At 38.5% G+C, this 72089-nt stretch overlaps 2 protein-coding genes and 1 pseudogene across 2 annotated transcripts; 2 read left to right on the top strand and 1 right to left on the bottom strand.

Moving 5' to 3' along the window:
• The first annotated feature begins 40168 nt into the window (after positions 1-40168).
• Positions 40169-41734, top strand: LOC129719051 (uncharacterized). Its single transcript, XM_055670413.1, has 2 exons — positions 40169-40801; positions 40870-41734. The coding sequence occupies exons 1-2, from the start codon at positions 40346-40348 to the stop codon at positions 41263-41265; spliced, it is 852 nt and encodes a 283-aa protein (XP_055526388.1). The 5' UTR covers positions 40169-40345; the 3' UTR covers positions 41266-41734.
• A 1435-nt stretch (positions 41735-43169) lies between these two features.
• Positions 43170-43264, top strand: LOC129719245 (U6 spliceosomal RNA; annotated as a pseudogene).
• A 12298-nt stretch (positions 43265-55562) lies between these two features.
• Positions 55563-58058, bottom strand: LOC129717247 (uncharacterized). The gene has a single exon (XM_055667103.1). It carries the CDS (start codon positions 58056-58058, stop codon positions 55563-55565), a length of 2496 nt encoding a protein of 831 aa, XP_055523078.1.
• Between the last annotated feature and the right edge of the window lie 14031 nt (positions 58059-72089).

The raw sequence follows: 72089 nt of genomic DNA, 5'->3' as shown, positions 1-72089 counted from the left end.
GTGTTTCATTTGTATGGGACCCCTCCCTCATAGAAGAGGAAGGGGTGTCAAACCATTATTGATATATGTGTTACCCGTGAAAACAATCACCTGCCAAATTTGGTTTCATTTACTTGATTAGTTCTCGAGATGTGCCGAAATTTTTGTTTCATTTGTATGGGACTCATCTCTTCCAGAAGAGGGAGGGGTCTTGAACTCTCTTAGCCACCTTTCCCGGCCCTTAAAACCCCTGTATGCAAAATTTCACGCCCAACGGTTCAGTATTTTTCAAGCCTATATGGATCAGACAGACAGACAGACAGACAGAGCTGAATTTTTATATGTTTAGATAGATGTGACCATTGATTTGGCCACATTTAACAATTTCGCTAACTAGGCGTGCGAGCAGTTCTGATTTTCGCGATGCGCGAGCACAATTTTATTACGTTGCTTCTCTTGCTTCGACGCCATTTTCTCAACTGAAGAAAAAATGTCAAAATCAAACATAAGGCATGATAATATACACACACATCTTTCAAACTAGGGGTGTTCAGGTTTGTTTTTGATACACGGTAAAAATAATACGGCAATTTGAAGTTGGCAAATTTTTTACCATAACACCCTTAAGATGTTCATGATTTAGACAAATAGAAGGAAGTCTTTTTTAGTTCACTACTTTGACAGGTCCTCCACTACCTTCCTGACGAATAATTTGTTGAGGTTTGCAGAAAATTATACACAGTCGAAACCAGAAGATTTTCCCATCCAAAATGGTTTACCGTGACCCTTTGGCCAAAATTTTCGTGCAGTTCAGTTAAGACTGTACATTGCGCTTGCGGAAAGTTTTCTGTTTCGACGTCATATTGAACAGAACTCTGTCTACATAAACAAAACACACATACTGGCATGAAGAGGAGAGAGAGGTTACATTTACATACTCTTATTTTTTCTCTGAGCGTGTATGATGTGGAGTAGAAAAGCCTGAGGAAATTCCAAAATTTTTGTTGTCACTCGTTACATATAAATTTCTCCATATGACATGAATCAGTTTTAAACCCTGTTTTAAGATCTGTGCTTAAATATCACATTACTTATTGTAAAAAATATAACTTCCTTATTGAGAACAATTTTTATTATAAGTTATACTTAAGATATTAAGCATATATTGGTAGTACTTCTGAATCACAGAAATTCGTAATTAACTATGCCAGAAATAATTGTGCTCATGCGAAATTTAGTTTGCCAATAACTGACGAAAACTTTCAGTTTTTTATTTGTTTGAAAAGTGTACGCAGATGTCTAAATCAATGTTATCGTGACCATGTTTTGAAAACTATTTTCTAAAAATTTGGAAACATTACATAGATTCACACTCTTGAGATTTATCTACATTTCGCCACAAAAAACTTTGTATATGTTTTTGTTTTGTGATTGTTTCGTGAAGCGTAACAGAAATGCTAAATTTTAAAAACGAATTCATTCATAAAATTACTTCCTAAAGTTACTTCCTACTAAAATGTAGACTGCATGGAATTGATTTCTTATTCTACACTTATAAAACACTACTTGTTTTTCAATGATTCATTTCTTCAACTAAATTTACAATTAATTGCATTTATAAGATGTTTTTTAATTTCAATCATGCATTGAGTGAGCTGATAACTTCTTACTATTTGTCAGTAGATGGCGCCAACAGTAAGTACTAATCAATTATTAAATATTTACAATGTGATTAACCAAGCTAAGACTTACGGTAAATCAACCCCTTTGACACATTAGTGATTTTATTGTGGCCTGTTATATTTTCAACCCATTAGGGACCACGTGCTCGATTTTTCGATAATGATAGCTTGGAATGTTAGGTACAAAAAAGCCTGCTGGGCATCCATCCCATCCTATTCCGTAGGGGAGAGAGCGTCTCGCTCAAATGTGTTCAAAAACACAATTTTTCAATAATTGTTTTGAAGCTGAAAAAAAAAGTAGAAACTGTTGATAATAATATAAGCTGGTAGCTAACAGATGACATTATTTTTGTCCCATTTCTCAATATTCTGCAAGCATATTTTCCTCACGGTTGGGCCCACTATAGTGTCAAATTAACTTGTCGGTTGCGAAAAGTCGAAAAAAAAATTTCTCACCATTCTTTTTCATTTGATTGGAACAAAACAGGCCCGCATAATATAAATCACGAATCACGAAAAAATCGGGATTTAGGTCCGGTCCAAATTGTGTCGCCAAATTGTGCCAGATAGTCGTCATTTGCGAAAAGTTATACTTTTCTTTTATCAGTTAAAAAAACGGCGGCTTTAACGCATCGAGAAGTAAAAATAGTTTACGAAAATGCCGTTTTAAGTAAAACAACGTACCATGATAGGTTCCGTTAGATTAAATACGGTGAAAAAGGGAAAAAACTAACGAAGAAGGTGGATTGAGGACACTGCTCGATAAGGATCCATGCCAAACGCAGAAACAGCTTGCTTTGGTATTGAAAGCTACCCGCCAAGCCATTTCTAAGCAAATTCATGCTTTGGGAATGATAAGAAACTTGGATTCCTTATGTTTAAAGGCAAGTAACGTTGAGCATTGTTTTTTCGCCAGTGAACAACTGCTCTAGCGTCAAAAAGGAAGGGTTTTCTTCATTGCAATCGTGATGGGTGATGAAAAATTAATTCAACCCAAAAAATAGAAAGTCATTTACATGTGTAATTAGGCCGAGCACCGCGTGAAAAACGGCCAAAATACGAGCAGAGGCACGAAAAAGTTATTCAATTGCATGAAAACTCTCGGACTCATATTGCTAAAGGAACATTCCATGGAAAATGAGTAAACAAAATATTTCTTAGCCTAAATTCCGACTTCGCCAAAACTTTTAATAGTTGTTTCATTTTGATAATAAGGTCACTTTATCATATCAACTGTTCATGTTGACCTACCAAAGTGGTGACTGATGGATAAAAATTTCTATTTTAGAAAAATGGCTTCTTTGATTGAAATGGTGTCTTCAGCAAAATTGTAGGTACCGTAAACTGGGGTGACTTTGATCACTTTTTTGATTGTATCTTAAATATTTTCAGAATATACTGAAAACAATATTGTTGGATATTTTTAAAATAAGTACTGGCATGCATTGAGAAAGATTCTGTCACTACTTCAAAAGTTTAGCAACAATTTTGCTGTTTTTAAATATGCTTTGAAAATTTTACACCAATCATCATTCCGGGGTGACTTTGATCACTTCATTATTTTGATGAATTTGGAGTAACACTTTGCTACTTTCACTAAATTAAACAGCCTAAAACGACTTAAACGAGTTTATAAATCTGGAAATCAATTTGGGGGCCATTCACATTCTACGTTAACAGCTTATGTTGGCAAATGTCCAAGATTCATACAAAATTTTTACAACGTATATGAATGATTATCCACTGAGAGGGAAGGTGGTCTAAAATCATCAAAAACTAGCCTACGTGGAATATGACTTATGCAATTGTCCAAATTTTCATGTTACCTCACGTCTTTGGTTTTTGTTAAGAAGAAATATGTAATACGCTGTGGAGATCATTGGGACTCAACATTGCCTTTGAGGAAAAACTTGCAAAAATAACAATGAAATGCATTGTTATAATATTTGTTCATCTAAAGAACTAATCTGGGAACAAAATAAAAAATTTTACGTATTGCAACTTGTTGTTTTGAATCTGCTTAAACCGATAGTTTGTATGCAACAAAAATCGCCAAAAATACACTTTATTTTCAATAATTATTTTAGCATGAAAAACACTCCTTTAATAGCAGGAAATGCATGAATACTAGAAATGCAGACGTATATCCACACAATCAGGGAAGATTACGACAAATCCCAAGCACTACTAGCGCTTTTTTACCACATTTTCAGAAAAGAGGTACAGTGATCAAAGTCACTTCGGTGATCAAAGTCACCCCAGTTTACGGTAACAGAATGTGCGGCTCTAGAAATAATATGTGCACTCTAAATTTTTTTTCTGTGCCAAATTTTCCAAATTGTCACAAAATATAAAATACCTCAAAAAGTCTATTTTTTTTAATCTGTTTTTTTTACACATTGAAGCTGACAACGTGTACTTCTATCTGTCAAAATGTCTGTAATTCAGGCAATTCAAGAGCTTCAAAACGTAGTAAAATGCTTATATTTTTGTTATTCAAGATAAACCGACCTGTAAGTTGTCAATATTTACTATTGAAGAGGTTGTATTCTCATTCAACTAAGGACAGCGGTTCTCAACCTTTTTTGTCCGCGTACCCCTTGGCGATATTTTTCATATCGATTGTACCCCTGGCTTGGAATGTTATCGCAGAGTGGGAGAGAGTAGTGGTAGATCATTTAAAGGTAGTCTAGTTCTGGTTTCAAATTAAACTATGGTTTGATTGATTGATTGCTACAATCATGTTTTTAAGAGCAAGATTGGGCAACAAATGAAGTATAATAAAAATGCTCTGTCCGCCATTACTGATTTTTCTTTCGCGTACCACCTGAAGGCATTCGAGTACCCCCAGGGGTACGCGTACCCCAGGTTGAGAAACGCTGAACTAAGGATGTAAATGAGTAAAATTTTGCGATGGAAATTTGAGCAAAAAAGCACCCCGGATCCAAGCACAAATAATAAAACAACACATAAAAATCGCACAAAACAAGTAAATAACTAAACTCCACAATAATCAGTGATAGTTTCATTGTGACGAGCTAGACGGATTGCACTCTTGGCAGACACGAAAAATCAAGCGACACAAAAATGCAACTAAGCTCGTTCTAAATTATATTCATTAGAGCCACTTACCCTGGATGCAAGGAATAACAATAACCTTCCTGTAGGAGCCTATGACCACTGCTACCATTAGTTACTTCCGGCCAACCTACACTCCATACCGAACGTGAATCAAAAACCGCTACTGTGTCTGGTCAGAGCGGATGTTAAACTACGACTGATCCTCTCAACCAAGGCTAGTGTGGGCGTTTAACAGCGCCAGATTACTTCCCTATTTCTTCCTTGCTGCACATTCACACCATTGCAAACAGTTTTGCCGACATGTGCGGACGGTGTAGGGACAGAGAAACATAGTTTCACTTTTCCGAATGGTTAATTCTCCACTCAACTATATCTATTTACCGACACAATCCTAAGTGCGAACAATTTACTCGAGTTTTACATTTTCCAGAGAGCTACAACATCGCTGTACAAACGATTTTCAATCAATTGTTAGAATAAATGGAATGCTGTAATTGCACTACAAAAATTTGTAAACGTTTGGATCAGCAGCTAGTTTTTTTTTAATCAATTCGCTGAAAACTCTCTACAAATAAAAACCAACAGTTGAAAGTGGCTGCAAGCTACAATGAAACACTTTGGCTTAATACGGAAACGAACTCGACACAAACTTCTTCGGTTCAATTTTAATCGAGATATAAAGCTAAAGGTTAAGTTTCAAAGGCTGTCAATGAAGCATGAAAATAATCGAATGTATCTTACGCTGATCTCGTAGCTTTGAAACCGATCTGCAGAATCAATCGGAAATAAAATCATTCGTACTTTCTTCATCTGCTGCATTTTCCACATACGCCCGACTGTATCCACTGTCATTTTGCTTTAATGATTAGCGAGCTAATCATTAAAGCGAGGAAGAGGATTATTATAATGTGATTACGCATTATCTTAGATACAACATGAAATTAAAGCGGTCGCACCTTCCATTCCACAGTTGACCGTAATTTATGTATCTATTCAAAGCTAGAGCAGAGTAGCATGAAAAGAAAGTGGCACTAGCTTCCGATGTTGGCAAATGTTAATCCATCTTGCGCTAATCGTAATATAAAGATCCGGCCCTTGAACTGCGACTGCGTTGTGTTGTAGAAGTATAACTGAAATAATTTTCGTGGTTTTGCATATGGCAACAATTTTATTAGCAATTGAAACTTATATCATCAAATAAGGGACACTTGGCCGGTTCAAAATCAAATCCGTTCCTATCACGTTTTATCTTTCTCGCCGAATAATGACTCGAATTGTGCTTCTTATTTGGACACGTAGATTTGTGCCACGTTTACCAACCGATTAAGTTTCAGAAACTGATCGAATATCAGTTTTTGTCAATGGAAACATTTTTCAAAATTTATGCAAAGGATTATAAAATATAATAAATAATAATCAAATAGGAAGATAAAATGATAAAATCTCATTAACTTAGGTTTCAACAGTTTTGTTCACTTTAATTCTTTTTTTGGAAAGGCTATTGCTAATCTTCTTCCTATTTACTATTCCACCCTTTTACTTTTACGAAAATAAATAAAGGGAATCATTATCTATTGTGCTTTGAATTATGCTTTGTAGATGAAATACTCAAAAGTGCTTCTATCCGATCCGAATCAAAAGTTAACAACTCGAATTTGAGATTTTGCATCGTGTTGACTTTTTGTGAAAATTTATTAAAATTCATTCGACAAGGTGTGCATTAGGGTGTCCCAAAAAATCGATGATAAAATTAAGGTGCTCAGCCCTAAATTAAAAGATAATGTTATTTATAACATTTTTGTAGAACATTTCGACTTTCTAAAAAATCGTTTTCAGGTTGCTCAAACGTGATTTATGAAAAAATTACTTTTTCAAGCTACAAAACCATCCTTTTGCACTTTTTTCAAATCTGTTCGATTCCTAAATTTTTTTTATTTTTGACGTAGGACTACGTCTTTGTTTTCTATACTAGTTTACACTTTGTGAAATTGAAAATGAAACTGGCAAAAGTTGCGGCAGATTTCAAACGATTATAGCAAGCGAACGGCCTAATGCATCTTAGTCATTTATATGTCTGTGGATAGATAAAATGTGTAACAATTTTTTGATGTAATGTTCAACATTGTTGCTTTACTGCTTAATGGTGGAAAAAGGTGAAAAGTTCCAAGGTCAAGCATTCCCATACATTTCCCTCGTTATTGGTTTGCTTCCCAAACACAGATAACAATAAAATGGACGAAATTCCACTTCCTACATATTTTGACTCAACAAAGTGTTTTGGTTTGTTCCTCTTTCTCCAAGCTATGTGGCCACGCCCTAATGGCAAGAATCTACGCTGAACTCGATACAAAAGACTGCGTGTAGAAAATTCAGCTTCAGTCTAGTTTGTCACACAACAGCGAGTGGAGTATAGCTGTTAGTGGTACACGACATTGAGAAACGAGAGCTGCATACGAATCAACTTCCAGGCAGTGCAGAGCATGTTACCTTTATTTTGCATACGGCAGCAACAGTTACCATCGTACGCTGCAGGATATTTTGTTGGCACAGCTACTGGAGGGCACAGCGGAGAGCAAATTTTATGCGCGGCCAACAAAATATTCAACACTACCGGTGGTGGTGCGATCATCAGCGTTCTGTAGCACGAATTTCACACTGAAGATTATGGAATCGGTTCTTTTCAGAACTATAAATGCTTAGAGATAAGAGTTATGAGAATTTTTACAACTACTACTGAGGTAAAGTTTTTATGTATCCATGCATCGTTAGTTTTACAATAACGATCATCAAATATAAACGGTAGTGCTGCCTATGAACAGTTTATCGCAGCATATAGGGGGAATAGGGGCATAATGAGCACCCTAACTTGATTGCTGAATTAAGCATGGAAAACGACAAAAATTTTAAGCTGTCTTCAGTGCAAAACTTGAATTAACTATCTATAATTAAAGGTACACTATTCACAAATTGAAAAGTTCATCGTATAATGGTAAAAAACACAAACTAGATTCATGCATAAAAAACTAGCAAGCAGTCGATGTGTGGGGCACAATGGACACCCCACTGGGGCATACTGAGCACCTACGGGGTATAATGAGCACTCTTATAGAACATATCTTGAAACTGTGTAGAAGTACAACTGATGGGCCAACGTTTGTCGCGGCATGCCGTGATACTTGGCGGCTTGTTTCGTGATTGTCCCGTCGCGCCTTATGGCGGCCGATTTTGCCTGCAGTCCCTTTTTCACACCGATTCGGTCTCAAAGATTTTCTAATATTTGTTCGCACCATCACTGTAAACAAACACTGACTATGGAAACAGACAAACTCACAAGTCTACTGAGATTAATTTCAGGTCAGTTTATGTGACAATGTGTGCTCATTTCACCCCACCTAAAGGTGACCATTTCGCCCCTATCGAATTAGTTTAAGTTAACATGAGATTTTACCACTAATTATAACTTAAAATCAAAACTTTAATGATGGTGAAATTTGGGGTACGACCCATACGTCTTATTGATGTGTCTACATACTTGATTGAGCCATTAAAACGACCGTAGAAGCTTATTTTGTAGTGCGCAATAATAATAATTTTTCCAACATCCGGGAGCCAAGTTGATTTTTTTAATATATTGTCATATTTTAAACAGACAAGCCACTTTTGTTCTAAAAAGAGATATACTGTAGTAACTACGGAAGAGTTCCACATACCATATTGCATTAAAAAATGCGTAGTTTCGCATAAAAGAGGGGGGTCCATTTCGCCCCTTGTGCTCATTATGCCCCTAATCCCCCTAATATATACATTTAGTCCTACGTCACCATTTCATACAACCCCTAGGGCTGTATACCTTGTAGTATTGTGGGGTTCTTTTTGAATATTTTGCATGGTTTGGTTCAGCATCGCATTCAATTATTTGACTCACTGGGCCCATTGAACATCACAAAAAAGTGAATTTTTCTCATAATTTTTAGATAAAACCCTTCAAAACACATATAAAAAATTTTTTTGATCAAGAACTGAAATTTTTACTGCTAAGCGGGATTCAAGGCGAAAATTCACAAGAAAAAAGATTCTTGATATCTTAACCGGTGGCTGAGATATTGGCGTTTATACATGTGATGGAAAACTATGCATTTTGTCAAAAATAAAAAAAAATTTGGCTGGTAATATCAAATCTCGACGTTAAATTAATTTCTAAAATATTTGGGATCAGAAAAAAGTTTTTAGTTGTTTGCTGCATTTTTCCATCGGTCAAAGAATTAAAACATTGTCCGCTTTAAGGCTCTACTTACTTATGAGCTCAAATTTTGCGTAGGAATTAAAAAAAAACTTCAGAATCCTATCGTAAATGAAAGTCGATTTTCTTTGTAACCCTAATCAACAATTAAAATATGTTGAAAATAAAATTGGTTCAGGTTGTTAGAAAGTGCAAAATATGATAAATCTAAGCCAAAAAATCTATTTATAAGCGGCAACTGTTTTATTTTTCATCTAGGAGCCAACATCACTGTATATTTGATCGTTTAGAAAAAGTCGAAACTTAAAAAGAACTCGAGAATAAAAATCATCACAACATACATTGAAAACGTTACATTTTTTTGGTTTTGTCCGATAATTCCGTGTGGGTAAGTACCCACAGGGATATTTTCCGAGTGGGTACTACTACCCATACTACCCACATCAACAGCCAGCCCTGGATGGCGTTCCACCAATCTTTCTGCAAAAATCGGACGGGGCCTTAGTGTCCAAACTCATCATTCTATTTCGAGCCAGCTCTAGGACGTATCCCGGACAACTGGTGGAACGTTAAAGTGATGTGCGCAGGGTTGCAGACAAGTTTAATAGTTTGTCTACAGACGGACAGACGTACCACGAAGTGTATTTTTGTGGAGTTACGCGGAATATTTCCGCCGCAATGGTGGTGACGATGATTTTTTTTCCCTTTGCACTTAGTTGACAGTTGTTGCGCGTCGTACTACCAAAAACAGTAGATAAGGGGTATGGTTGCTTGAAATGCTGGATGTTTATCTTTTGCGGAATATGTCCAGTAGATGTCGCACAAATTTATTGAAATATCATTTTTTTAGAATTATGTATGGGGTGGTTCGTCTGTTTTCTGAGGCTTATTTATCCAAATCTTGCGGTTATCAAAAGGCTTCTTATTTTAACTCATAATGGACTACGCATCATCACGGAATTCCTCACCTGACATTTTCCTGCTCTTTATCATTTGAAGGAAATCGGCCTAGTCTTAACCGACACTTACCGCTTTTGAAATGCTGAACCTGTGAGTCACTGGTTTCATCAACCTTGTGGAACCGAATTGGGACACAGGCTCGCAACCAACAACCTTAACTCCATCAATGAGTTTGAGCATCTTGTAGTGTGTAAAGCAATTGGCGCCAGCTACAAAAGGGAACTATTCCTGTCGCAGGGGTACTTTTGCCCAATGCCTTTCAGGTTTTGTATCCCTGAAGGGCAAAGAGAGCTACGGAAAAATAATTGATCTAAAACACAAGTTCGGTATTGACGAAAACAGAAACTTCCCTGCCAATAAAAGCATTCAGGTGGCAACTTCTTTCAATCACATTTGAAAACTTGGTTTGACTGTTGATATATTTTTCACTAAAAGTAGAGAAAAAAAAAACACAGGATGTAAGTATTCCAATAACGTGACGCTTTCATGTATATAGTATACAAAGTTACGTTACTTGAGACAAAAAAATAAATAATATCAGAAGTTATGATACGGTCTCGAGGTACGGTGCTGGCCTAACAAGCCAGTCGTCATATGTTCGAGTCCCCACTCGGGAGAGACTGTTAGTGTCAGTAGGATCGTGGCACTAGCCCCGCGATTGTCCTGTACAGAGGCTGCGAAGTCTGTGTATAATAAAAACAGAAGGTCGAGTTCCGATACGGAATGTAGTACCAAGGGTTTTGATTTTAGTTATGATATTTGATAATCTCGTTTATTTTCTGGACTAGAATTGCGATTACAGTTACGTCGCAGAAGCATGCTCTTTTCTCGTTTAGACCAACTAGACCACCACTTCACTAACCCATATGCTGTACGTGATGGGAGTGTTTTAATTACCAAGTTCCCGGTTGCACTTCTACCCTAGACAGAGGATTATTACCTGGAACATCCAACAGTCTGGTGTCGCTTACTGAACCAGTTCACTCAGTGATATTCCTGCAAGTAAGGATTATAGCCCGACCACATGATTGTGCAATGCTTCCGCGTGTTCTGACTATTGACAACGGCAACCAAGATGAAGCAATTTCTAATCAATTAATGTAACGGGAAACCAGCCGGGCAAAAGCTATTGAAACGGAGCCCAAGTAGTGTCTTCGAAGTGCTGTTGCGTTCGAACGAACAATTATGGAACCGTTTGCAGTCAAGACGACATGCGATGGATGGAACGACAAACCAGCTCGATAAACTTGACTTAAATCATATAATTACCAGCTCCGTCGATGGTCAGGTTTCACAGTTGATTACAGTGATGTTGATGGGTTGATAAATTGCTGCTGAAAGAGCAGCGCACTTTGAACTTAATGTCTGCGAGTCTCTGATGCAATCGAAATCCAAAGCCAGGCAAGAAGCGATCCATTGTTAGTTTTGTAGCGATTTTAGTTTGCCTGCTTGTTTGTTTTTATGAAATGTATAAAACATTCCAACAAGCGGTATGATGGTAAGTGCAAGAAATATGGAAGAGTATGTGTGATTGAGATATTAAACATATTTATAGCTTTTTTGAAGGTTTGAAATCGGTTATTATCGTTTACACTATACACTGCAGATGTTACATTTTTATTCAATTTGCACATTTTCCTTCAGACAGTTGCGGAGCTTCACAGCGCCACCGTATCTAGCCAGAATGGTCGCAAGTAGATAGTGAAAGTTTTTCGTTTTCACAACAAACAGAAAGCAGAAGGCAGCGTGGAAAGAAAAACTCCCTTCCTCCAGATGATGCATAACATCTAGCCACTTAAAGAACCGTATGGACTGGACACCGCAGATGGAGTCATAGAAATAGAAAATAAGATAATAATATCATTTAATTAGATGATTCAATCAGCGTGATGATATCTTCCGCACATATTTACTATTACTCTGCCATGGTTACCAAGTAATTAAATTCGTGTTTATAATCGCCAGACAACGTTCTATAAAATGGAAGGAACTTCCCCGACAGTATTTCAACTGCGTTCTACATAAGTTGGAATTAATCGTTGATCGTATCTCACTTGATGAGGTAATTCTGAACTAGGTCCAACAAGCACCTTTGTGATCGAATTGGTGGTAAATTTTAGGATTTGACACTGATAGTGTTTTCTTAGAACGTTTAGATTCCAATGAACACATTAGAAAGTACCGTTAGACTAATGAACCATAATAAGTGTAGTAAACGAAACATTTTCTATATAGCTTTATTTTTCGGACCATAAATAAAATTCATATCTTTTAGCGATAGAGCCATGATGTTTTTCCAGTGAGGATGGTAATCGTGCTGCGTAGGGTACCAAGGCAGCGCATGAACGAAGGAGAAAGAGAAACACCCTCGTTAGAGCGTGTGGTATGTGTAAAGACAATATGTTCATAAACCTATATCTAAAGCCTAATCGTTTTCAACGCATTAGAGCTTGGTGCCTCCGTTAATTGTTCCAATCTAAATAGCAGGATGATTTTAATGTAATTAAACAATGTACCTTGCTCAACTTGAATCGCACATCGCATATTGAGATACGTACGATTGAAAGTTGTTAGGCTCAGATCAATGATTTGGTACAGGTGATTTTTCTTCTTCTTTTGTTTACTTATATGGTTTTCTCGACTTCAATAAAATAGTTGTGCAAAGTAGCAATAGCTTCATCTAACCACAAAAACTGGCCATTTCGTGTCTCGGAAAGCCTCTGAAGAATATGCATGTATTTATTCATGTGTGTAAGTAATGGAATCATTGGGATGTTTTTCTTTGAAGACGTCTTCCGAAAAAAACGTTACCATCTACGGCGTACGTTGAAAATACATGATCCGTATTTTTTCATTGCCCAAACTGTAAGATCTGAGCTTGGTTAACACATGGTTTCAACAAGAGCAACACGCAATGGATGTCTTAAGGGATGAGATTGGTAGACAATTTATCTCTCGTTTTGATCTTGAGCAATTCCACAAAACATGTTCCCAGTTTTAATATATTTTTAAATCGTCATTTTTTTTTTGACTGAAACTTTGCATAGACGTTTCTAATGGCAAAAGATGCCATTTTGTGCTAATAGGTATTTTTTTGACGTAGGACTTCGTCTTTGGTTTCTATTCTAAATTGCAATTTGTAAAATTGAAAATGAAACTGGCAGAAGTTGCGTCAGATTTCAAACGATTATAGCAAACTAACTACTCAATACATCTTAGTCATTTATATGTCGATGCATAGCTAAAATGTGCAACAATTGTTTGATATAATGTTTAACTTTGTTGCTTTACTGCTTAATGGTGGAAAAAGGTGAAAAGTATTCTGACTCGAAAAAGTGTTTTGTTTCGTTTCTTTTTCTCGAGACTGGGTGGCCACGCCTCCAATTCAAAAATCTGCGCTCAACTCGATACAAAAGACTGCGTGTAGAAAATTCCGCTTCATTCTAGTTTGTCACACAATAGCAAGTGGAGTATAGCTGTTAGAGGTACGCGACATTAGGAAACGAGAGCTGCATACGAGTCAACTTCCAGGTACTGCGGAACATTTTACCAACAGGCACCATCGTATGCTGCAGGGTATTTTGCTGGTACAGTTACCGTGTTACCGGACATTTGGTTCAAATGGAACGGTAACGAATGTGAGACGTTTTGGTGTGGGTTTTTGTAAAATTAAATGTTAGAGGTTAAATTTTAGTATGTAAGGTAGATTAAGTAAAGTAGTTTTTTTTGTTTTCTGGCTCTTTTTTGTTAATTGTTGTTTGTTTAATTTTGTTTGCTGACTCATTTTGTATTTTTGTTTAACATAGTGTAAGTGTACTAACCCATAAATCAATTCTAACCGATAATTAGGCTTCGAAAAAATTGCGGAAAAGTACTCGATGTGAACGTTACCGTTTGAGGAAGTGAGGGGCACTGTCTAAAATGCAATCCCTGGGCCCGTAAAAGAGACCTTCCGTGTCCACCCCGGAACATCCAGACCAGGTGTTGGGGCTTAGCACGAAGGCACTACAGCCTCCGTAAAACATAGCCCAGGGAAGGGACAGCCTCACTCCCTCAACGGTAATAGCCCCCGATTTATATATATATATATATATATATATATATATATATATATATATATATATATATATATATATATATATATATATATATATATATATATATATATATATATATATATATATATATATATATATATATATATATATATACATTTGTAACGGAAAGACCGCAACGAAAAAAGACGGCAAAAGTCCGCACTAATATACCCACCCCTTAAAACGATCCAGAAATGTTTATACCACTTGTGCAACTGCACGAAAAATTGGTATCCGGTATGGAGATAGGAGAGTGAGAGAGAGGACAAGCGAGAGAGAGAGAGAGGACAAGATCGGGAAGGTGACAGATCGAGAACAGATAGTCGGAAGATAGCCATCAAGAAAGACAGTCACGAAAATTATAGTTTGGACGAAAAATTGGAAGAGAAAGTTGGAAAGGTGATAAAAGTTGGAAAAAGTGGTGACAAGTTTGGTCAGCCAGAGTTGGCGGTCGAGCCAGAGGGCTATCTAAAGCAGTGCCGAGGATCAACGTTCATCAGTGGGCGACTACCGGGAGCCGTCATTCTCTCCCCTGTGGACTTCACCACTAGGCCACGAGGGGCCGTCACCAACTCCCCTGCGGTTACACCTTTACCGCCGTTCGAGCACGTGGGCAATTGTGGAGGCGATCCACCTGGCGCTAAGGCCTTCTACCCTGCGGCAGCGGATCTTCCGTGTGAGCCGTGTGCTACTTCTGGCATCGCGGGTAAGCCGTGGGATTCTACGGAACCATCGACAACATCCGGAACGCGTGTCTTCAAGGTATGTCCCTCTCCTCTTCTTCTGTGCGTCGTTCATCAATGGGCCCCAACGTTCGTCGTTTAGCGCTACATCGATGATTGTGAATAAATAGTATATAGCATGAATTCCCCTTTTTTTTATATAAAGAGCCAGTTACCCTTCCCTTAACGTCTCTGAGTCGTTCCGCTTCGCTAACGGTAAGTCGTCGGGTTGCATGAGTCCCCCTTAAGTCGGTTGCCGACCCTGAGATAACCCCATAAAGAGCTAGCTGGGTTGAGTGAGAACATGCCTCACTTATAATTGGCGATCCTCGTAAAATAAAATATTCTAATCTTCTATTAGAATATTTTACCCGGATGTGGGGAGACTCGAGAACAATTTGTCACTTGTCTCGATCATTTGCGCTGTGATTCTTTTCTTTGAAGTTTTAGCAGGAAGTGTAAGCTGTTTGAACCATCGGGAAAATAGGTAGAAACTGGTCGAAAGTTAGGTTAAATTTGATATCGTTCGGATAGAATAACGCACCCCCTCGAGTTTTGGTACACGTGGTAGAAGATCAGGGAGGATATTCGTACTGAAACAATAGAAAGTATTGCATGAAATTTAGTAAAGAGTGATGGAAAATACAAAAATTTTCTCTAGAGAGAACGTGAATCAGAAATATTTAGATTTGCGAGTAGATTTTTTGGATGGAGATGAATTAGAAGAGGAGTTAAGTATGAGGCAGATAATCGTTACCGGAGACAGGAGTATGTCACGTTTGAGACGCATGTTGCGCGACGCGATAAAGCAGGAAAAAGAGCATGGTTTCAACGACAGAATTTTACTCCGTAGTCCGTTGCAAGAATTAGAAATCTGTGAATCGAAATTAGACAAATTTGAAATGTCGGCAAAAACGAGCAAGAATGTAGCTCCCAAAAACCATTCACTTTTATTACATTTAGCTAATCGATTAATGCTAGTCTCGAATAATTCGGACTCAGCAGAACGGCAACAAGCAGAAGAAATGATAGTTAGAATTATTGATCGTCTAAACCAATATTTTGGAGATAGCGATGTGCAAAACGTGGTAGTCACAAGCTCTCAGCAAGATAACCAGCAAACAGATCCGCAGAAACATTCTCCAAAATTGTCTGAACCCCTAGAAGAGGAAATCATGGATTGTTTAAAAAGGTTAGGGTTTTCGGAAACTACTAGCGAATCGACAAGCATGAATAATTTCCGCGACACGCTGTGTGCTATTGAAACGGAACTTAAATTGTTACGAAAATATAGGGCCGAACATGAATCGTTAACAAGAGCTGTGTCGAACCAAATTTCGAACAGACAGAGGGCAATAAGTTCGAATGATGCGGTGGTCGTAAGCCACCCGACAGTACCAGTGAGTTATACAGGCACTATTCCAAAGTTATCGTCCTCCGTTACTACTTACTCCACTTTTACAACCCAGTATTCGCGACCAATACCAACACCTGTGATACAAGCGGGAAGTCTAGGGACATATAGCACGATCACCGGGAATAGGTACCCACTTGGAGGTAACAACGTGGGGGAATTACCAGCGACCGCGTGTTCCACTGCTTATGTGAACTCTGAAAGCCACAATGGAAATGTGAACCCTGTGTTTGCGGTGGGGTATCAAAATCCGGTGAATACGCTAAACCAACTGTTTAACATCCCACAGGTAGCCGTTAGCTCTGATAGGCCACCAATTCCTTACACTACCGTATCTTATCCAGCATGGCCCATAACCACTACATATGTGCCACCCGCGCCAATACCACAACCCCGAATTTCGAACTCGTCCCACCGGACGCTTCCAGTGTCCCAATGGAATATTGAAAAATATTCAGGCACAGACCAGGGAGCTAAGCTCAATGAATTTTTGGCACTGGTTGAACAACTTTCTTTGTCAGAAAGAGTTTCGGAAGACGAACTGTTTGACTCGGCTTTCCATCTCTTTACGGGGCCAGCGGCCAGTTGGTATATGTCTATGCGCTCGAGCCGTAGTTTACAAAGCTGGTCTCATTTGGTTTACGAACTTCGGAAAACTTTTAGGCACCCGGAACTCGACTCTATGATGAGATCACGTGTGTATCAAAGGTTACAGCAGAAAAATGAAACGTGTCAGCATTATTATTTCGATGTAGAAAAAATGCTGCGATCCATGACCATCCAGATGGATGATCAGGAAAAGTTGGAAATTTTAAAGCGAAATCTTCGACGCGATTACAAGAAAGCACTTCTTTGGAAACCGATTAGAAACTTACCTGAGTTGGTGGAGGCAGGGCATTTGATAGACGCTTCTAATTTTTCACTATACCCAGCGGTATTAGGAAACGAAAGATCCGTCAACGTTGTGACTCAAAGAAACGGTCAGTCGTTTCGGCAGTCCAGTGGTAACCAGCCACATCAAGACCAGAACAGATCTGAGGGAAGTAAAATAGCCAAAACAAAACCCGATACTTTCGGAAAAACCAGACCAGACACGTTAGCTAGGGAAACGGAATCTAGATCCCCTGGGACAAAAAGATTAGGTCTAGACGATCCTCAAGAAGGATCTTCTAAGCCTCGAAGAACTATCGATTACCTGGTGGCGGGATTCAAACCACCCCCAGCGGACGTCTGCTTAAATTGTCGTCAACCGAATCACCAGGTAGATCAATGCCGATCACTTAAAGGTCTTATATGCTACCTCTGTGGATTCAAAGGATTTGACACACAGCATTGTCCATATTGCCAAAAAAACGATCGCCAGACGACCGAAAGTCGCCGGTCGTCCGACAAGTCCGCGTAAAACCGTTTAAGTCAACCGCTTATCAAGATTATTGGGAAGAAGTTGACCCTGCCTGGTATAGGTCTTCTTACCCACAAATTTTAGAGATTTGTATACCGAATCTCAACAATAACAGACCCTACGCGTGGGTCAGTGTTAATAATATTAAAATAATGGGATTCTTAGACTCCGGTAGTAATAGAACTCTAATTAGCAAAAATTTATTCCAACGTTTGCGTCACTACAATTTGAAAAAGCCCACCGACCAATTGCAATTGCGAACGGCGGACGGAGGCAAACTAAAAATAGTAGGAGAAATCTACCTTCCATTTGAGATGGATGGTCAAGTAAAGGTGGTACCTACACTAGTAGTAGAAGACTTAGTCGTCGATTGCTTACTAGGAATGACCTTCTGGTCCTGTTTCAATATATATCCTCAAGTACAGCAATGTGTACTTACCCAAGAAGACATCAGTCAAAGCCAACCACTAAAATCTTCCATACTTACCGCAAACGAAAGCGAGGCACTTGAGCAGGTAAAACTAATGTTTGAAGTAGCCAAAGCAGAAACTTTGCCCACCACTCCACTAATAAAACACACGATTGACATTATGGATGAATGGAAAACTAAAGCCCCCATTCGCCAATTTCCATACACCATGTCCCCTAAAATCCGCGAAAAAGTGGCAGACGAGCTAGACCGAATGCTTAAATTAGGAATTATAGAACGCTGCCACTCCGATTGGTCACTCAATGTTGTCCCAGTAATTAAACCATCCGGAAAGGTGCGGCTATGTTTGGATGCACGCAAAATAAACGAACGCACAATTAGAGATGCGTATCCTTTGCCCCATCCAGGCAGAATTTTAAGCCACTTGCCAAAAGCACGATACCTGAGCACCATTGATTTGTCTGAGGCTTTCCTCCAGATCCCTTTGGAGAAACAATCCAGGCGATACACGGCGTTCAGCATTCAGGGCAAGGGCATGTTTCAATTTACCCGACTCCCCTTTGGTCTGGTAAATAGTCCAGCCACCCTCTCCAGGCTCATGGATCAGGTTCTAGGACACGGGGAACTAGAGCCCCAAGTGTTCGTGTACTTAGACGACGTGGTCGTCGTGAGTGAAACTTTTGAGCAGCATTTAAAGCTGTTGCGAGAGGTAGCCCGGCGCTTGTCAAATGCAAACCTTTCGATAAATCTGGAAAAATCGCGATTCGGGGTTGAAGAGTTGCCATTCTTAGGATATCTTTTATCAACGGAAGGGCTACGGGCTAACCCTGAAAAAGTTAGGGCCATCGTCGAATACGACCGACCTAACACTATTACGAAACTAAGACGATTTCTTGGCATGGCCAACTACTACCGCCGATTCATCGACGATTTTAGCGGTATTACCGCCCCGCTATCTGACTTACTTAAAACTAAAGCGAAAATTTTGGGTTGGAACGAAGAAGCTGAAAGAGCCTTCTGTTCCATTAAAGAAAAATTGACCACTTCTCCCATATTAGTCAGCCCGGATTTTGAAAAAGAATTCACTGTGCAGACGGACGCCAGTGATGTATCCGTGGCCGGTGTACTAACGCAGGACTTCGATGGGCAAGAAAAAGTCATCGCCTATTTTTCTCACAAGCTGACAACTCCTCAAAAGAACTATCATGCTTGTGAGAAAGAAGCGTTAGCTGCCTTGTTGTCGATCGAAGCCTTCCGAGGGTACATTGAGGGTTCCCATTTTACGCTCGTCACTGACTCGTCGGCCCTGACTCACATTTTGAGGACTAAATGGAAAACGTCGTCTCGTTGCAGTCGGTGGAGTCTAACTCTGCAACATTATGACATGACCATCGTCCACCGCAAGGGGAAAGAAAATGTGGTCCCGGATGCGTTGTCCCGCTGTGTAGCACTAGTTACCACCCGATCCGCTTCCGCTTGGTTTGAGGAACTGAAACAAAAAGTGTTAAAACAACCGGATAAATATCTTGATTTTCAGATGATCAATGGCGCCCTATATAAATATGTACCCACCCCGAATCACCCCTGTGATTTCAAATTTGAATGGAAGTTAGTCGTCCCTCCTGAAGAGAGAGATAGCATTATCAAAGAATGCCATAATCAGTCGATGCATATTGGCGTTGAAAAAACGTTGGCCAAGATTCGACAAAAGTATTATTGGCCACGTCTAACTTTAGATGTTAAAGAATATATAAAGAACTGTGTTACCTGTAAAGAGGTAAAAGCCGCAAATGTACCTGTGATTCCGAAGATGGGTGAACAAAGAATAGTAACCCATCCTTGGCAAATAATCGCAGCGGATTATATTGGCCCGCTTCCTCGAAGTAAGTCGGGAAATCAATATATTTTAGTAGTGATGGATTTGTTCAGCAAGTGGGTGATGCTAACACCTGTGCGTAAAATCAGCAGCAGCGGCCTCTGTTCCATCTTGAAAAGCCAATGGTTTTCACGATTTTCCACCCCCGAAACTATAATTACAGATAATGCTTCCGTGTTTCTGTCACGCGAGTTTAAATTACTTCTAGAGCGATTCCAGATTCGCCATTGGTTGAACGCTAAATACCACTCGCAAGCGAATCCCGTCGAGCGGGTTAATCGAACCATCAATGCCGCGATACGCACCTATGTCAAAACCGACCAAAGGCTTTGGGATAGCCGTCTAGCGGAGATCGAAACCGTTATAAATACAACCGTTCACTCGGGCACTGAATTGACACCGTTTTTTGTCATTCATGGACACGAAGCTTTTCTCAAAGGAACCGATCACAGTTGGTTTACGAATAAAAAAGATCCTACTCCAGAGCAGCGCGTCGAGGTAAAGAAGGAACTATTCCAACGTATTTACGATTTGGTGAAAACTAATTTGGAAAAAGCTCATAACTCAGGAAAAGCACTGTACGATTCTCGTCATAAGAAGTCTGCAGAACCTTTTCATGTTGGTCAAACCGTGTATCGGAGAAATATGAAGCAATCTTCAGCCTCTGAACGGTACAATGCCAAATACGGTCCGATGTATCTCGCTGCCAGAGTCAAGGCACGTGTAGGTAATTCCTCCTACGAGTTGGAAGATACCAACGGTAAAAACCTGGGAGTGTGGCCAGCTGCCCACTTAAAACCAGGATAATTTATTAAGTACACAATACGGAAAAATCATTTTACATTTCACGTTGGAAAAACGTTATTTGGTAATCGTTGATTCGCTAGTATCCTAAAAGGAAAACAAAAACACTTAGCCACTTAGAATTAAGGTTAGATAATATTACCATCGTCACGCAGTCTGTTTGTTAGCTTTGTCAGCAATCCCTGTCTATCGTGAACGGCCATCCCACTTTGTTCATGATGGTCCTCGGTTCAGGATAAAATTGGCACGATTAATTCCCTCGTATGGTCCAGCGATTTTGGTCCAGCAAAGCCAACGTGTTCCTCTCAGCTCCGTTCAGATGGAAAACTTTTGACAATGTTTATATGCACATGGCATTATTATTGACAAAGGTCATCGCAGATAAATTTCGTGTAGTTAGGGTTACCGGCGAGTAGCCAGAATCGGTTTACATCTCTATTTTGATTGGTAGCGAATGTTTAAACGAAAAATACTGGTATAAGAGATTAAGCTCTCCATTCAATACATACTTTTGACATGGTTGAAGCAAAATTGTAAGGAAAATATTTATTAGGTTTGAGCCATATTAGGCCTTGGTAAAAATTGGAAGAACTAAGGTTTTGCTGGAGACCAGAGTCTAACAACGTTGATGGTCAGTAGCAGGTCCTCTCTGATCAAGAGTGATACTGGAAACAGTGCGGAGTTGAAGTGTTTCAATACTGATGCCATATGACCCCGAAACTTTTAGTTCAACCAGTATTACCGGGCCGATAGGCCCACCGTTTATAAGGCAGAAATCGATGGCCTTAGTAGAAGATAATGAGAGCAGGTGACTAGATGTACGAAGGTCCCTGGTGTTTAGAATTAGGACTAGAATGGAATTAATGAGTTAATGGAAATGAATATAAGAATGAATGAGAATAAGGCGGACGCGTCGAATGAATGAAACTGAATCAAAGAATGAATAAGCGGATAGACAATTTTTTTTCCCAGCTAAATGCGTGGGAGTTCGATAGATATTGTGGTGAGAGTAGACGACCTTATCTCCCATGTTTAGTAAAACGAGAGGGATACAGTGAAGGAGAAATTCGGAAACTACGCGGGAATATAATCGAGAGAAGGATATTTAACAGGATTTTCGGCAAGTTGTAGGAACGTATTATGTTGGTCCAGCTTAGCATTTTTATAGTTAGAGCGGATAAGAAGGAATCACCCGGATTTGGTAAAGGCATGTAACGAAAAATTAACTTCGTAATTTTCCTACGCGGTCCCGGGGAGAATTGTTACCGGACATTTGGTTCAAATGGAACGGTAACGAATGTGAGACGTTTTGGTGTGGGTTTTTGTAAAATTAAATGTTAGAGGTTAAATTTTAGTATGTAAGGTAGATTAAGTAAAGTAGTTTTTTTTGTTTTCTGGCTCTTTTTTGTTAATTGTTGTTTGTTTAATTTTGTTTGCTGACTCATTTTGTATTTTTGTTTAACATAGTGTAAGTGTACTAACCCATAAATCAATTCTAACCGATAATTAGGCTTCGAAAAAATTGCGGAAAAGTACTCGATGTGAACGTTACCGTTTGAGGAAGTGAGGGGCACTGTCTAAAATGCAATCCCTGGGCCCGTAAAAGAGACCTTCCGTGTCCACCCCGGAACATCCAGACCAGGTGTTGGGGCTTAGCACGAAGGCACTACAGCCTCCGTAAAACATAGCCCAGGGAAGGGACAGCCTCACTCCCTCAACGGTAATAGCCCCCGATTTATATATATATATATATATATATATATATATATATATATATATATATATATATATATATATATATATATATATATATATATATATATATATATATATATATATATATATATATATATATATATATATATATATATATATATATATATATATATATATATATATATATATATACATTTGTAACGGAAAGACCGCAACGAAAAAAGACGGCAAAAGTCCGCACTAATATACCCACCCCTTAAAACGATCCAGAAATGTTTATACCACTTGTGCAACTGCACAAAAATTGGTATCCGGTATGGAGATAGGAGAGTGAGAGAGAGGACAAGCGAGAGAGAGAGAGGACAAGATCGGGAAGGTGACAGATCGAGAACAGATAGTCGGAAGATAGCCATCAAGAAAGACAGTCACGAAAATTATAGTTTGGACGAAAAATTGGAAGAGAAAGTTGGAAAGGTGATAAAAGTTGGAAAAAGTGGTGACAAGTTTGGTCAGCCAGAGTTGGCGGTCGAGCCAGAGGGCTATCTAAAGCAGTGCCGAGGATCAACGTTCATCAGTGGGCGACTACCGGGAGCCGTCATTCTCTCCCCTGTGGACTTCACCACTAGGCCACGAGGGGCCGTCACCAACTCCCCTGCGGTTACACCTTTACCGCCGTTCGAGCACGTGGGCAATTGTGGAGGCGATCCACCTGGCGCTAAGGCCTTCTACCCTGCGGCAGCGGATCTTCCGTGTGAGCCGTGTGCTACTTCTGGCATCGCGGGTAAGCCGTGGGATTCTACGGAACCATCGACAACATCCGGAACGCGTGTCTTCAAGGTATGTCCCTCTCCTCTTTTTCTGTGCGTCGTTCATCAATGGGCCCCAACGTTCGTCGTTTAGCGCTACATCGATGATTGTGAATAAATAGTATATAGCATGAATTCCCCTTTTTTTTATATAAAGAGCCAGTTACCCTTCCCTTAACGTCTCTGAGTCGTTCCGCTTCGCTAACGGTAAGTCGTCGGGTTGCATGAGTCCCCCTTAAGTCGGTTGCCGACCCTGAGATAACCCCATAAAGAGCTAGCTGGGTTGAGTGAGAACATGCCTCACTTATAACCGGAGGGCACAGTGCAGAGCAAATTGTATTTTGCGCGTCCAAGCAAAATATTCAATGCTACCGGTGGTGCGATCATCAACGTTCTGTAGCACGTATTCCTAGCTGGAGATTATGGAATCGGTTCTTTCCAAAACTATAAATGCTATAAGAGTTATGAAAATTTTCGCAACTACTACTAGTATTAAATATTTATATTTGTCCTACGTCCCCATTTCATACAACCCCTAGGGCTGTATACCTTGTAGTATTTGGAACACGACTAATTTTTGAAAAATGCTATTTTAGGAAGGTATTGATGATTACAAATATTTTTAGAACCAAAACGACGTGATCGGTGAGACGTCTCCGGCAAAGTTGTAGATAGTAAATTTGTAATAATACACACACACACACACACTAAAAAAATCATTTATTTTTGAAAAGAAAGTTTAAAGAAAATTCAAAACTAATTGTCTAAAAAAGTTCGTTTTTGAAAAAACTGATTTTTTTATAAAAACCACAAAAGATTACCTATACAATGAAACCGGTCCGATCATGGAGAAATCAGGAAAACAAAAGTTATAATTTTTTTAAAACCTGCTGCTCTGGCCGTTGAATGTCAATCAACAAGCTGCCGCCAGGTTACCGTGTACTCTTTGAGAAGATGGTCAAGAGTTCGAATGTTTGTAGAATCAGGTTATAAAGATATCTAAACACACCTAAGTAATATCTGAGCGAGTAATAGGCTTTTCTACACAAAAAAACCTAAATTAATCCACCTAGCGGTCATACCCAGCCTTTCTCATTCAAACTTATTATTTGTAAAAAAAAAATTACATGAACGCTTCGATCCAATAAATGTATATTCACTCTTTAGGTTCTGAAAAAATTGATGTTGTTATCTATACATATAAAAATGCAATCCGGTCTGTCTGTCTGTCTGTCTGATCCATATTGGTTCAAAAACTACCGAACCGATCGACGTGAAAATTTGTGTAGGGGTTTTTGGTGCCGGTAAAGGATCCTATGATAGTTTGAGACCCCTCCCTCTTCTGGAAGGGAGGGGTCCCATACAAATGAAACATAAATTGCTGCACAACTTAAGAACAAACCAAGCAGGTAAAACCGAATTTGGTATCTGGATGTTTTGAGGAGTAACAAATATGTCCATAATAGTTGGACGCCCCTGCCTTTTCTGAAAGTGAGGGGTTCCATACAAATGAAACACAAATTTCTGCACATCTCGAGAACTAATCAACTAAATGGAACCAAATTTGGCAGGTACATGTTTTTAGTGGTAAATAATATGTTCATAATGCTTTGACACCCCCCTTCTTTTGGAAGGGAGGTGTGCCATACAAATTAAACACAAATTTCTGCACATCTCGAGAACTATTCAACTAAAAGGAACCAAATTTGGCAGGTGAATATTTTCAGAGGTAACAAATATGTGCATAATGGTTTGACACCCCTCCCTTTTCTATAATGGAGGGGTCCCATACAAATGAAACACAAATTTCGCACAGCTTATGAACCAATCAAGAAAATACAACCAAATTTGGTATGAGAATGCTTTTAGAGGTAAGAAATATGTTCCATAAACGACCTCAGGCAACATTTTGGATTGTAAGATGGCAACATCCGGTTTCTGGAAAACAGCCAAAAATGGCCGATTTCCACCTTATATAATAATATCCGGATCTAAAGAGATCCACAGTAGCTCAAATCGACACCATTTTGAATTCTAAGATGGCGACAATAATGCAAGAAGCTAACCTCAGACACCATTATGAATTGTGTAATGGCAACTTCTGGTTTCTGAAAAACAGCCAAAAATGGTCGATTTCCGTCTACCATGAGTATCTCCGGGTCTAGAATGATACACAGCAGCTGAAATCGACCACAGACCCCATTTTGGATTCTAGGTTGGCGACTTCCGGTTCCTGGGAAACAGCCGAGAATGATCGAATAACACCCAATATGGGTGTTTCTTCAACCAGAATGACGCTCAGAGGCCAGAAATTATCTTAAATACCATTTTGAAATCCAAGACGACGACATCCGGTTTGTGAAAAACAGCCTAAAATAACCAAATACCATCCAATATGAGTGTCTCTGGAACCAGAATGATGCAATGAGCTAACAATTGACTTCAGGCACCATTTTGAATTGCTAAATGGCAACTTATAGGAAACAGTCGAAAATGACCGAATAATACTCAATATGGATATTTCCGTAATTGAGATGATACATAGAAACCAAACATTGACCCTTGACACCATTTGGCATTTTGAATTCAAAGACGACCACTGTTAGTTTCTGGAAAACAACCAAAATAACTAAAAACCTCCCAATATGAGTATTTCCGGTGTCAGATTGATGCCAGAAAATTTGCTGAAAATGACCGAATACCACCCAATATGAATATATTGAGAATTAGGGCGATATACAGAAGCCAAAAGTCGAGGATGTTGTCATTTCGATAAAACTAATCATTTCAAACGATTTGTCTTTTGACTTTGATCATATCCTATGGCCGATTCGTCGTGCATTTGCAGACTTTAAACACATCGCAAGGAATCAATGAATTAGGAACGTTAAAATAGAACAAAACCACATTTGAATTATGTGGAGACCACATATATCAATCAAAGCAGGTATAGTTTTGAATAGCCTTTGAATTTATTTTCTTTCCATAACTTTTAAGCCACATATCAAATTGTTATGAAGTTTGTTATTTGTAAGTTTGAGAGATAACTCGTTCGTATGACACTAGTTATGTTCAAATAAGTCATGTAATACTTGAGATAATAGACTTTCGTTGTTTTATTAACAATTTAATAACGATTACTTAAGTTCGATTATAATCAAATGAAATGGGAACGTATAGGGCAGCCAAACTTTGAAACCACGTGTTCAATCATAATTCATCAGTTAACCCTTAACTAGCCCGCTCATCTGATAATAATATTGATCAAATCGGTTGTGTAGTTTCTGAGATAGTGAAGTTTCGTGATTTTCACATCTTGGTACTTTACAGACGAAGTTAAAGTCCGATTACAGTAAAATTCAATAGGGTGTCACGAGGCAGCTAGACTCATTAGTTGACTCTAATTTTATGAAAATCGGTTCAGCCATCTCTGAGAAACATGAGTGAGATTAAACAGTCTTCAAAACACGGTTCTTGTCATAACTTTTGAACCACAAGTTCAATCTTTATGAAATTCAAAACTTAAGGGTATTTTAGGTAGCCCGTTCATTTGAAACCAATTTTGTTCAAATCGGTTGTGTAGTTTTCGAGACAATGATGTTCCATGATTTTAACAATTTGATGCATAACCTCTGAACTGAAAATGAAACTGAAACTCTGATGAAAACTGATTACAATGAAATTTAATAGGGTCTTATGGGACAACGAAGCCTTTCATTTGCAATTAATTTCATTAAAATCGGTCCAGGCATCTCTGAGAAAAGTGAGTGAGAATAAAAATCTGCACATACACACACACACATACACACACACACATACAGAAAATGCTCAGCTCGTCGAGCTGAGTCGAGTGATATATGCCATTCGGCCCTTTGGAGCACTTTTATACTTTCGGTTTTGCAAGTTATTGCTATACCTTTCTAGGAGAAAGGCAAAAACTGAAACTACTCAATTTGAAATTCAGTCGAGACTGTTTTATACCTTCGCGCAAAACACAAGCTTATTACACTGGTCAACACTGGTGCACTCCGAAACTCAAACCGGAAAAATGAAAGATTATAGCTATTCAACCATTTCTGTATATTCTGGCGCTCCTAGCCTCTAGCTTTTTTGAACGGAAGCAGAAACACCCGTACTCAACTACAGACAATATCGTTGTTTGGTAAAGCCTTATAAGGTCTCCTGGGAGGCCTGCTCACCACGATCCGGTTATTGTACAAAAAAAATTCACTCTTTGTTGGCATTTTTTCATCAGATACCTAATGTGACAACGCCAGGTGTTCCGAAGTCGAACCAGACACCAAGATAATTGTGTACCAAAACCTACGAAATCGTTTTACCCATTCATTGTGGTTGGAGTTGAGCAGGTTCATGCTTCCTAGGTGAACTTACTATCTCAGTCTTCTTCGGAGAGAATTCGATACCTAGCTGTAAAGCCCAAGCAGACAAATTGTCCAAGGTATCTTTCAATGGTCCTTGCAAATCGGTAGCTTTGGCTCCTGTAACAGAGACCACGCTGTCATCTACAAAATGTCCTATCGTGCATGAATTTGCCAGCAATTCGTCGATGTCATTTACATAAGTTATATAGAAGGGGACTTAAACATGAGCCCTGGGGAAGACCCATGTAGCTGATACGAAAAGTTGCCAAATCACCATGCGTAAAATGCATATGTTTTTCGGACAACAAATTATGCAAAAAAATGTTCAAAATTGGTGAAAATCCTTGTCGGTGAAGTTTACTCGAAAGAATGTCAATAGAAACGGAATCAAAAGCCCCCTTAATGTCCAAGAACGCAGACGCCATTTGTTTTTCGCGAGCATACGCCAGCTGAATATCTGTTGAATGCAACGCAAGACAATCATTCGTCCCTTTGGCACGGCGGAAACCAAATTGAGTATCTGATAGCAGTCCATTAGATTCTACCCCGTGGTCTAAACGACGGAGTATCATTTTCTCCATCAATTTCCGGATACAGGATAGCATTGCAATCGGCCTATAAGAGTTGTGATCAGAAGCTGGTTTACTTTGTCAGCGGTATATTGTTTTGCTCCAGGAACTTGTTGAACAAGTTCAGCAAGCGCCTCTTGGCATTGCCGGCTAGATTCTTCAACAAGTTGAATTTGATTCTATCTAACCCAGGCGCATTATTGCTACAGAATAGGCGGGTAACTGAAAATTCTGCCATCGAAAAATGCGATGCTATAGCGTCGTGACCCGGAGCCGTAACGTGAACAACTTTTTGCTAAGGAATAGAATCCGGACATACTTTCCTGGCAAAATCGAATATCCACCTACTTGAAAACTCTTCGCTTTCGTTAACCATTACGCGATTACGCATTCTTCGGACTGTGTCCCAAAGAGTGCTCATTGATGTCTCCCTTGACGTCTCGTTTACAAATCGACGCCAATACCCGCGTTTCTTTGCTTTAGTCAAGCTTTTAAGATTTGGTGTCAAACTTTGGGGGGGGGGGGTTTATATATATTGAGGCAATGCAAAGCTCTCTACCTTGTATTGTCATTTGGCATGCGACGACTTCGCTTCGGATTGCTTCGGTTTTTCCGCAGCACTTTTTGTTTTGGTAGTAGCATTCATTCCACTTTGGGAAATCTTTGGACCTTCTCTGGGAAGTTAGGGAGAGGAAATATTTTTCCTCTTTCTAGACTCCCCAGGATTGGCGTAAGACGTTTCCGCTGGTGGATCGTCAGAGTTCGTTTCATCCGAAGATAGCAGATGAGAGGGGTTCGATGTTATGGTAGAAGTGGTAACGGTCTTCTTCACTTTGAACGCTTCTTAAGAGACCGCTTGATTTTATCTCTGCGCTGCATGTACACCGGGCATGTGGAGAGCTCATGCTGAATACATTTTTCAGCGTTTACACTGCAAGAATCTTCGGTATGAGTCTCCCCACACTTGCCACACCGTGCCTTATTGCAGCAGTAGGCAGCTGTATGGCCTAACTGCTTGCAAATGGTGCAGTTCATAACACGGGGCACATACAAACGCACAGGCAGACGAACCCGGTTGATCGAGACGTGGCTAGGGAGTGCAGATCCGGCAAACGTAACGCGAAACGAGTCTGACGGAGTGTAATCTTTTTACTGCAAACGAGAGACATAGACCGCAATTGGTTACAATCTAAATCTTCGCCCGGGTATCGGTATTTTTGATGCAACCGATGCCGCTTTCCAAAATACACTTGACAGACAGCCTCGAATCGGGTATCACACCGTCGCACAGTAGGGCCGTTTTGAAAAAAGACGGTCAAAAGTCTTTTCTCCGTTTTCGTACATTTGTGAGGTTTGGTGTCTTCGGAAGAGTAGTTCATAATCCTGATCAAAATTATCTGACATTTTCATTGAATTGCTTATTTAGGGGTAATATCCACCAAACATTATTTTTTGTCATTTTTTTATTAGCTTAAATCATGCTTAAACTATCTAAGAATCAAAATCTCGACGCCCAAGTACTGATATAAACTCTAAATTGGTTTAAATCAATTTTTACCGAAAAATTTTATGCTCCAAAATCACATTTTTCTTTTATTTTGGCGATGCTCGTTCTGACGTGGGACTACGTCTTTGTTTTCTATACTGGTATGCATTCTGTAAAGTTGGAAATGAAACTGGCAAATGTACCGTCAAATTTCAAACGATTATAACAGCATAATCACACGATGGATAACAATGATCAATATGTTGTTGGATAGATAAAATGTTGAACAATTTTGTAATACACAACTAGCATTATTTTTTCATTGAGAAGCGGTAAAAATCGATAAGGAGCGTCAAGGACAAATTTACGCGAACATTGAACCAATCACATACCTAATACAGACGACATGAATAGACACCAACCATTCCCTGTGATATTCTCTGTATCAATATCTAAGAAAAAAAATTGACAGAGTCTCCCCGTCCAAATAGGTTAATTTATGTTTGCTACTATGAACCTAGACTAACTTGATGTCTCGAAGGTAAAGGTTTTTTGAAAAGTTTGCAACAACTTGTTTTCTTGAACAATTTTTAAACCTACTGTTAGAGCGTAATAGAAACTGATGTTTTAAAAGAAAACATTCTGATAAAAGCAACAGTACCGTAGAGTATATGTGCAGCAGAGCGGCGCTAGTTTCTCGAACATTTTTGCAACGGTTATAATTTTTTATTACTATTTACTTTTATCTCCGATATTCACTAAATAATCGTGACCGACATAATATCGAACGAGTAAGTTCCTATATATACTAATTTATAGAAGAGTAAGAGCCGGCGAGTGCTTGTGAAATTTTTGTCCATTAATTAAGATCTATTTAGAATGTTTTTGTACACTTCAACATTGTTATATTTTTTTTTTTTTAACTTTACAAATAACATAATATACTTATATTAGTTGTCTTCGTAATACAGTGAATGTTTTTGTTGGCAAATGAAACGAACTTGTGAAGCAAAAAACAAAAATGAATCTTTATATACTTTAACTTCGTTGTAATTGGTAAATGTTTATCCACAAAAAAACACTTCACGCACAACAGGCATAAATGAGGTTCTTTCGAGTGTAATTTAATATATTTCTGAAATAATGAAGGGCAGGCTGAGAATTGAATTGAAATAACTGACCAAACGAATTCATATTGTTTGTAATTACAGTAATAACAGTTCTTAGTCCCACGTCACCATTTCATACAACCCTAGGGCTGTATACCCTGTTGTGGTTTTTTAATTTCGAGGCTTTGTAAACTAGTAGAAAGTACCTATGATCGATATCGTGTTTCAAGTTTAAAGTATAGAGGTGGCTGCTTCAAGTTTCGACCGTTACAGCGTCTCTACAGCACGTGTTTACTCACAATTTGAACAATATTTGAATTTTTTCTATACTTTTTAACTGGGAGTCATATTCGAGAGTACTTAAATATAATTGACAGGGTTTACAGTGGCCAAAAAGGCAATAAAAGAAGAAGTACCAGAACAACCCGGAATAAAATTAATAACCGACACCCGCCTAACCGCCATGCATTCGAAGGCAGTTTGGAGTACGTTAGTACCTCGGCGAAAAAATTCAAAACTTCTGATTTAAACCGTGATCGCGATGTAGATAGGGGTTTCGGCTACTGTTTCATACAATTTTTCGCTGTATTTACTGCTCTTTCTTAATTAATTTTAATTTCTAGCGGTAAGACTATAGTTGATATTGCGACTGATGTAGCCGTTATTATCTTCAACGAAGAATTGTTGGGTCAAACAAACATGTCGTTTACGATGCTCATTGGTTAACCGTTGGACCGAACATGTACGAGTTTTGCATGGGATCGGACGCCAACCGCGTAAAAGTCGCTGAGCATCGCATGTCCGATATCGCGGAAGAGGCTAGGCGCAGCCTTACATTAGACAAAAAACCCAAATTAATCCATCTAGTGGTGAGACCCAGCCTTTCTCATTCGAACTTATTATTTGTTCAAATAGAATTACGCAACACTACCATTTTAAAACAATAAACCTTGAACATTTCTGCTGGATTTATTTTCTACTTTAAATAACGAATTTCTGGTAGCCAACAGCACAACTATATCGAACATTCAAAACCTAACAATCACACACATATGAGCATACATTAACACTTACACATGCAAATACCATGACTTAAATAAGTTTCAAATAGATCACGCGAAAAATCCACTGTCGACTTATTCTATTGCTCACCCCTAACTACACACACTGCTGCGCAGGCGTTGTTTATGCTACTGAAAGGAATGTCTCATCACACACAGCAGAGTCAGCTGACGCTGATAACTCTTATAGACCTGTGTGATCGAGACCAAAGCCAGTCTGAGTCATGCCTGCGAGTGCAACACAACAACGGAAGGTGCTACGTAGGGCTAAATTTTTTCGAATAAATTTTTATCTTTAACAACGGCTTTTACCCGTTAACATTCGAGTTCATTAAAGGCAGACAGTGTCTGCAGCCGGGGAAGCGAAAAATAAGCGAACTGAAAATATGATACAGATTTGGAAAAACACACCGCATCCAGACGGGGCTTGAACCCGCAGTCTCCCTGATTACTTCACTGGTTGCCGGAATACTTCCTAAAATGGCCAAATTCTGCCTAATCTGGTAATAGTACAACATCAAATTTGAAAAATGTTGAGGCCACATATTTTGATTGTTGCTATAGTTTTAAACAGTCTCCGAGCTACTTTTCTTTCCACAACTTTTAAACCACATGCTTAAAAATTATGATGGTTTTAAAGACAAGTTTATTTGGTCCATTGAATCCAACTATGTTCAGGTTGGTTGTGTAGTTTCTGTGGTACCTAATTAAGTTTTGTGATTTTTACAATTTGATACATAACGGACAAAGTTAAAGTCCGATAGCAGTGTAATTAAATAGGATTTTATTGCGCAACTAGATTTTTTATTTGAGACAAATTTAGTGAAAAAACGGTCCAACCATTCTGAAAAAATTGAGTGAGCATAAGCAGATATGTTTCTTTTCAAAACGTGTTTTCCTTCTTCTATACAAATCTTTTAGACATAATTTTGAACCACATCATTAGTTAAGGATTTTCAAGGTAGGCCGTTCATTTGGCACTAGTTTTGTTTAAATTGACTGTTTAGTTTCTGAGATAATGAAATTTCGTGATTTTCACATTTTGATACACGGTGCCTGAACTAAAAATCTGATAGGGTGTTATGAGGCCGCTAGAGATTTCATTTTCAACTAATTTCGTGAAAACCATTCAAGCAATTTCTGAGAAAAGCAAGTGAGTTTAAGCAGTCTTTGGTATATGCTTTGCTTTCATAACGTGATTTGACATTTTTATAAATAACGGACAAAGTTACAAATCGATTACAATGAAATTCAATAGCGACCTATGGCACAACTAGGCCTTTCATTCGAGACTAATTTTGTGAAAATCGGTCCAGCCATCTCTGAGAAAAGTGAGTGAGTTTAAACAGCCTCTGGAAAACATTTCTTTACATAACTTTTGAACCATATGTTTAATCTTTATGAAATTTATATGCTAAGAGTTCTAAAAATAGCCCGTTCATTTGACATCAGTTTTGTTGAAATCGGTTGTGTAGTTTCTGAGATATTGATGCTTCGTGATTTTTACATTTTGATACATAACCTCTAAACCAAAAATCCGACTACAATGAAATTCAACAGCAACCTATGGGGTAACTACACCTTTCATTTGCAATTAATTTCACGGAAATCGGTCCAGCCATCTCTGAGAAAAATGAGTGAGAAAAAAAAAGTTGCACATACATATACACACACATACATACAGAAAATGCTCAGCTCGTCAAACTAAGTCGAGTGATATACGACATTCGGCCCTCTGGAGCACTTTCAAACCTTTAGTTTTTTCAGTGATTGCTATACCTTTCTAGGAGAAAGGCAAAAAGGAAGAAGAGGAAAATGAGGCCCAGGAAGGACAATTTTACGGCGCAGGGATAGCGGACTGAAGGAAAAAAAATATTAGGGGCTTTGTTATTGCGATTCTTAGGATCTATAGCATTTTGAACTTTAAAGGCGTTTTTCTCGAAACGATGTTTTCAAAATCGGCGAGCAGTAGAACTGAAAAAGTTTACATCCGATTGATTTGAAATTTTGACTGTAGCTTCTTCATTAGATTATCTAATGAAGTACTCACGATTTTAGCGATTGATTAACAACAACTAAAGTTATAAACAATTAAAGTCGTTTTTTTGTCGAAAAAGAATTTTTTTTCCTAACCGTAGCCATTTTGCGAAAAAAATTCTAAAAACATAATCATGTGTACTTCACTAGCGTCACTTATGTAGATAATCCTTTTCTGTTTGTTTTGGTTATAGGTGGAGGTGAGCACGACTTCTACGGCTCGCCGCGGAACAACTTAACAATAGCGGTTAACGGCAATCGCTGCACAGCCGCCATTTTGAAAAAAATAGCATATTTGTTTTTTTATATTCTCCAAGAGTTGCTCAATCCAATGATATATTATCAATATACCATACCATTGATTGTAGAGCTATCAATTTTATATTTTTTTTTTTTTGTTGAAGACGCGAGATTCCTAGGTCCTATCTCAGAAAAGATATAACTATCTTTCTTGAAAGACTACCTTAAACATATTTTTCTACTTAAATTATATCTCATCAACTTCTGATCAACTTGATAAGTTCTAGAAAATTTTATATGTAAGTTAAATTCAAATTTTTCTTTAAAAAAGTTAATTTTGTTGAATCAACTCCGAGATAGAGCGTGTTAAAATGAAATTATGTCAAATTTTAGAATCAAATTATTTAAAATTGTGAATGTTTGTGAAGTATTATACTATACTTATTATACTCAATAATCAATAATATACTATATTATACTCAACGTTATTTATTTTGGCTTGTTTTGAGGTACAAGTAAACATATTTCCAGAATCGGGACTATTCGGGAACTTCATATTTTTATAGTTTTGAAATATTGCTTTTTTAATAACATTGTTCTCCTGAATACTGCCCAAAAAGGGAGCATGCATGGTTTTTGCATTTGTACCCCTGAATATGCTGCCGTACGAGGTAATTCTACGTCAAAAAAGTTACGTTATGAGGAGTAATTTTTGTTTTGAAATTATATTGCATCGATCTTGATCTTTATTATTCTTTTGAAGGGTGGAATTGGAAATAAATCTCAAAAACTTTTCTTTTAGGTAAAAATTTATCTTGTTTTTCTCCATCCTGCATTTTTGATCAGAAGTTTTTGTGTAGTGTCAAGTTTTAATAAAAATCAAATTTAAAGGAAACCTTAATTATTTTTCAATTTATTTAATCATTACAAAATTAAGTGTCAATATTCTAACTTTTTGTATCGTTACGTAACTTATTTACAAAATTAAACATGTTTTTTTTTTTTAAATTTAAATACTACAAGGCATACAGCCCTAGGGTTGTATGAAATGGTGACGTGGGACTAAATACTGTTATTGCTGAAATTACAGACAGAATAAATTCGTTTGTTCAGTGATTTACGTATTTTAATTCTGACATTTCCTTATTTTTTTCAGGAATATACTTAATTACACTCAAAAGAACTTCATTTACATCCGGTGATCCGGTGCCTGTGGTGTTTTTTTTGTTCAAACAGCATTCATCAATTACAACGAAGGTAAAGTTTAAAAAGATTCATTTTTTTTGCTTCACAAGTTTGTTACTTTTGCCAACAATTACATTCACTGTATTACGAAGACAGCTAATATAAGTATACTATTTTATTTGTAAAGTAAAAAATAAAAAAAATACCGTGAAACGGGGCGAATAGAAACAGTGGGGCGAATAGAAACAAAACTTTCGAACTTGAAAAATGCGTTTTTAAGTCTTCGATTACATTTTAAAACCATGCAAAAGATATTTTCTTGGATAGTTCAATAGTAAACAAGTCCTGCAAACCCATTTTTGGGTTGGCAGCACTACTGTCGGTTTGCTCAAAAACATGCAAAATGGGGGCTCAAATTTTGAACGTTTCCGAGTACCAAAAAATTTTGTCTGTGGAAGCCATTCTGCTTCACTTAGAACTTGTTCGTGTGATATACTGGGTCGGTAGTTAAGCATTTCAAGTTTTTACGGTGAATTAAAGAATTGCCGTAAGGTATTCATCACCACGTTACCTATGTTTCGTGGAAAACTCGCGGTTCTCAGATTAACGGGGCGAATAGAAACATCGCCGTAGCTGCTATTTTTTGTACCAAAACATGTGGATTTGAGAAATGCTATAATGTTTTATATGTAAAATGATGTCTGGAATATGTTTTGTGAATTTTCAGCCCATCATGATCAGGACTTACCAACAAAAAAGTCTAAAAACGTATTCGCTCCGCCTGTTGCTGTTGAGATTTTACGCAAAAAAAGCTGTTTCCTTGTCAAGCGGTTACGAAATATAGAATCAACTACTCTGTGATAAATCGGATGTTACCTTTAGACTTCAATCCAGTAGACAACCACGCTAGTTTCTAAAAACGTGATGAAAGTCTGATTTATCTGCTGCATGATGCTCGACATGGACTGACCCGAGAGATATGAATCAAGGTTTCAGTTCCACCAAGACAAAATGCTCCCGGATGTCGCGTCCTAGATAAAACACCGAAAGATGCCAGACCGTTGGAAATGCTTGACCCATCCCCGAGTCCTTCTGTTCCTAATAAGGACTGTAATAGAACATATTCATTATAAGATAACAAACATGAAGTAATGAACCGAACTTTTATACTATTTTGATATTTAAAATAGTTTTCTTGCCTCTCATATCAATAAATATGATGCAATTGTTCTGTTCTCTTCAAATTAAAACTTGAATTTTCTATCAGAACAAGGAAAACGTATTTTATTGGCGAGTGTTTCTATTCGCCCCGTTGCGGGGTGAATAGAAACATGCAACATTTTTTTCAATAAAACAATGAATTACTTATTTTATCAAAATTACACCCTTAATAGAGGGAGGCAAGACCCATGTTTTGAAACTTTTATACTCATTCTATACATTATAGTATTTTTTGTACACTGCAAGATATATCGCAGACTGTTTCTATTCGCCCCGTTTTACGGTATCTAACAATGTTAAAATGTAAAAAAAAATATTCTGAATAGATCTTAGTAAACCGAAAAAAAATCACAAGCACTCGCCGGCTCTTACTCTTCTTTAAATTAGTATTTTTAGGAACCTACTCGTATGATATTATGTCGGTCACGATTATTTGGTGAATATCGAAGATAAAAAATAAATAAAAATAAGGTATAATCGTTGCAAAAATGTTCAATTCTTGTTGAGTAATTCATGGTTTTTATGGTAATCATATTCATGAGATTAACTTACTACAAATATCAACGTAAAATATCAGCTGATAAACCTATTTTTAAATTGTAGGGGAAATGGGGCAAACCGACATTTTGCTGACATTTTACGTAGATCAGACAACTACCATTCGATTTCTGTGACTTTTTTACTCAAAATAAGATATAATTTGACTACCATTTTAAGATATTAGCGAATCGTTATTATTTTGCTTTGTGAAATATACAAGAACCATGCCAAAACCGGTTTCGTAGAATCACCGTTTTGAGCTCAGTTTTTGTCCGATTTAAGATCTGTTTTTTTTTAAAGATGGGTCAAAAGATGCTAATATGTGGACAAACTCTTGGAATTTTGATATTTGGTCCTAGAACAAAATTGCGTCGAAAAAACATAAAAAATACCGGTTTCTCAAAAATTCAAAATGGCGCCATTGTTGCCCCCTAAGTTGAAATATGTTCAAACTCCGGGAAATTTATTTTCGCATCAATCTTCATCAAAAAATCATACATAGAAGCCAAGGCAAAAAAATTGTTGTACTGTGTTATCAGAGGATTGCTGGTAAAGCGAAACGCTTTCGGAAATATATTGCTTAGAATAAATATTTACATTTACTTTTTAGATAACAATACTTTTTTCACGCGGCTGCTTTTTCGAATTTCTAATCGATCAGAGCAGAAAGCTTCACTCAATGATTCTTCAGTAATTAGACAGCAACAAGAAGAAACCCGTAAAAACCTCTACAAAAAATTTGGATAAATTTTCATTAGAAAAAAAAAAATGTTTCCAATAGGGTGCCCACTTTGATTTATTCAGAAGAGTGTCAGGCAACTAAATTGTCGATCCAAAAATTATATTCCGAAAAAATATTGTGAAGACTGATTTTTTCAAAACCGCTTTTTTTTTCAAATATTTGTTTCATTTCAAATTTTATTTTTAAAATGTTTTCAAATAAAAGTTCATACAATTCTTTAGAAGGCATCCATTGACAACATTTCTCAATCTCTGGACATTGTTTAGACATATCGGTTCATAAAAGAGTGGTTTAAAGACTTCAGATCTTTCTAAATGTTAGTCCAAATAAATTTTAAATTAAAAAGTATACAAAGTTTCTTTGGGAAGTAATACAAATTTTTTAATTGAATTCTAAGGGTGCTACCAGCTCTTCAGTCTAGTCAAGTTACGATATGGCACTAAATATGTCATATGTATATAAAATTAAGTTTTTGTCATTAAATTAGATGAGTTGAGAATTAAAATCGGAAAACAGAAAAAAAATCGATAAACAAAACTACTCAAATGAATATAGTATGAACTTGACACCAACATGGTTGTTGACCAGTGGAATCATTGCGCAATGGGTTATGTACAATATTTGTGTGCAATCGGAGCAAAACTTTTACGATTGAGAAGAACATGATAATTGATCAATGCACAATGATCCATAAACCGAAAGCAAGAGGAAATTTGAGTCTAGAGTTCGATAGCAATATTCTAAAGAATGGCGTGTCCTTCGCAAGTGTTTCTCACACGATTAATAACTCAAACTTTGGCGAATCTCATAGCGATTTTTTTTTTATTTCCTATGAGGCTATCTGGCATCTCTTTCCTGCATCGTAAATCGCAATATCGTTTCTCTATTCCCGCGTTGATTTCTACTGACCGAGTGGAATAAAGAAATTTGTTATTAATGTATACAAACTGAAAATTCACAAATTCTTTCAAGCGTCATGTAGATTAAATTACAGTACCCACTAACAGAGCTAACAAATGTGTAAAATCATCATTATCTCACCTGAGAATATGTACTATGATTAGTTAGACGCCCTCTTTGGCGATTGCCGAAGTTAACAACCCCTACCGGCTGATCCTTCGTCCGCCAATCCGGACAGAAAGTGAAAATTACTAGCCATTGATCAAGGCAGCCCTTCACAATAGTTGTTAAAAAATTTACACTTTCCATTATGCTAATGACCGTAGCAAAGTGATTTTACTGGTTATTTAATCCGAACGTAATCCTTTCGAAAAGGCACACTATTTTTGACTGCAGTATGCATAAATGCGTCTGTGGAATGAAAAACCAAGAAGAGAGAGTGCAGAAAGAGGTATTAGCCGTTGAATGAGGCGTGAAAATTGTTTCCCTCTCTGTCTTCGACGTCCCTTGATGGTTTGGATTCGGCACTGGACGATCGGATTCAGGCTGGAAAAACGCGGTCCGCTCGTGGATGCGTTGTGTAGTTTGTGGTTGCTGAGATGGAAAAATAACATTGGAATCTTTTTCAATATTTGTTGAAAAGGAAAGAAAGCCACCGTTGGTGTTGTCTGTTTTGAAGAATTTGGATCAACCAGCCTTCAAGTGGTTGGTTTCGTTGATCGACCGCACAGACTTTTCACGCTTTGATTGATTTCAGCTTGCCACTGATCTGCTGCTAATGAGCACTGTACTGTTTTTCTTTTTTTTATCCTTCGAAGCCGGTTTGTTAAACTGTGTATGAACTGGCATTTCGGTGGTGTGGGTGGTGAATGATAATGAGACTGACGCTCGAGTAGGAATTTCTCGACATGCACGCGGGGCTAGGATCTTCACCGATACTGAGTGAAGTGATGATGATCTCGAAATTGGTAGTGGGGAGAAAAGGGAAAACTGTGCGATTTGTAAACATGCCTCTTGTCTGCAACCGGAGCGCCGAGGGTAATAGAATAGAACGGAATTAATATACGTGAGTGAATGCTTGTCTCGCTCTCACTCGCAAGGTTTTGTTTTTCCTTGGCAGGCAGTTCCGCGATCCCGTCATCGCTCCACTCCACGCCACCGAAGACGCAGCGGTTGTCGCTGGAAGACGGGTTGTAATGTAGTAGTGGTTAGCTTGCTGATAGTGATAGCTGTTGTGGTACTTGGTGCATGCCAACTAGTTGCAATTGCATTGGAAGATGCACCCCCGAGTCTAGCGTGTGTACAGTAGACTATGTTGATGCACCTGCCGTATGTATAGCTACTCGATTTTCTAGTGCACATATTTTATGCTGTTGGACGTCAGGCAGTTGCCAGGAACACGGTTCAGGGTGGGGAGGAGGAAAACTCTGGGCAGCTGGAAAATGAAAACTCAGCCAGCTTGGCTGGTAGTATATATTGCTTGATCAGGCCGGAGATAGGCACAGTTTGATTTCATTCGTCTACAGTTTTAGAACTATTCCAAGCAGAGAGTGAGAGGTTCCGTGAAACGGTTCAACTTTGTGATCTGTTTTCTCCGCAAAACAGATTTACTCAAGCGCATTAATTAGTGATTAGTTTAGTCCAGCCAGCAAATAGTCAAAATAATGAAGATGTTCAAGTGTTTACTAGTGATAAGCTGCTTGGCTACCGTGTCATTTGCTCACAGTGCATCCGCGGCTCAATCGATCAATTCGAACAAAATTGACGACAGTAATGACCCGCAACAGCAACAGCAAACACCCCGGTCTGGATCTCACCTCGGCGAGATCAAATATCTGTACAAAACTTACCAAGATTGTGCCAACTCAGATGTGTCAACCTGTCTGAAACTGAAGCTGTTCACCATTCTGGACCGAGTGGCGCGATCGCTCAAGGATTTTAAGATCAGCGAAGGTGTCAGATTCGTTCGTGATCAGGAAGTTCCAATCGATAGCACCCCCGTCAAGACTGAGGTTCAACTCGAACAGGAATTACCTCGTTCAATGGACGAGAAGGAGCGCTCGCTGAACTCAATGCTGTTTGATAAAGTTTTATCGTTCTTCCAAACCCATACCCTACAAGTTAGTGCCACTGGAATGGCATTCGTCACATTCGAAAATTAATAATACGAATCCTTCTTTTATGACAGGTCAAATTCCCATCCAGCGAGGAGATCAAACGATCCATGGATGAGGTCCGCGCCGGAGGTGGCGGCCTTGGCGGTGGCGGCTATGGCGGTGGTCTCGGCGGAAACAAGGACAAGAAAAACGGACACTGGATCATGATCCCCCTGCTGCTCGGAAGCACTTTGGTTCCTCTTGCCTTCGGTGCCCTAGCTTTGCTGGCCGGTAAAGCTTTGATCGTATCCAAACTCGCTCTTGCACTTGCGTCGATCATCGGCATTAAGAAACTCATCTCCAGCGGTGGTGGCCATCACGAATCTGCCCATGAAGTTGTGGTATCCGGCGGACATGGTGGAAGCTGGGGCCGTATCGGTTCCGCTCAAGCCTTACCTTATAACGGATACGGACACTACGCTCAGTAAGATCATCTAGGACAACGTGCGTGCCCAACGAAAAAAAAATAAAAGAAGAAGCAGAAAAGCAACACGCTAAGCCAAAGCTTGTGATGGAAGCTCACAATAAACACGTACACCTACACACCTATACGTACACACACAGATAGATCGAGAATCTCAAGACGTTAACTGATGATCGAAGAATGGAAAATCTAAGTTTTTTGTTTGTTTTTGCGTTACCTCACCTATAACTCTCTCTTTCTGATCTGTGACCGACCAAAACGTGAAGGAATGAAATCGTTCCTGCTCCTGTATTTTGAATCAGACCAACTTAGCATTTTTTTAAAATGGTTTTTAAAAACTTGCTAAAATATTTATTTAACGTAATTGTAATTTTATTTATTACACTCGAAGAACTGATTATTTATTTAATTAAGTCTCTTAAGATCCATTTGTAAAAAGCCGAATAAATTAAAATGATGAAATAGAAAAATTATACCTTCGACAAACTCTATGATCCGAAATAACACCAGCAGAAAAAAACAGGTCGACAAGTGTCTTCCTCGAAACCTAGTTATTTTCTATGTACCCCTTTTCCACTCGATAGTTTCCGCCTTTCAGTGTGCGCCCAGGAAAGGAAACATCAATCTAGATTGCAATTTTCCTATCGCTAGCAAGAAAAACGAGTTTCCTATACCACTGGATGTAGCACATCCTCAACTTCACGGTCATTGGAAAAACTGGTACTGGCTTCAATCTCCGATCTCAGTCACTCGGTACCATACACCAGCTAGGACAATCCAGTGTTTGACTTTGTTTCAACGCATTTGATTGCGAATGAAGCTAAGAGCGGATCAACGGAAATCTGGTTGGACAAGACTATCGCGTGCTGGCCGAATGCGGTCCAATAATTCTGCCAAGTTGATTAGCGAAAGTTTAGTTTCGATTCTGTTAATTTTCACTTTAGTAACTGGGTAGACTGGGTGAAAGGGAAATCATGAGTGAATACGAATTGCCTTAGCGCGGTTGTATAAATTATGAGTTGCAATTTAACATACGGCTGCAAGTACCTAGGTGGAAATTATAAGGATGAGTAAACCAAGCGCAAAATGTGCTGCTGATCAATGGAAACAAATCAGCACTGCGTATCGGAAATAATCATATCTTGTTGCATGTGTGCAGGCAATTGAAAGTTTCATGATAACCGTGGTAGTGTTTAATGTTTTATTGTGGCTTTCATCAATAGTTTCTTTATTTACGATGTGTGATTAAAGAGTAACAGCTATTGAGAAGATTATTAGTCTTAACCTTGTGAAAAATGTGGCATATAGATTGCCAATTCAATCTTCTTGAGTGATCCGAAAACTATTGTCATGATGAATGCATATCCCAAGTAGTGGTGATAATCATCATTCCTTAACTCAAATTAGTGGAGATTGAGCATTGCTGGTACAAAACAACTTTTTGTATAAATGAATATGACTTCTTTGGACATATTCTTTAGTTAAGTGGTATGCAGACTTGAAAATGTAGCGTATGACCCGGAGCGGGGGGCTGAATTATGGAATGCTGAGTCCCGCCAACTACACCTAAGATGGCAGCCCCATCAGCAGGATGTAGGTATCACGACACTGGTAAGGTAGCATACCGAAACCTTTCTTCAACCACAAACAACGAGTTTAGAAATACGGAACGGATCAATCGGCAAAGGCCTAGGCCACGAACACGGAAAAAGATTGAGGTAAACTATTGGAAATTGGGTACTTGGAACGTCCGATCTCTCAATGAATCGGCGCTGGCTGGTTTGCTTGCTCGAGAACTACAGTGGCAGGGAGTCGAAATCGCAGCGATTCAGGAGGTTCGGTAGCCAAATTCCGGTGAAAGGGAATTCCGCGCAGTAGACCTTTTTTTGTAAGATTTTTGACCACTGCGTCCTAGCATCGGCTGGACATATACTAAAATTGGATCGATACAGAGAAGATTAGCATGGCCCCTGCGCAGTAGACCTTATTGCACGCACTTCTTTCAACTAGGGGTAAGCGGGGTAAGACCGCCCCTTAAGCAATTCTGTTTATAAAAAAAAAGTTGCGGCTGCAATTTCATTTTTTCTTCGCTAAGAGGTTCTTCTATTCAATACCCGCATTTAAAAAATAAGAACTGAAAATTTTTTGTTTATTTTCCAGCTTTTTTTTCAATTTCAAAAAATCATTGAAAATGTGCAGATCTTTTTCATGCGGGGTAAGCCCGCCCACCAGCGGGGTAAGATCGCCCACCATTTTTCGAGAATAACAAATATTTTTAGGGCCAAGTTGGGTTGGTTTTATCGGTATAGTGTCTTTGACAAAGTTGTGGATGTTTTTTTTTTCTTTTTTGATAAAACATACCTACACTGTGAAATATCTGATTTGATGTTTAGGTAACTCTTTGTTGTTTTCAAAATACATAGATTTTTCAGAATTGGGGTTTTTCAAGATATTCAATTTATAATAAACCTGTCTTTAAGCTAAAATTACAAACTCATCATACCTGTCTGTATGATTTTTTTGAAGACTTATTATGTATAGAGTAATAATAATAATTATTGATTTTTTGTTCATATTTTGATTTTTTTTATGGTTTTTTTGACGAACGAAATTACCAACGACGCCCAAGAAAAAATCTTTACAAAATTTGAGCTATAAATATTTCTATTACTCCATGATCAAATAACCATCAAATTTTAGCTTACCTTTTGTAGATTCTGCAGGCAAAAACATCATTTTTTTTTAAATAAATTAAAATGAAAATTTAATTTCTATTTTTATATCATTTCTTTGATTTTTTTACAGTGTATTCTTTTTTCGGAAGTAAAAAACTGCTATTTTAAACTCTGCCGGAGAAGTCATATCGATCAAACAAACCGTCCTGGCTCTAAATTTTTTTTTTGTTCATTAATACCATTTTTACACAAGTTTACTTTTTTCAAAAATTAGTCGCGGTAAAAAAAATGTCTAGAAAAGCTTCTACCAAATCGGAAATGGATGTCTTATGTGGCTTGAAATTGCTTTACTGATCCTGTAAATATTCCCTTTGTAGTGTCGAGGCATTTGGGTCTTGAAGTAAAACAACAAGCACTTGTATACGTGGCGGTTTTACCCCATGTATAGTGGGCGACTTTACCCCCAGTGGAGCATTTTCATATTCCATCGAAAAAGTAGTCAAAATTACAAGATTACTCACGGCCTTCGATATTTCCGAAAGAAGACAGATTCAGGCAAGCGGTTAAACGTATATTCACGAATAAAATAATAGATTTTTAGACAGAAAAACCTTAAGTCCCGTTGCCGCAAAACAATAGCGCGTTGACTGGTTGCCAGCTGAAAGGTTGTTTTTAATTATTTCTGTGACGGTCCGCGCACTATCAAAAAAGAAAGGGGTGCAAAATGTTATGTAATTATACTGTAATAGACATGTTAAAGAATTTTTTCAATTATTATATAACTTGGTAGTAAAATCACGGTGGGCGGTCTTACCCCGCTGGGCGGTCTTACCCTGTTTACCCCTACCACATCTACTACAGTGGCGGCAAAGCAGCGGAACGGGGCGTCGGTTTCGTAGTGCTGGGAAATCATAAAACAAGAGTCATCCGATGGAGGCCCGTGGATGACCGTATATGCGTGTTGAGGATTAAGGTCAAATTCGCCAACTACAGTTTAATCAACACCTACGCACCGACAAACGACAAATCCGATGAAGTCAAAGATGAGTTCTATGACAAGCTTGAGTGAATCTATGACGAGTGCCCAAAACACGACGTAAAAGTCGTCATTGGAAACGCAAACGCACAGGTTGGGAGGGAGGAGTTCTTCCGTCCGGTCATTGGAAGGCATAGCCTCCACTCGTCAACCAATGAAAATGGCCTGAGGCTAATAAACTTTGCCGCGGCCAGAGGAATGGCCATATGTAGCTCCTATTTTACACGTTTGAATATTCGGAAACACACCTGGAGGCATCTAAATGGAGAAGCCTGCTCCCAGATCGATCACGTACTGACTGACGGTCGGCACTTTTCGGATGTTACTGATTTTAGGTCTTTTCGGGGACCAAACATTGACTCTGACCATTATCTCGTCGTTTGTAAGATTCACGCATGGTTTTTGACGCGTTTCAACATTCAGCGGTTGAAAGCTGATGGCGTGGCAGCAGAATACGCCAAAGAGCTGGATCAACGGATCGCAGAACAGCAGGAGGAAGGAGTGGAAGGCATGAATGAGCTGTGGAGCAGTATCCACGGCGCCATCGAAACGACTGCGAGAGAGGTGGTAGGTACGACGAGTGGAAGACAGCCTAATGGCTGGTTCGATGCCGAGTGCCAGAGAGCGACAGATGAGAACAATGCCAGGTGCCGCATGCTCACTGCGGCTACGCGTCAGAACAGAGAGAGGTACAGGGTGGCAAGAGCTGCCGAAAGTAGAACTCACCGTCGGAAGAAGCGTGAGTACGAGGAGCAGGTGCTCGCCAGCGCAGAGGACAGCTATGCTCAAAACGACGTGCAGAGAATCTATAGAAGTGTCAACAGAGTCAGAAGCAGGAATTTTTACGTGCCGGTCATGTGTAATGACAAGAATGGCAACCTAATTAATTACTGATAAACCAACGGTTGCAGCCAGGTGGAAGAAGCATTTTCAGGCGCTATTGAATGGTGAGGAACCGGATGAGCAGAACAGGAACAGGATGACGATTATGAGTGACAAACAAGCTGTGGAGCCACCAACACAGGAGGAGGTGAAAAAAGAGATTTGTGAGCTGAAAAACGGCAAGGCCGCTGGGAAGGACGGTATCCCGGCCGAACTTCTTAACGCATGAAGCGAGCAGCTGTTCTATGCGATCTACCAGATAATACTAAGGATTCGGCGGGTGAACTAATGCCGAACGACTGGTTGGAGGGCAATCGATTAGATTGTGGCAACTATCGAGGCATAACGTTGCTCCATCCCGCATATAAAGTGATCTCCCGTATCCTGTTCTTCAGATTGAGACCGTTAACGGAATCCTTTGTTTGCGAATCCCAGGCTGGCTTTCGACAAGGGCGTTCCACGACGGATCAAATCTTCACCCTGCGACAGATCCTCGATAATTTCCGGGAGTACAACTTACCGACTCACCATCTGTTTGTGGATTTCAGGGCGGCATATGACTCAGTGAAAAGACACGAGCTGTGGCAGATCATGTTGGAACACCGTTTCCCTACAAAACTAATTCAGCTGAGTCGTATGACGCTGGAGGGATCGATGCATGCGGATAGCTGGCGAGACATCAGCCACGTTCGTAACGCTGGATGGACTGAAGCAGGGGGATGCGCTCTCCAACTTACTGTTGAACATCGCTCTTGAGGGTGCAGTACAAAGAGCAAACGTGGAAAGAAACGGTACGATCATCACGAAATCTCACATTCTTCATGGTTTTGCGGACGACATCGATATAATCGGTTTCAACCGTAAGGCCGTGGAGGAGGCCTTCGTACCTTTTAAGAGGGAAGCAGCGAGATTGGGACTTGTCATTAACTCTGCCCAAACGAAGTACATGGCAGCTGGCAGAGAGCGTGGGAGTCCCTGTGGTGTTGGTGCTGAGGTGGAGATAGATGTGAAACGATTTGAAGTGGTTGACGAATTCGTTTATCTTGGTACACTTGTGACATGTGATAACGATATGAGCCGTGAAGTGAAACGACGCATTGCAACCGCGAACAGGGTCTTCTACGGACTGCGTAACCAACTAAGGTCTCGTAGTTTGCAAACTCGCACAAAACTAGCGCTGTATGGGATGCTGATACTCCCGGTAGCCCTTCACGGACATGAAGCATGGACGCTGGATGAAGCTGATCGACGAGTGCTCGGTAAAGTGGCGATAAACTGGAAGATGGAGTGTGGCGCAGACGCCTGAATCACGAGTTGTACCAGGTATACAAACATGCTGATATAGTGAAGGTAATAAAGCGGAGCAGGCTTCAGTGGGCTGGACATGTAGCCAGAATGCCTGACGAGAGAGCTACCAAAACTATCTTCAGTAGAGAACCAGGAAGAGGCCGTCGACTCCGTGGTAGGCTTCGCACGCAGTGGATGTGCGCGGTGAAAGAAGATGCACGATCTGCTGGTGTACGAGGAGACTGGAGAACGGCTGCCCAAGACAGAAGAAGCTGGATTTTTGTTCGGCCCTAGACCGGTGAACGGTCCGTTAGCCAACAAAGTAAAGTAAGTAAGCTCTACGGAAGTTTTTGATCTATTGCTTACGTCGATCTATTTTTACCGTTTTTAGCAGTGCATTCTATTTTTTGGCTGCTGCATACTTACCAAACTCTTCTCTGTTCTTCTCTTTGTAGTGGGCAAGTGAAGTATCGTGAGAAAAGTTGCTTTGCACAGTTTAGTAAAACTTTTGCCCTGCTAAATGCAGTGTTTTTTGTAGTTATGACTAGCTTCCTTTCCTGCACTGTTACCCAACTCGATTGGTTTTTGTACCAACGACGCTATCTTTCTGTCAAATCATATTCCGATGAAACTACGCACATCGTTCACAATCATGCAATAAAATTGTCTGAAAATCCAACCAAATTCTTAAGGAATTATTACTTAGTAAAGTTGAAAACGGATATAGGATCACTCGGCCCGGAATGAAGTTGGCCGTGAAAAAACCGATAGAGCTGACAACAGTCCAGCCTGAGTGAAAATGTGAGAGATGTAAAAATAATGCCTACTTGAGAAAAGATGGCGTTTTTTTTTTCAATAAGAAAATCGCCCGATTAGAATAAGTGGCCTGAGCGAGAGAGAATGACGTGTTGAAAAACCGTCTGAGGGAGAGATACAAATAGTCGTGTGACCGCCATAACTTCCCCACAACTTGACAGATTCTCTTAGTTTTGCGTACCCACCCACAAATTGAAGGTGTCGCTACCATACGTAAACAGTTGGATCGTCCGTTTTTGGTGGAACAACTTTTTTGCATAAGAAAATAAATTTTCGTATCACTGGACGTGGACGTCAAAAGCACATTTCAAATTTATGAAGAAAAAAAGAAGCACATTTCGCTCAACATTTGATTTAGACGTAATTTCGATTGTATTGAGTTTGTAGAACAATTTTAGAAGATTCAATTAGTTTGAAGCTTAAAATGAGAGAATAAAAATAGGTAAAGATGAAAAAGAGAGAAATTATGATCATTGCATACCTTGCTCTGAGTTTAGGACAAGATGTGACAAGAAAAACCAGAAATCTCCCAAATTCTGTCAAAGTGAAAACTCTCTCTGATTGGTCGATTTTATTTAGCGCGCTATCAAATATAATTACTAGTCAATCACTGCAGAAACTATCGATATGTTTCGTTACAATGTTTCTGTTCAGGAAGTGGATGAATTGCGTTTGGTTGACTAATTTTTCGATACTTTCTCATACACCGGACTGTGTAATATGTGTGAAAATTAACATTTAAAATGGTTATTATGTTTTGAAACTAAGCGTGATAAACAATTGCTGATTCGGTTAAAACTACTAGCTGAATATCAAATATTAATTAAGATTGTTCAGATTTTTCTCGATCCTATATGTTTTCTAAATTCGAGTAGATTTATTTCGGATTTCAAGCAGTTTTCCAGTTGTTTCAGTTGTTTTTTAACATCTGGCATCTCTGCATCAGACGGCAATGGAATGCACTCTTTGGGCTATATAAAGCCAGCTTATGCTCAAACCAATCAGTTTGCTACTAGCGGCAGTAGCGTTTCGTTGCAATACTTGCATGGTTGCATTTGAGAGACATCGTGAATTCTTTGAATGATATACGCTCTTTTCAATGTTAATAACTTTCATTCAACACTTTATTAGTGTAAAGCTCTGCAAAATAATGTTGTGACCCTGGAAAATTTGAAATGAGAACTGGGATCGATCTACGACCCAATTATATCATCACGGTTCTGGCGATACTGACACAAGTTACTTAAAAGGTTCCCCACTATACGGTGCAACCTTTTTATTATATTCTACTCTTAACTCGAGGGCCATGATGTTACTCCTCAAGAAGCTTACGCGGATTCACCTCAGCCTTAAGAATGACTCATGAAAAAATACAGAGATCTAGAAACACCCTGAAACAGAAATGTAGACGGCTAAAGAAGCGAGTGGAATTTTCAGAGCAGCACTAAAGGAAGCTCATGACCGAAACTTTATTTCTCAATGTGCTACAGATCACTTGGAGGTACAACATTCAATTGTTTTATTTAATGTTTTTTATTTCATTTTACAATTTTGAAGGCTTATTGTGAAAATAACACACTCTTGGAAGAGTTGAGCTCTGCCAATGGACGAGGTCAAGAGTACAATGAAGAATTAGAGTCTTTTGCTGTAACTCTACATTATTACTCGCCAAGAGGTTACTCATTCGTTAGTCAGTCATTCGGTAGCCGTTTGCCTCTCTTAAAAACCCTTACTTGATGGTATCGATCAATCGATGGAGAACCAGGCATAATGTCGGAGAAATATCCATTCGACGGCATGTTGAATGGAATCATCGTACGAAAACTTTTGAAGGGACGGTGCAATACACTGGATACCTTCTAGAAGCTACAAACGAATTACCTGCAGCGAAAGACGCGATCGTGTTCATGGCCACTGGAATCAAACAGAAATTTAAGATTCCTGTTGGATATTTTTTCACAGACTGACTAGACACGCAACAAAAAACCTGCCTTATCACGACGAATCTGACATGAAGTAGGAATTACAGTCATTGGCCTTACTTTCAACGGACTCAACACTAATATTAGTACTGCTAATGCGCTTGGTGCTTCCTTGAAGTTGGACGAAAGTTTCAAAACTAACTTCGATCATCCGTGTACTGGTGAAACCATTTACATTATTATGGATGTTTGCCATATGCTGAAGCTAGTTCGAAATACACTGGCAGCGAAAGGTAGATTTAAGGCAAGTTCAGGGTTCGTTGAGTGGAAACATATCACCATGCTTAATGATCTACAAAATTTGAGTGGAATGAAGTTTCCCCGTCCCAACAGGTCAATTTATGTTTGCTTCCATGAACTAAGACTAATTTGATGTCTTGAAGGTAAAGATTTTTCGAAAAGCTCGAAACAACAATTTCTAAATCTGCTGTTAGAGAGCAAAATCATTTCAAATCGCCTGGAAATACGCGAAAATTTAATCGACCATTTTTGATTTGAATGAAACTTTGCGCACGTATTTGGCTTAGCAAACTGAGCATTTTTCACAGATGGAGAGATTTTTTACACCCATGAGTTACATTCTAAAAGGGCGTATGCCTTTTGGCATAGGTTTTATTCGAAGCATTGTAGCCCAGAAACCGTTGGTTGTATAGAAAAACTGTCTGAGAATGAGTTTTAGGAAATTAAAAATGCACCATAAAAAAATATACACTGTACAAAAAAAAATATTTTTGACCAAAAAAATTAATAATAAACAATAAATTTCAATTTAAAAATAAAATAGTTGAATTTTTTTTTTAATTTTATTTAAAAGAAACTTGACGTTAATACGCAACTTTAAAAAAAAGTCCAGGATGGAGAAATGAAAAATACTTTTTTGTGGTAGAATAATTTTTTTATAAAAATTCTAATTTAAACATTTTTCAAAATATATGTTTTCTGATGATTTTAAAAGATGAAGAGAGTCATTTTGAATCAAAAAGCTCCTGGTAGTAAACATTCTAAAGGCATCGGTTTTCGAGTTATTTTGAATTTAAGCTCGAAAAATTATTAATATTTCGGAAAATACACGTATTTATATTTTATATACATCATAAGTAAATGATTCGTCATCTTTTGAAAACAGCTTCTTCTGTATCTTATTTTCTGAAATCGGAACAAAAGAGTAATACTTTTGTGTGGCAGCTATTATTATAGATTTTTTTAAATATTGCTCCATTCTGTTACTCCTTGTTCATATTCTTCATATGATACCCAACTAAATGACATTTTTGATGAATTTTTATTGCTTCTCTGATTAGACCAATCATACAATTCTTTTGCGCTTGTAATGGGATGTTCATGTTTTTTAGCTAAACTTGCATTTCTCGCCATTCGTTTTAATATGCCACCAATTGCATCGCATGGGCCTTTACCATGAGAAGTCGCAAAAAAATGCCACTCTGCATCGACGTTATATTTTGTTTTGAACTTGCAAAGTTTTTTTCTATTTTTATATTGTGAGGCAGCTCCATCAGACATTAATATCGCTTTTTTCAACTGTATTGTTGTTTTCAAAAAACTCATTAATTTGGCAATGAACACCTGAACCGTAACAGTATCATGATGGAGTACTTCCGATATTATGATGAAGCTGATATTCTTAAGTGTTCCAGATTCTGAATAGTAAACAACGAAGGGATGAATGGTGGCTTGACTATTATTCCAATAACTACACGAATCACAAATTGATAGAGACGTATTAAAATGAGCTTGACAGTTCAATATTTTTAATTTTGCAATAACGTTTTCGTTTAATTTCCGTAAGCTTGATGAGCACCGATGATCAGGAAAGGGTTTACAGCGTTTGGACTAGTTATTGGTTGCGTACTTTACAAAAAGTTATTATTAGTAAACAAGTAGGTAGTGTTGCACAACAAGCATCTTTTTTTAGAAAACATTCGGCAAGGGGGAAATTGTAGATAGGCTAAGGTTTAGCGCTTGAGTTATTTATCCAATCGTTATGTTGTCAAAGATTGAATTGAATATTTTTGATCAAGCATTCCAACGAACGTATGGTTTATGCTCGAGAACCATGGACAAATTAAGAAAAACGTGTATTTTCCGAAATATTGATTATTTTTCGAGCTTAAATTCAAAATAACTCGAAAACCGATGCCTTTGGTATGTTTACTACCCAGAGCTTTTTGATTCAAAATGACTCTTTGCAACTTTTAAAATCATCAGAATACAAATATTTTGAAAAATGTTTAAATTAGACTTTTCATAAGAAATATTAATCTACCATAAAAAAATTATTTTTCATTTCTCCATCCTGGACTTTTTTTTTAAGTTGCGTATGAACTCTAAGTTTCTTAAAAGAAAAATAAAAAAAAAATTCAACTCTTTTTTTTAATTAAATTTTAATGTTTATTTTTAATTTTTTTTGGTCAAAAATTTTTTTTGCACAATGTATATTTTTTCTATGGTGCATTTTTAATTCCCTACAACTCATTCTCAGACAGTTTTTCTATACAACCAACGGTTTCAGGGCTACAATGCTTCGAATAAAACCTATGCCAAAAGGCATACGCCCTTTTAAAATGTAACTCATGGGTGTAAAAAATCTCTCCATCTGTGAAAAATGCTCAGTTTGCTAAGCCAAATACGTGTGCAAAGTTTCATTCAAATCAAAAATGGTCGATATTCGACCAAAGGTCATTTGGCGCAATCTTGCTCTAGAACGTAATAAAAACTGATGTCTTGCAAGAACAATACCATACAGAGTATGTGTAGCACAGAGCCGCAGGTCTCTCGTTGTATATGATTGCAGCGGTACAATTCTATTGGTACATTTCAGCGGTACATTTCAGCGGTACACTTCTATTCGTACTGCAGCGGTACACTTATATTCGTACATTTCTATACGTGTGCAATCGAGGAACTGCGTTGCTGCAGCTGATGGTGATTAAAAGTTTATCTCATGAATATGATTACCATAAACGGTTAGAAGTAATAAGTTATTTTTATTTCATTTCATTTTTGATATCCACTAAATGTTCGTGACTGTATAATATCAAAAGAGTTAATTCCTAAATAATAAATGTACAATTTTATAGAAGAGTAAAAGCCTGCGAATGCTTTTGAATTTTTTTGTCCATTGACTCAGGTTCATTCAAAATCATTTTTAAAATTTGACCATTGTTTGACGATATTTGTTTTCACTTATGGTCTGACGAATAATATACGTATATTAGCTGTCCTCGTAATACAGTGAATGTAATTTTTAGCAAAAGAACAAAACTTGGCGAGCAAGAAAATATTTTCTTTTTAACTTCAACTTCGTCGGAACTGTTGATTGCTGAGATCTTCTTACGTTTGCTTATTAGTGAACCTATGTAATAGGGTGTTCCAAAAAATCGATGTTGAAAAAGTCAAAATGCTCAGCCCTAAATTGAAAGATAAGGTTATTTATAGCATTTTAGTAGAACATTTCGACTTTCTAAAATATGGTTTTCAGGTTGCCCAAACGTGATTTATAAAAATATGACTTTTTAAGCTACAAACCCACTCTGTTGCACTTTTTTCAATTCTGTTCGATTCCTAAATTTTTACATTGTGAGGTTGTTTCTGAATATTTTGCATGGTTCAGTTAAGCATTGCATTCAGTTATTTGACTCCCATAGCCCATTGAACATCACAGAAAAATTATTTTTTTCTAATAATTTTCAGATAAAACCCACAAAATTTTCAAATAAAACACATAAAAAAAAATTTTTGATCAAAAACTGAAATTTTCATTGCAAATCGGGATTTATGACAAAAATTTACATGAACAAAGATACTTGATATCTTATCAGGGAGCTTAAATATTTGCATTTTTATATGTGATGGAAAACTATGCATTTTACCATTTATGTTAAATTTCTGTTTTATTTTGGGAGATAAAAAATAACAATGTCCAGAAAACTAATGCATTTTTGAATAACTGATAACCTAATAAAAGGTTTAAAAATTCGGAAAAATATGCGTAAATAGTTAGAACGAAAAAAATCACAATTTTAGTGCCCTCTAATAGAAAACTCAATGTTGCTCGTAACAGAATAATAGAAACATGATGTCTTCGATTAAGTTTCTTGTTTTGAGATAACCTATAACTTTGTCGTAGACACCTTGTGTTCACCTTATTCTGATTGAAAAGTAAATTTTTCATCTCACTCATTAGTGGATTGATCACCCATATTTTTACATTAAGAGATGCATTTTTGAATATCCTGAAACTTCTCCAAACATACCATATGGTTATAATCAACATTTGAATCACTGTTTAGGAAATTATTCGCACAAACGGCAAAATAAAACACTGTGCAATGGAGATATTGAGCTTTAGTGGCATTTTTGTGAAAATGCATTGTTTTCCATCACATGTGAGCCCCCGATAAGATATCAAGGATCTTTTTGCCTTTCTCCTAGAAGGGTATAGCAATCACTGAAAAAACCAAAGGTATAAAAGTGCTCCAAAGGGTCGAATCTCGTATATCAATCGACTTAGTTCGACGAGCTGAACATTTTCTGTATGTGTGTGTGTGTGTGTGTATGTGTGTGTGTGTGTGTGTGTGTGTGTGTGTGTGTGTATGTGTGTGTATGTATGTAAGGGTCTCCCAATCTCACTCAATTTTCTCAGAGATGGCTGTACCGATTTTAATGAAACTAATTGCAAACCGATTTGAACAAAATTGGTATCAAAAGAACGGGCTTGTTTTTTGAACCATTTGTAAAAAAATTATATAAATATTGAACATATGGTTCAAAAGTTATGCAAAGAAACGTGTTTCAAAGACTGTTTAAACTCACTCACTTTTCTCAGAGATGGCTGGACCGATTTTCACAAAATTAGTGTTGCGCCATTTATTTATTTATTTATTTATTTACTATTACCAACAGACATAAAATAAATTGTCCTAATGGCTACTAATACTAATACAAATATCTCCGGAACATTGACAAAAATTTAGAACGTATAACTCGGTATGATAAATGGAAGTCGAAAACTAGCGACACTCTGTTGAAAGCGCGTTGAATACCTGTGATAGCACTGTTTGAGCTATAGTTGGTTCAGCGAAAGGGCAAGTGCAAAGCTGACATGCTTCGCAGGGTTCTAGTTGGAGCATGCAGGTTGATTTGACGCAGAATGGCAGGACAGTCGACCCGTGATGTCAGAATATCGGAGACGAGCATAGCGCGTGCTGTTTCCCGACGTAGTTGAAGAGTATCGATCTGGAGCAGCTGGCATCGGTCCTCATACCTGGTATTACGCATGGGCTGTTGCCAGGGAAGCAATCGAAGGGCATAACGTACAAACCGGCGCTGGATATTTTCGATTCGGTAGATAGCATTATTATAATGAGGCACCCAGACTGTAGAACAGTACTCCAATGAAGACCGAACAAGCGAACAGTAAAGCGTGACTAGGCAGTGGATGTTTTTGAAATCACGTGTCATTCGGAAAATAAGTCCTGGTTGTCTAGAAGCCTTCGCTACGATGAAAGATATGTGTTGCTTGAAGATGAGTTTTTCGTCCAGAAGTACTCCGATATCCTTAATGAAGACGACTCGCTGTACTGGAGAACCGTTTAGGAAGTAGTCAACTTGTAGTGGCCTGTTTTTTTCTCGTAAATGTTATAACGGAGCATTTGGACGGGTTTAGTACCATACGATTAATCTCGCACCAGGAAGCGAATATGTTGAGTTGTTCCTGAAGAAAAGCGGCATCGGCAGAATGTTTGATTTTGTTGAATAGCTTCAAATCGTCGGCAAATGCAAGACGGGGGCATTTTAAAGAATAGTGTACGTCGTTGAAGTAAAGCAGGAACACTAGTGGGCCAAGATGACTGCCTTGCGCAATCCCGGAGAAAGCCGAGAACGATTTCGAGATTTTGTCGTTAATTTTCACACTCATAGTCCGTCCCACTAAATATGACTCTAACCAGCACAGCAAGCTGCCGCTAAAGCCATAACGGTCAAGTTTGGCGACGGCAATGCGATGGTTTATTTTGTCGAAAGCGGCTGAGAGGTCCGTATAGATCGTGTCCGTTTGAGATCGGTCAATGAAGCTGTCGATTACGAAACTTGTTAGGCAGAGTAAATTCGTCGTACACGAGCGTTTCGGAAGAAACCCATGTTGTTCGTCAGCAATGTTATTTTGGCAGTGCGCGAAAATTGGTTGCAGTACGATTAGCTCGAACAGTTTCGATATAGCACACAAAGCACGATAGTTGTCGATTTTTGTACGGTCGCCCTTTTTGTACACCGGGAACAAGAATGCGTGTTTCCAAGCTGTAGGAAATCTTCCTGAGGAAAGCGACAAACGAAACAAGAAACTCAACGGTATAAGTAAATCAGTGATGCACTTTTTTAGCAACGTGGCCGGGATACCATCCGGACCAAGAGAATAGGAATGTTTCAGTTTACTAGCAGCGGTTAGAATCATTGAATCGTCGATATTAATCGAGGCGATTGATTGTCCATAAGAGGGAACGTTATTAGCGGCCTCAAGAACTTGGTCATTAGTAAGAGTTTCACTGTTGAATACACTAGAAAATTTATCGGCGAACAATCTGCATATTGCGGTACAATTATCTGCTTTCTCGCCAGCCAGCTCCATACTAGAGGGCAGACCTGATTGCTTCCGCTGCATTTTGACAAAATTCCAAAACTTTTTTGGATCAGTCTTCAATTTACTCTCCATCAGCCGCCTATAATTTGAGTAGCAGCGTCGTAGTTTTTTATACTCGTAATTTAGTTGCCGATAGTGTTCTCGCAAACAAAGCGTACCGTTTGCTGAAAACCTTCTCAATGCAGCTTTTTTCATTGATTTTAGACGACGTAGTGTGGAAGATTGCCAGGGGAGATACTTTCGATGACGGGCTTTAGGAACAAAACGTTCCAACACTTCGGTACAGACAGAAGTAAAATCGTTCACGGCCAGGTCTATATCGGTGTGATTCAAAACAGTAATCCAATCTACGTTGCGTAGCGCGCTTGACAAGCCATCGTAATCAGCTCGACGAAAATTGAATCGAATCGAGTTTGCTGAAATCGGTGGATCGATTCTATAACGATTGTCGAGAGACAGAACAAGAGCCGGGTGGTGAGGTACGGTTTTGACAAGCGGGTCGGGTGCGTATGCAATCTTAGGAGCCGTGTCACAGATGCTGACGAAGCAAAGGTCTAGGCAGCGTCCGTTTTCGTTGGGATTGCCATTAATTTGCTGTAGGCCAGCGGCGTTATACCCGTCGAGAAGATCCATAGCACAAGCGTGAAATGTAGACTGATCCGGGTCGGGATAGTAAAAGCCATCACAAGCAGGGCGCCAGAATAGACTAGGTAGATTGTAATCATCAATAATTATTATTTCGTCGCGCGGATTAGCTCTAGCAGTAATCGAGGAAACAGACTGAAGATGAGTATCGATCAGCTGCTTGTCGCGGGTGCGGTCCGGTGGAAAGTAGACAACGCAGATAAACAATTTTCTATCGGTCAACTGGACAGACACCCAAATCTGTTCGAGCGTTTTCCACGTGGGATCACAAATAACGTGAGCTTTCAAGCGTCGACGAACGGCAATGAGTACACCTCCACCGGTCTTTTTCAGGCTGTTGAAAGAGCTCCGATCACAACGGGAACCTTCGTACTCGTTTCCAAACAAATAGCCTGACACGGTACGATCGTCCAACCAAGTTTCAGTAAACGCGATAACATCGTAACAGTCATCCGAAAAAACGAGCACATAGTCTTCGATATTTGAATTCATGCCGCAAGTATTCTGGTAATAAAGCTGAACCATCGAATCCGGGTTGCGGGATCGTATCGCCCTGGGAGTGGTAGGCAGCGGAGCTGACGGCGCGGGTGTTAAGTTGAGTATGCTAGAACACGAATCGGAATGTTGGCATTCGTTGTCAGGGGCATAAAACGAGGATGGATACTTCACTTGAGCGAGAGTCAGTTGACTCTCGCTGTCCAATAATAAAGCATGAGAAAAGTTCGAACTATTGACGAAATCTATCGGGTCGTATCTGGTCGAAGTCAAATTTACGGACGAAAACTCCAGTGGGCCATGTAGAAGCACGTAAAGCAACATCCTTAAGGTTCTCTGGAATCTCCACCCGGAAAGATATAAAATTCAATTTCGCGAGATCTGCGTTTTTTTCACTAACATAATGACGTTAGGCGTTTCATTGATGCCGAGGCACTCTCGAGTCATCGCAACGATGTCATCAACAGTGTGGCTGGGATCTAATCTGCTTGAATAAAGCCAAAATTGCTGCCGTTCATCAGCAATGGTTTTTATTCTGCTTTGTATTGTTCTCGTGCCACAAACACCGACCACTGCAGCCCGAAATTTCGAAGTGTCTTCACGACTCCGTTTAGGTGTCGGTTGTTCGCCGGGCTGTCGCTGAGAATACAAAATCTTCTGAACTGGTAAAGCGGTGCTGGCTGGAAAGTGTTTCTCTATACGGATCGATAAGTTTGATACGACTGTATTCAATTTGGCGACAGCTACACACAGCATCGATGTATCGGTAGCGGAGGGTGTAAGGGGAGCTGCAACCACTCGTTGAAACTATTGGCGCACTCGTTACAAAACCAAAACAGATTATCACTGAAGGTGGCTATCACGTCCAGAGTGGAACGTTGCAGTCCCGAAATGCAGGTGCGTTGAAACATGGAACCTCAATTCCCACGGCAGGCAACTCTATCGATTCCGTTGATAGGTGAGCTGCATGTTTTACAGACAGAGGCCATGACTCGAACAAAAGAGGCACGATGCCGGTAGGCGCCAACTTATAAACGGAGATTTTGCAGCAGAACGTCTAGAATAACTCTGTACTCGATATCACACACGCGAAAGGTGATTTAAAAAAGCAACTGGTAAAATAAAATATTCGTAAATGCAATTATTACTCGAAAAAAACGTCGAAAAGAAAATCACGGTTGGAGCAAAGTAAACAAGCTATTGGCGTGTCCCTTTTGAATTTTATTGTTATTGGACTTTAACTTTGTCCGTTATGTATGATAATGTGAAATCAGGCTGTGAAAAGAAACATGTTTTTCTAAGACTGCTTGAACTCACCCACTTTTCTCAGAGATGGATGGACCGATTTTCACAAAATAAGTTGCAATAGAAAGGTCTAGTTGCCTGATAAGACCCATTTGAATTTTGTTATAATCGGACTGTAACTTTGTCTGTTATGTATCAAAATGTAAAAGTTATGAAACTCGATTATCCCAGAAACTACACAACCGATTGGAACAAAATCGGTATCAAATGGCTGTCTTCAAAACTATCGACTGATTTATGATGATTGAACGGGTGGTTCAAAAGTTGAAAAAATAAATGTGCTCCGAAAAGATTATATTATTCATTCATTCTGGTCTAGTTAGCCAATAAAACCCTGTTGAATTTCATTGTTATCGAGCTGAAGCTTTGTCTGTTGGCCTAAACTTACTCCCTTTGCTTAGCGATACCTGGATCGATTATCATAAAATTAGTGTCAAATGAAAATTGTAATTGTCCGTTAGGTTCTATTCAATTTAATTATGATTTTAATTTTTTATTTTTATTTTTATTTTATTTATAGTCAACTTCAACCATTATGTAATTTGATATGTTATTTAAAAGTTATGAAAAGAAAATATAACCTAAATACTAATTGAAGCCAACTGCTTTAAACAAAATGTGTATATGTAATACGTAACGTAGTAAACAAATAGCCTTTCATAAGATGTTTTTATAGCTGCTTGCTTCAACTGTTGCAGCGTCCGAGGAACTATAATTATAGCATTTTCCGCTTGACAGATAGACAGATAGAGAACCTCAATTCACTTAGTGTCTGCAAATGTGCCGGTTGCAACCCGCTATGTGTACTTAACAGTGTAAGGTGATAAAAATTGGTGATTAGTTTGAAAGACAAGTATTTTGTTAAACACTTCCAATAAGTGATATCGAAGGTGGTTTCAGATTAACCTACCGAGGCGTTCTGTCAAATTTAATTTGAGAGTGACTTTCCGTAGTAGTGAACAACACAAGGAATCTCTCAGAAGATTGGGAAACTCAAAAAGTAAGTTAACAATAAATTTATACACATCATTTTAAGTCTTTTCTTCACGTTCCATATGTCTCTAAAGTTTATGTGTATATAACAACAACGCTAGAAAAATAAATTCAGAACTAATAAGAATGTGCCACTAAACTTAGCATTGGGAATCGAAAAATATAAAAAACAGTTTCAACAAAAAGGTTGTATGATGCGATGTTTTCAATCATTGAGATGTGACGAGCCATAACTATCAGAATGGTCACATATTCAATAATACTGATTATAAGTCAAATCCGAAAAGCGTATTTACGTCCTTGTTTGGTTTTTGTACAGAATTGTAAAACTTCAATCATATTCGATACAATATTGTCGATGGTTATTTTCAAAATGTTTACAATTGCTCTCAGGAGCACGGTCAAAAAACACCTACTCTATATGATTCCAATTAGGGAGGAAATGAGATAAACATGTTCTTGTTTGCCATTCGGATTGGGTTGGAGTGTATTATTGGTATTTATCGTGGTCAGTTCAAGATTTCTATTGAAAGTTGAAATATTAAATTTGAAATATCAGTTCACCAGCATGTAGCTTTTTAATTAGAATAGAAAACGTACCAAACGTACCAAAAAAATTTTGTTCTGAAGATTAAAATAGTTGCCCTGAAGCAGTATAGCTTCTTAATCATTTCAGTGAGTTTTGGGGCCCTAGTGTAATCTGAAGATCATCAAGATGCTGCGCAGTAAGTACTCGCCGAGTTCTTGGCTTCTACTTTGGCTTACGAGAAAACCTTAGAGCAAAACCTGTGTTTACCAGTGTAATGATTATTTATTCAAACTTTCATTTATACTGCATATTACCGAGTTATTGGTTTCTACGAAATTTACCCACAATATATCAGGAATTAGCGAGATTTCGGTTATTTTGTGCCGAAATTTCAGTGCTAGCTGTCATTTTTAACCGAGTGGCGCCAGCCAAGATGCGGCTGTAAATTTTAAGTGTGTGAAAATATGGTATTTGTCGTTCTAGAATAATGGAGACATGTGTTACAGTTCCCAGTTTAATAATGTGCTATTGCATAATTTTGAAGACAATCGGTTTCATACATTTAAAAGGGATGATTTACTTATAATTCTTCCAACAGATAGAACGTTAAAAAATTAGAATATCACAATAATCCCAACTTAATGAAACACGAACTGGAAAAGAATAAGCAAAGAATTAAGTTGAAAAGATCAGCGAATAAAACGTATTCTGATCAAGAAAAAAAAAATTAACCGAAAACTAATGCAATTCAAAAGATTGGATAAAAAGTATACGAATCGCGAAAAAGAAGTTAACAGTCAACGAATGAAAATAAAACGAACGATAGACGACAACTATAAGGTCGACAAAAAGGAAAGTAATAGCAAGCGAATGAAATTAACACGTTTGGTTGAAAACTATACCACCAACGAAAAAAAAAAGTAATATGAAACGAATGAAAATAACAAGAAAAAATGAAACATACAAAACTCGTGAAAATAAAATCAATAGCCGAGGAATGAAAATTAAAAGAACAACAGACATCAAATAAGAATCAGGAAAATGAAAAAAAAAACACGAGTGCGATTAGCAAGAACAGATACAAAGTATGCAAAACGAGAAGCAAGAAGAAATGCTCAACGAATGACAACGAGAAGAACTGAAAATAAAGAATACTCGAATATGGAAAGAGAATGTAACAATAAACGAATGAAAAAGAAAAGGTCTGTGGATGCAAATTTTGTCAATCGAGAAAGGGAAGTTAATAAAAAACGTATGTCTGAACTACGAAATTAAGAAAATCAAACACCAGCAAAAGACAGCTACAACAGTAAGGAGCGACGAGCCAATAGGTACAGAATGAGGACTATTCGCAAAAACGAGATTTACACCCAAACCGAGAAAATATCTAACAAATAGTAGAAGAGTGGCATCCAAGACACGACCGCATAGTTGACGTTGGACTACAATAGTTTTATATTTACCTTTGAGGCTTTGTTTGATTCGAGCTCGTTTTACTTTTGGCACGGTTAGATTTTGGCACACATGTGCCATAAACGAACGATTATGTCTAATCACATTTCTTATTTATTTCAACCAATTTAAGCTCAACATCCTCCAAAAGAAGGGTATTTTGGTTCTTTATGTTGCCAAAGCAAATGGCCGAAATCGATGAAACGGTTCCTGGAATATGACCGGAACATGTACCGATAATATAATGATCATGATCTAAGCAGTACTAAGCCTCTAATTACTCGGGTAGTAATATCAAGTATCTAGTTCATCAGCCTTAATACATAAAGCGACACCTCAAGTAACTTGAAACTAAAACTAGTTCATTGATGGAAATATCTATGAAAAATAGTCAATCATAGAGAACCGTTCATTTTTGGCATGGTTCAATCTTGGCAACAACAAAATTCTGCCGTGTCGTGTTTTGCAAAATCGAACGGGGTCTATTTTGATTATTTATTTGCAGCACTCTATTTTAGAAGAGAAAATATTCTCTTTAACTTTGATGAATACCATTCATTCTAATACAGTCAATTTTCTTCAATACGCGGAAAGGCGAGCTTCTATACAGATTTAAATTGAGCACGATTTAGTAGAAATTAAATAATATTTATTTGTCTTGTGAACGATGGCTAACTCTCCGATCACCAAGCGGCAAAGATGTCACATAATGAAATTTTCCTGCAGTTACAAGTTCATGGAAAAAAATAACGATGAAGAACTACAGTTTTCAAACAAAAATGTATTTTCACAGAAAATTTAAAATGGGCATGAGAAAAAACACAGTGTAGAGCTCAAAAATAAACAATGCAATTTCTCTGTACAATGAACCTAATTTATATACCTGCTATCTGCCTCTACCGACACGTACAGAATTTTGTTGTCCTAGGTGGCGCAGCGTATTTGGCGGCACCCGTTCATATTATATTGAATTCCCGTTCAATCATATTGAATTCTGATATTTGCTACTGTACGAAACAAGAAGAAGACAATTTAAACGGCAATTCGATTGAGTTCCAGATCGCAAAACGATACCTACGCGCTAACCCAACACGCCCCACTGTGTGTCGACAGCGGCAATGTAGTCTTCATTTGGCTTGGCTGCACACAAATGAATATCGAGTTCTACTGCACTGATCGACGAGGAGTGACCAGCGCTCTATTCATACATTGCTCGGTGCAGTACTGTTGCCTGTGCTAGCATGTTTTCCTTCAAGACATAAGTTTTAATAACATTCTAAAGCAGAACGTAAAATTGTCTGATAGTGGAGGTGGTTACGAACTTTCCGAAAAAGCTTCACCTTCAAGACATCGAAATAGTCTAGGCTCAAGGAAGCGAACATTAATTGACCTATTGGGACGGGGAGATTCTGTCAATTTTTTTGCCACTGCTATACAGGATATCACAGCAGGCAGTTGGTGTCTACTCATGAAGTCTGTGCCAGGCGTGCTCGCATGTGATTGGTACATTGTTCGTGAAATTTCGACCTTGAAACTTTTATGAAATTTTCACTGTTTAACAATGAAATGATTTCGATAACTAAGGAATCACAAAATTGTCCATCATTTTACCAATCCAACAACATATTGATTATTGTAATCCATCATGTGGTTTCATCAGTATAACCGTTTGAAATCTTTCATTCCAACGTTACACCTTGGTTTTAGTTTCCGCAGAATGTATCTCGATATAGTGCGGTTAGACGTAGTCCTACGTCAAAACAGGAATCAAAACTTTAGAGAGCAAGAGACATATGCAAACTTGGAAAAAACGAAAAATAGACTGTCTAAACGTGCTCTTCGTGCATCTGAAATTATGAACTTTCGATTGTCTATTCCAACCACTTGAAACGGCAAAACTATGAGATACGGTCCCGTCGACTGTTCAATAAAATTTATTGAGAGCCGCCGTCAGATTCCATCTTATATCTGTTGTTGCTGCGAAGAAACGTTCTTTGAAGCTGGTGTTTGTAAAATCACTCGTGAAAATATCATTTCTAAAATGTCTCACAAATTTTCTCCAAGAAACCTAACTTCGACTGTTGATTCTAGAATATTGAACAAGTATGCCAAGCAGAAACAACATTATGTTTGCCATACTTGTAATAAGTACATTGGAAAAGGGATAATTCCAAAATTATCCAGTAGCAATGGCTTAAAACTCCCTCCCGTGCCAGAATGCATAAACATGTTGAACGACGTTGAAGAACGATGATTATCTCCATATGTCCCGTTCATGAAAATAATTCTTTTGTCATATCGTGCATCAAATCCACAGGTGGGAACGTTGTTTTTCATGTAATTAAAACAATTTTCAAACCATAGGTGGGAATGAAAGGAAGCGTGATATACATCCCAGTGGATGTAAATGAGATGATAACATCTTTACCAAGGCCTATTAACAACATTAACTTGATGGCAATCCCTGTCGATTTCAAGCGAAATGTGGCTCATTCGTCAAGCTGTTTAAGGGGGTTTGTTCGTCCGGATGTGCTTGAAACAGCATATTTGCCAAAAACTGAGTTGTACCAAAAATATGGTATTCAGTTTGCCAACATAAATGAAAATATAGTGGAAACTGGTTCGGAGCCAAATGATGTCGAAATTGAAAACAACGAAGTGGAACTTCCAGAATGCGTTGATAGCATGGATAGCGAGGATGAATACTTCGAAAAACTAAATGACGGGGATGATGAATGTCTACTTTTCGATTTTAACACTATAACCGCTAATAACGCAATTGTCGTAATGGCACCTGGGCAGAATCAGCTCCCTGTATCAACGTACCGAAACCCAGATATAGAATATCTTTGTTTCCTCAGAATTTTCGCAGGGGTGGCTCGAAAACTTCTGGAAAAAGTATTAGTATATCAGACATTATAAAATGGGAAATTTGATTCCACGGAAACAAAATTGAACCAAAACGCGTATTATATCTCGCAAAACAAAACTTTTCAATGAGGCTTTCAACACAATTAAAACAACAATGAGGAAAAAAACAAACGCGAGAGGTGTGACTGCGAGGAAAACTTTGAATCCCCAGTTTATTGCCGAGTTACGTCAGCACAATGACGGACTAAAGTTTATGAGTCATATACGATGTGCTCCCGCCTACATGGAACATATTAAGAAGGTACTATTCGCCTTGATTCACCAAGAAGGGGCACCTGTGTTTTTCCTCACGTTGTCGGCCGTAGAAACAAATTGGGCAGCGTTGATAAAAGGGCTGTATGAACACGATACTGGCGAGAACATTTCTTTGCTGGCGACTATGAATTTATGCTACGAAACAAGGTCAAAGCTGATTCAAGATAATCCTATATTTGTTGCAATGTATTACAGAAACAGGATTAAACAAATTATGAAAATGATAACTGACGGAGGTATTTTTGATGGATATCCGATTACAGATTTTTTTCGAAGACGAGAATTCCAGCAACGAGGATCGCCTCATGATCATATTCTTTTTTGGATCAAAGATGCCCCAAAAATAGATACTGAAGACCCGGCAAGCTTCAACAAAATCGTCGAATTCATTGATAAGTTTATAACATGCGAATATGATAATAAAAATCCTTATTGCAAGTACTTTATGTCTTAAGTAAGCATACTGCAACTTGTGCAAAAGGAAAGCGCAATACGAATTTATGTAGGTTCGATTTCCCTAAATTTGTCATGCCCGAAACAATGATTCTCCAACCATTAGAAACAGATAACAAAACAATTGCCGTTAAAGAAAATTTGAAAAAAATAAAACTGTTGATGGAGCATTTTTATAATAGCAAAGAGAGAATTTACAGAGGTTTCGATGAAATTCTGTTCGACCTTCAAATGGATACCGAAGCCTACCTAACCGCTCTAAGATGCTCTGTGAAGAAAGTAACCATTTTCTATAAACGAATAAGCTGTGAGGTAGACATAAATACTTATAATGCTACAATATTGAACATGAAGGAAGCTAACGTGGATCTACAATATGTTTTGGACGAGTATGCCGCAGCTCAATATATTGTTGATTATGTCGCCAAAGCTGAGTCTGGTCTCTGTAAAGCGTTGAAAGATCTTCAAACTGAGTTGGAAAAGGGAAACAGAAGTTTACAAGAACGTTTTCGTTGTATTGCCAATAAGTTTTTGAATTCACACAACATCACTGTTTGGGAACGCCGCTTACATCATACAGCCGGGCATCGATTTTTATCAACAACACCAAAAGAGCTGCAGGAGCTCGACGCAGATTCCACTAATATTGCTGGTAAAGATGTTATAACTCATTATTCTGAACATCATGGAATGGCAAATGTTTGTCTTGCGGTGCTCGCTGCATTTTACTTTCATACTAGTAAGAAACCACGAAGGGATAAAAATTTATCGGATGACGAACAAAGCAATGACGATATAATGGAGTCTCAGGAACCATTTAGACGAAAAAATGCTCGGATTGTTCGTTATATTAGGTAACCGAATAAAAAATTGTAAATTATGTATCTTATTTTTGTTTGATTTTATTAAAACAATATAGATATAAACTAGCACAAGACGCAGATAATTTTTATCGCGAGCAATTGTTACTATTTTTGCCATGGCGAGATGAAGAAAGTGAAATTGAGTCAGTAAATTGGCATGCAAAATACATTTCACACCCAAACGAAATTATGAAAAACCGAGCGAAAATATTTACCTTAACCGAGGATGTTCTAGACAAAGCCATTCAAACTGCAAACGACAATAGATTACTGTTCGACGAGGAAGATATAGAGACCAGTGACCCACTTCCAAAAGACCAGGAGATAGATATTTTAGTACAAGGCGGATTGGATCGTTCAAAAAATACTAAACCTTTCACATACTGTGCACCTCCTAAAATAGACGTGAAACAATTATTTCAAATTTATGCAAACTGAATACTCGTCAAAACGAGATTGTAATGCACGTTTATAAGTGTTTTGTGACTGACAACATTCCACAGAAAATATTTATTTCTGGATCTGCTGGTGTTGGAAAAAGCATGGTAATAGCAACAATTTTCCAATTAATAGCGTACCATGTAGAATATATTTCAACCGCTACAAAAAACCTGAATCTGGACTTCTTCTTCTGGAAGCTTTGTTGTGTGCTTTTTCTGGTAAAGCCGCTTTTCTGATTGGGGAAATACCATCCATTCGGCGTTCGCACTTCCATTGCAGGAGAGTTCGAATATGCCAGATTTGCCAATGGATGTAGCAAACCAAATGAGACAACAGTTGATGGATTGCAAACTACTGATTATAGATTAAATATCCATGGTTGGAAGCACAATCTTTAGCAGAATAGACACTCGTTTACGACAAATAACCGGCATTAATGATAAGTTTGAGTTTCTGTAATAGTAGTTGGAGATTTCCCTCAACTGTCGCCAGTCAAGGACTCCTGCATATTTAACGCACCGAAACATTCTTTAATTCAAATGGAGTTTTCCCCCTTATGGGATGAATTTCATCTCTTCGAACACACAGAGGTTATGCGTCAAAAGGATGATTTGAGTTTTATACGTGCATTAAATAACTTTGCTACTGGAGAAATGACCAATGCTGATATTAGTGTCATAAAAATCACAGGAAGGTTGTGTGCAAAGCCACGACCGCAAGGTTAAAGTAGAATACTTTTACAAGAGAGTTTACCCGGCTGCTTGCGTGTCAGTAATTTTTTCAGTTTGCACATATAAATACGACCTCACTGAACAGGAAAAGTACAAACTCTTTGTGGCGCCAACAAGTTTCAACAGTCAGAATATATGTACATGTAAATTCAAATTAAGATAACTAACTTTTGGTTAAAGCTCAGAACGAGAAAATTTTAAATCTTCAATTCATTTGTATGGTTGACCTAAAAAGGACAGTTTGTTGTTGAAAAAAAAATCGGATATGACGCTGATTGCATCTTTGTGTTACGCCGATAGCGGGAGTTATAGTGAACTTGCGTATGACGAAGGCATCGTATTACCTGTTTTATTGAATGGGAGAAAGAGGAATATTGTAAAATTTTGTAAGCATTTAATTCAAACAATATTACCAAATCGTAGTCAGGCACTCTGATAACAAAGTTAAAAGCTGTTTTCACACTGAAAATCAGACAGCCAGCAGAAGTTTTGATTGCCAAAATCCAGAATGCTTGTGTTGCCAAAATAAGGCAGAGCTTCACCGGAGGAAGGCCGAAACCCTCAACCGGTAAGGATGCTCCGATAGTAGAAAAATAGTGGTTTCGCATTCAGGAACGGCATCGTAGTTAGAGATTCTATTCTATTCACCCGGCCGTAGGTTAATGTACAGCTCTACCTACGGCTGTACATTAACGTACGGCCGCGCGAATTGGTTCGCGTCGCTTTTCGCGTTGAGGCTGACAGAGGCCTAATGCGCACGGCCAACACAATAGAAAGGTGTTTTCACATTGAAAATTAGACACGGCTTTACTGGAGTAAGTGTTGGCAAATGCATCCACCGCTAATACCGCCGCTATCGTACGAAAGCGCGTCGTTTCATGTAAGGAATAATATCAACAACGAAAAATGACGCGCGTCTAAGAACACCCGAACTGTTTCGCCGTGCCGCTTCCATTTACTTCCTTACAACATCGGCCTCATGGAAGTACCGGCTGCACCTACCGCTGAGGCTGTTACCATACTGCTACTGGTACCCAAAGCTATTAACTCTTCAAATGAGGTATTTTATTTGTCCTCAAAAGAACAATTGTTCAATTCCATATCGGATATAATGCAATCGCATCTCTGTAATATTACCGACAGTAATATTCTTCCGAACAAAATGATCCAACTTTTCCATTAGAGGAAGTGCCGGCTGATGTACGGCAAAAATTTCGCCCGATCGCTCGCGTTGGTGTTTAGCCTGGCAGAGGCCTGAGACGTGGTGACCAACCACAGGGCAAGTGATTTGTTTAATTTGAAGGCACTGCTGAGAAGAGGCTTTGCTCAGAAGTTACTGCTGAGCGCTGATATCTGCTGCTACTGCTGTCGACGTTGTGGAGGTCTATCCAGCTCACCTTCCGACTAATGAATGTAGCAAGTTTTCCCAGAAACACTCTTTTATAGCCGAAGGGTGCTACGTAATAGGCCACGCCTTTCAGTTCAGTTTTATCATTCCCTAATGTTCTTTAGACGAATTATTCCACAATTCGCATTTTATTTTTGTTTCCAGCGAATAAACACCGATGGTGCTCTCACACACGCAACGGTTTTAACCCGTATCTTATTGCGGTTTGTAACACCAAGCGATTTCGTTTGCTCGCTGTTGCGTGTTGCATCATGTTGCAACTTGGCAGCTGGGAGACGACGAAATTCTGTTAATGCTGATTGATTGAATCGACTTCATATTAGCTCTGCATAGTCGAACTAACTGCTTTTGTGAATGCGTTCTAACAGGGCAGTTTGTTATTCAATGTCGGTTATGCTGATCGCAGCCTTTGCGCTGCCCTTAAGCTTGTATCAGACTAACCGTTGTAGCGGTTGACCGCTACCGTTCCGTTCCTTTTCGACCAATCAGAGCACAGCGGTCGACCGTCGCTTGTTGTTGTTGTAAAAAATAGAATTATTTCTATTTTTTCCGCCAACCGTTCCCAACGGTTGGCGACTGCTGTCATTGACATGGCAAAGGCAAACGTGCCTCTACACACCTACACAAAGTCACATATAGAGACTTATCGAACAAAAATGTGTGCTTCTCTTTTGGCACACACGACAGCCAGTCAAAACATTGATAGCACCGGCAACGCTGGTTGGCGATGTCAATTTTCGACCAACGCACACTGGCAAAAATGAATCCAAATTCCCACTAATCAAAAGCCGCTGGGCTGGATACCTTAAATATAGCCTTTCTTATGTAAAATTGGTCAACAAATTGATTAGCGATGGAGAAAAAAAAGTTGAGAGGTTGTTTATAAGACACGACCGCAAAGTTGAACGTAGAATACGACAGCCTGTCGTATGTCAATGTATTTTTTGGAAATGGTTTGGGAGTACACTCAACTGGGGTTAATTATTTCAATGGTCTCTCTGCTCCAGATGACGTTTACCTCTATAGCCGGCACCGGTAACGACAATGAACAACAGCAGAGGCTATGTGCAGCTATGCTGCCGTATCCAAAACAAGAATGAAATTGAACTGATTTGAGACTGTCTTTTGTATCTAGATGCAATAAGATATCCTAATTCGGGCAGTGGCTACGAAGAGGCTATTGGCGAGGGCAAATAGTGCATTCCCCAGCTATAGTATAACAGTTCAAATAACAATTTTCTGCATTTTACGATAGCGTAGATAATTTTACAACTAATTACTACAAATAGTAAGACTTGAGCGAAAAATTATGTGTTTCAGGCTCACTAGCTCATAAATTCTTCAGATAAACTTTAAGACTTAGCTGAAGCCAAAAAGGGGTAATTGTGTTTGTCAATGCCATTTATTGAAAACTGAATATATTTTTTTTCAACATGGCAACTTTTTCATTTAGTTCTGAATGATGTACAGTGATAATTGAATTCAACATGAGGTGATTTATTTGCAATTATGCATGAAAATTTTAATCGCTATACTACTAGTCACATACGCTATATAGCAAGCCATACACGCTATAAACATGGCCATACGCGCTGCAGACATACATACACGCTATAAACATACACACATGCTATACAGCTAGCAACGCACGCTAGCCACACACCTTATATAGCTAGCGACACACGCTATAGATATTCACACACGTTATGTGCACACACCCATATATACATACGCTGGATGATGGTGACTTCTCAAACCACCTGGCGGTGCGAGTCTCTTACAACCCGAAGTATTTACCCAACGATATCTGAACTGAGTTACCGCTGGTGGGGTCCAACTCAGATCTAAGGGAAGCCGAACTGAAAGAGGTAGGAGCTGCAGCTTACCACTACCACCGCCGCTGTTGCCCGCTGCTGATCCACGCTGCCTTCGCCTACTGCCATCGGTGTTGATGTCTGCTGCTGCTGCCTGTTGCTAGTAAACTGATTTGGTTTAGGAGAAACAGTTTTTATATAGCCCAAAGAGTGCATTCCCGGACAACTAGGTACTCCATTCTATCGTCCTTTTTAGGGAAAGGCAACAAGCAACCAATCAAAAGTCGACATTTGTGTTTCGACAAAGTTCAACAATTTATAGTTTATAGTTACAATAGTTTGAACAATCAGATTACAAGTTACTGCATTTGGACGGGTGCTTACATGATTTCCCAATCGATTGCTGCAAAAATGAAAGAAATCGGTTGGAAACTGACTGAGTTTAAAACGTTTGAAATTGGACAATTTTTGTGACGCTCTCGATGCTTTCGGTTTTGAAATTGGATCCCTGTATTGTAGTAGGGTCCCTGTATTTGTTGCCGAAAGACGTATTCTACGTCAAAACCGTAAAAACAAAACTTTGTTGGCTATGATGAGCTACATGTCTACGGTAAGTCTCGCCTATCCAGAATAAATAATTACAATTTGTGCAATAATCCTGGAAATAGGAAGTAGTAGGAAATAATTGCAGTTTGTGCAATAATCCTCGTGCAACATTGAACATCACGTAAACACTCACTTTTCTTACAATAATCGCATCGCCCTGTTGAAACGTATTTAGGCGCGAGAGACATATTTTCCTTTTTTTAGAGTAACAGCAATGTGCGCCTGAAGGTATATTTCATGGACACAAGAAACTTCACCTACGAAAACAAGTTCATGATCAACCGCTTTCATCGGCCTTCCACAGGCTAAATATCAAAGTAAAAAATAGCTCTCACAAACAACGTTGGGTACCGTTTCAGCTATCAAAAGCTTCGCGCGGTGCTGAGTTGAGACCTGTTTTTTTTTTCAATATAGCTTTTATGTTGCGGAAGAAATGTTCGTTTCCAATGTCGCACAGTGGAACACTTAGAACATCAAACCTGATCATAATTATTTAAAAAAAAAATTTGCACTGAAAACGTCATTTTGTAATAATAAAAACAAATAATTGGATTTGGATAATATTTTACATGGA

This window comes from Wyeomyia smithii, chromosome 1, assembly GCF_029784165.1.
Source record: "Wyeomyia smithii strain HCP4-BCI-WySm-NY-G18 chromosome 1, ASM2978416v1, whole genome shotgun sequence".
Lineage (NCBI taxonomy): Eukaryota > Metazoa > Arthropoda > Insecta > Diptera > Culicidae > Wyeomyia > Wyeomyia smithii.
The sequence above is the reverse complement of the archived record's forward strand: the minus strand, read 5'-3'. Positions and strand labels throughout refer to the sequence as shown.

Excerpts from the sequence above, each read along its gene's own strand:
- LOC129719051 (XM_055670413.1), top strand. The coding sequence starts at position 40,346 with ATGAAGATGTTCAAGTGTTTACTAGTGATAAGCTGCTTGGCTACCGTG. Across the intron at positions 40,802-40,869 it reads TCCAAACCCATACCCTACAA|GTCAAATTCCCATCCAGCGA; the intron begins GTTAGTGCCACT and ends CTTTTATGACAG.
- LOC129717247 (XM_055667103.1), bottom strand. The coding sequence starts at position 58,058 with ATGTTGCTTTACGTGCTTCTACATGGCCCACTGGAGTTTTCGTCCGTA.